Here is a 72,089-nt window from a genome sequence, read left to right on the forward strand (position 1 = left end):
AGAGTGCTTCAAGCAGTAGACCAAGAGAAGAGCAGATTTAGAAGAAATTTCTGAGAGACAATCATCAAGAAACTTAGTCCTCTTGAATTAGAATCTTATGCAAAAAGAAAGAATACGGAGAAGCCTAGGAAGGAGGAAAGAGTCCAGTGTTAGAGAAGTGTTTATTCAGGTTTCAGGGCAATTTGGAAAGTTTTATAATATGTTCCCTCTGGCTGGATTTTGTAAATGATTGAAGTTTCACTATGCAAAATTACAAGTACTATTACTGAAATGGTAGATCTAAGAGTAAACGATTTGATTTTATTTTAAATCAGACAACATGTGGAAATGGGATTAAATATTGGATTAAATATTCTCAAGGCTCTCGAAAGTTTTAACATTCTGAGTTGGGAGTGGGGTGGTGATACTAGCAAATTAGTGGGTATCACTACTATATTCCTTTGGAACTAGTTTTTTACTAGAAAGCATAACAAAGGGACCTAGAAAATCACTGAATACAAAATTAATCTGTCCCAATAATTTAGTCTAAATCTAATTTCCTTTTATTCTTGGAAGGTGAAGAAACAGAGCCCGAGTTAACCCATAGTAGATGTATTTCTTGTCCTCATCTTTCAGGCCACTGTCTGGTAAATATAAGGGCCTTCATAATCTCTCAAGTCACCATCCACACATTCTGGGCCTCCAGCTCTGCCTGACTTCATGCAGGTAAGTTGATAGTGACTCACTCCAGTGAGAACAATATTAAATAACTGATGATCTTCATCTTCCTTCCACTTCAGGAGTTGCTACAGTTGGGATCGTGAAGAGGGCAGCACTAGAACATTTTGAAGGTAAGGTACTAGATGCAACTGAACAATTGAGGAATATTCATGAAATAAATCATTGTGTGGAATAACAAACTACAGCATAACTTAAAAGGACTTGTTCAGAAATGGCTGCTTTAGTTTTCGGATTTTTTTCATTGTTTTGTATAAGCTTATGTGATGGGTAATTATAAATTTAATTGCTTCTTGGATTTTTTTTCATTCATGTTAGTACTCTTTTTTTGTATAGTCTTTAGCATCTTAAAACTCTAAAGGAACAAAGAGTTATGCTAGCATACTTACTATTGGCCAGAAAGCAAGCAGTGGCTGGCTTTTAGAAAATTATTCAATGCTACCAACGACAGCTGATCACCAAGCCTCAGAGAATTCAGGCTCACTATTTCTTTTACAATAATATAAGCTAATACTATTTGAGCGTTCACTGTATTAAAATAGTATGTGAAGCACATCACACATCACACATCACATTTAATCTTCATAACTCTATCATTTAGGTATTATTATTATTTTACTGCATTTTACGAGTGAGAAATAGACATTTAGAGAGTTTAAGTCACCTGTGCAAGGTTGTTCAATCAGTAAGTGGTGGAGCTGTGATTAGAATGAGGTCTCTGTCATAGGAAACTCCTCTGGACTCTAGATTTGCTTTCTCAAGTGGAATGTGAATTGGAATGGTAAGAATGCTTCTGAGTCTATTTGCTGTCTGTTCTTGTTTGAGTCTTCTGTGAACTTAGTTATCTATGGGCAGAAGATAATTCTAATGAGACTCTAGGTACACAGTGTTGATAATGGTGGCAAGTCTATTTCAAATAAGTCTTACATAAAAAAAGTACACAAACTGTCTTTAAAGTAAGATATGCTATTATCATGGTATGTAAAAGATAGCCAAACACAATGCTCCTGATTCTGATATACTATTTCCATAAAATGAATAGTTTTAATATTTTTTATATTCTAAAATGTCATCATAGAATAAGTAACTTAATATCCTTGAGATGGGCTAACAAAACAATTCTTACAGTAATCTTTCTAGAAAATGCACAATTTACGAGATATGACTAATATTCTGTTTATTGCCATCTTAAAATTCATTGCAGAAAGTTACCCTCAAAGGATATAGGATCTCCACCCAACTTGATATAATTTCTATGAATAAAAATAAACATGGTTTTTTTGAAAATATAAATTAAGAACTTAGCCAACAGTGAGGGACAGATCTAAGCTGGAAAGTAGGATTAAGTATATTCAAAGGGGACAAAATAAATTGCAGCAGGTGCATATTTAAGAATGAGAGGGGCCGGCTCCGTGGCCGAGTGGTTAAGTTCGCGTGCTCCGCTGGGGCGGCCCAGGGTTCCGATCCTGGGCGCGGACATGGCACTGCACGTCAGGCCATGTTGAGGCGGCGTCCCACATCCCACAACTAGAAGGACCTACAACTAAGATATACAGCTGTGTACGGGGGGGGGGGGGAGGGGGTGGTTTGGGGAGATAAAGCAGAAAAAAAAAAAAAAAGATTGGCAATAGTTGTTAGGCCAGGTGCCAATCTTTAAAAAAAAAAAAAAAAAGAATGAGAAAACTGCTCATCTCTAGAGCACTCTGTAACCACCGAGCCTGGGTTAAGAGCCCAGAGCACTTTATATGTACACTGATATCTTAGCACATGTCACATCCTCATTGTCTGTTTACCTCCTTTGCTTTCCCAGGAGACTTTTTGGTTTCATGAGAACATAGTAATTTCTTACTCAGTAACGAAACCCCAGTGCCTGATGTGCAGCAAATATTCAATAGATAGTTCTGAATAAATAAGTGAGTGGAGTATAGCCTTTGAAATGCATGGTGATTATTTCTGTCAATCTAATTAAATGGTGGGATTCTGCAGTAGACTGATGTTCTCCACAATTCTTTACTCCCTATCTTCATTGTTATGGTTTACCTTGAACAAAGTATACTTTCCGCCTCTTAGATATTGGATTTGGCTATGAGACTTGTTTGGATAACAGAATATGGGATGAAATGACAATGAGCCAGTTCTGAGATAAAACCTTAAGAGATATCATGTGTTTTCACTATGCCCTCTTGTGTGCTTCGGCCATTTGACATGAGAGAAACACAGATCCAGAATGCAGAGAAAAGTGAAGATCTGAACCCAAACCACAGCCTAAGCCAAGCCTGGTCAATCCCAGACATGCCCACAAGAGTCACAGCCTCAACAAACCTGTAACTGAGAAATAAATATTTGTCGTAATAAACCATTAAATTTTGGGGTTGTTTGTTAACACAACATGATTGCACAGTAGCTGGGGAATGCAGCATCAGAAAACTCTGGTAAGATACAATAAGTCTGTGTCAGATTCACTTGCTGAAAGATCACAACAAAACAGGCTGAATATAGAAATCCAGCTGTAGATCGTTGGCATGAGAGAATTCTAAGAAGAGCAAGCAGGGTGCCCTCTTTAAGGACTGGGGTTCATAAGAAGAATCTAATCTTTCGGGAATTGAGAATGTTCATGGAGGGGGCCCAGTCTGGGAGGAGATAAACAGATTACCCAGGAAGAGACTGAGATACAAATCAATAAAACAGGGCCCCCAATGCTAGATATGGAATACTAGGTTGAGCTCTAGATGTGAGAATAAAGCAAAGTATAATTGCCTTAATATGGGTATTCTAGGAACAAGGATGCTTTAATGTTAAATTGCTTGTTTCAGCTAGGGTTCTCGAATTCTCTTTAACAAAGGATAGAATTGTCCCCAGCATTTGCAGTAAAGATGCAGTAAGGATGAGCCTAAAAATTAGCTCTGGGTAAATATAAAGAACTAGTGTATGCAGGAATCTGGGAAGCAGAAAAGTCAATATAAAACTGGTGAAGAAAAATGACTTAAACGCTATCCAAAAGAGTTTCACACACATCTGGAATCACACAGATTTATAATATAAGCATCCTAGTGGCTGAACATGCTTTCTAGTAATAATTTAAATTATATGTTTAATTATGTTTTTAACAGGTTATATGTTAAATCAGGATTATAAACATTTAAAAAAAAGTTTATTAGATGATCTACTTTTGAAACTGAACAGGATGGTCTTATCGATGATGCTAGAAGTTACCAGGAAATTCAGTAGTTTGCCATTTTACTCAGCATGGAAGCACAGACTATAGTAAACAGAAAAATAGGAAGAGAGACGTGTGTATTCATTAAGGGGGCAGAATTTTCCTCAATTATTAACACAATCAAAAGGGAAACAGAAAATTCAGAAGACTGAGGAAAGTAAATGCTGGAATTAAACATCACGCTGAGCTGAGCTAAATGAGGAAAATGACTCATATGAGTACTGTTCTCTCCATCTCACTCTGGAGACCCCCTCCTCTCAGTTTAGACTCATACTTACTGTCCTTTAGTACCCCAGATTACAAGGGATTACTGTCTTCCCATTCCTCATTCCCAGCTGTATCATGTTTGTTTTGCCCCTTTCCTCAAACCTATATTGTTGGGGTTTTTTTGGTTTTTTTTTTTTGTTAAGTACAAGCTCTACCTCTCGGCCCTTCCTACATGTCTTCAGCTCATGAAACTTTTATCTCTTGCATGTGTCATGCCCTCAGCACCTTGCTTCCTGATATATGGTTAATTTAGCTGATGTTTAATTTCTCACTAATGTTGGAAACAGTGGTTTTAAATAGAGGGAAAAGGAGAAGGACGTATCGGAGTACCAAAGAATTTTTCAAGATATACAAGCAGGCCTAGGAAGAAAGTAGTCCTGATAATTGCTGATTGAGAACGAGTCTTGAAGAGGTACTAAAGAAGTGAGAATTGTAGAGTTCTTGGGGTGATCAGGAATGGAATGGTAAGATCATCTAGGTCAATTTCTTTATTAAAAATATGCGGAAACAAAGGCCCAGAAAGGCAGTGACTTCTCAAAGACATATCACTATTTGTTGACTTATGGTCTCATTCATCTCAATTTATATGTTTGTAGTTTAACAAGAGACTTTGATGTCATTGCCTGAACTGAAGGAATATGGAATCTTCCAGAACAGTGTCAGGAGAACAAGGAATTGAGGGTGTCTGGTCACAATGCTTATAACATCTTATGAGATGTTTCACAACAAATTATGTCAGGTTCTCTATAGTGTCAAGAAATTTTACACCATAGAAATTCTTAAGAATTTCCCCTATGAATACAGGATAAATATTTACAGCAATTAAAAACAACAACAATAACAATAGTACACACACTGTCAGCATAGCATAGAGCAAACAGGAGGCTTATGGTCTATTTTGATCTCAACTGTTTACTAGCTGAATATCTATATATCATTTTGAGTTTCAGTTTCTCCATGTGTGAAATAGGCATAGTAATTTAATCTATCACCATCATTATGAGGATTAGTTATTCACCTATTCAACCACTATTTGGTTGGAAAGTTTTCTAGGTGCTAGAATTGTACAGTCAACGAGAAAGAAATTCTCCCTGCTCTGGCTGAGTTTATGATCAAGCATGCACTTATGCAAGTGTGTGTGTGTGTTTGCTAGAGGGAGGGTAGAAATATAAATAAACAGATAAACAAGAAAGATAATTTTAGACAGAGGTCAGTGCCATGAAGAACATGAAACAGGAGGCTGTAACAGAGAAGGAAGTGCAGATGGCACAGTAATTTAGATTGAGTATCAAGGAAAAGGCCACGCTTGAACTGATACCCGACTGACAAGATGGAGCTAGGCAAGCAAAGATCTGGGAGAAAATTGTCTAGGGGTGAAAATAAGTGAAAAGACCTCAGGTTAGGCATGATATGGCAGAAATAAGGAGTAGGAAGAAGTCTCGAATTGCTGGAGTCCAGTGAAGGGGCAGGATGTCAAATTGATACGCAGGTACAACAAAATTCATATCAAAATTCCGCCAAAATTTTTGTGGATGTAGAAAAGACCATTCTAAAATTTGTATGGAAAGGCAAAGGATCTAAAGTAGCTAAAACGATTTTGAAAAGGAAGAATAAAGTGGGAGGAAATCAGTCTATCAAATTTCAAGGCTATGTTTTATCTATCTAATTCTTGTATACATACACACACTTTACATAAATTTGTATAATGTATAAAATACATTATCTACAGCTACATTATCCAAGACTGTGGTATTGGAGGTGGAATAGACTTATAAATCAATAGAACAGATTAGAAAATCCAGAAATATATGCATACAATATCCCCGACCTACTTTTGATGAAGATACAAAACCAATTAAGTGGAGGAAAGATAGGGTTTTCAATAAATGTTGCTGGTACAATTAGACCCATGGGGGGGAAAAGATCCTTAAATTAAGTCACATAGCATATACAAAACTTTACTTATGACGAGTCAAGAATTTAAGTGTAAAACAGAAAACTATAAAAGTCTTTAGGAAAAAAACCTTGGAGAAAATCTTCAGGACCTAGGGCTAGGCAAAGAGTTCTTGAACTCCATACCAGACAAATAATCATTAAAAAGAGAAATGGACATATTGGACTCCATTAAAACCTAAACTTTGGCTTCATGAAAGGCTCTAGTAAGAGGACAAAGACATATACACACTGGGAGGAAGTATTTGAAAACCACATACCCCGTCAAGGACTAGTACTTAGAATTTAGATAGGACTCCTAAAATTCCACGGTAAAAATGTAAACAATCCGATTAGAACCTGTGCAAAGACATAAAGAGAGATCTCCCCAGAGAAAACATATACATAGTAAGTTAGCACATGAAAAAATGCTCCCCATCATTAACCATTAGGAAATGCAAATTAAAGTCACAACAAGTTATGCCTGTACACCTATCAGAAGGTGCAAAATAGAAAATAGTGACAACAACAAATTTTGACGAGGATACTGGGAAACCAGGTCCCTCATCTTTGCGGTAGGAGTGTAAAAGGGTACAGCCACTCTGGAAAACAGTTGGGCATTTTCTGAAATACTAAACATGCACTTATCATAAGACCTAACAATTGTACTCGGGGGCATTTATCCCAAAGAAATGAAAACTTATGTTCATGCAAAAACTTCCGCTGTGTTCTGTTAGTTTCTGTAACTCTGTCCCCATTGTACATTGTCTTAATTATTTTTGCTTGCTAATAATTAGTGATGCCTCTTGAGAGTTTTCTGTGAGTTTAGAAAGTGCCTTGCCTTTTAGTAGATCTTTGTATTCAGAAATACATTTAGAGTCACTTTGTCAAGGAACAGAAAAATCCCTAAACTGCTGGGAATTCTACGAGAATTGTATTAAATATTCACATATTCACGTATCTTTAAATTTTCTGCTTAAAGTGTGTTGATATGTTTATAGTATTGATCTTTAGCTAAGATACACAGTACATCTCTCCATGTTTGTCAGGCATTTTATAATTCTGTCCTCAAAGTCCTCTCCTGCTCTCTCTTAGGTTTATATCTAGGTATGTCATATTTTTATTGTATTGTACAAAGCCTCTATTTTATTGCATTAAAAAAGTTTTGTTGCTGGCATTTTGAAACACAATGGAATTTTGTACCTTGATTTTGTATGGAGGAATAGTTTTAAACTCTCTTGTTTATTCTAATAATGTACATACATTGGTTGATTCGGTACGGTCCTCTAGATACACAATCACATGATCTGCAAATAACGGCAGTTTATTTCTTACTTTCTAATGTATTATTTTACTTATATGTTTATTTATCTTTCATTTATTAGTGATTTGCCTCCTTCACTAGTGTTGAATTAAAATGATAACAGGTATGTTTCTTGTTCCTATTCTTAGAGATATTAGTTTCAACATCATAATATAGTTTTAATTTTTCTGTAAAATATTTATAGCTTTACCAGATTAGGAAAGTTCCCTTAAATTGCAAAAAGTTCTTCTTTATTTTATTATTTTTGACAAGGAACTGATGTTTAATTTTATCATATGCCTTTTGTGCATATATTGAGATGATCATAACACTATTCTACTTTAACCTTTAATGTGACAAATACATTGGGCTTCGTATGCTAATACAACCATGTGCTACTTGAATAAACTCAAAATAGACCATGCTATGTCATAACTTTATTCATTGCCTTCTTGGGCTCAGTGATATTATGTTAAGGGTGCTCGCATTTATATCCATGAGTAAACTTGCCTTGTAATTTTCCATTACCCCACTTTTTTTTTTTTTAATTTTGGTGTCAAGATTATGCTAGCTTCATAAAATAAGTTAAAAACTGTCCCTTTTTTCTTCTAAATTTTGAAATATAAGTGTAGGATTGGAATTATGTATTCTTTAAGTGTTTGATAGAACTTATCATCAAAACTGAGCATAGAGTTATAAAAATGGGGCATTTTTAATTGTTGATCAATGTTTATGTTGGATTTTAGACTATTCAGACTTTCTGTAACTTCTCAGGTTAGCTTAGATCTGTTATATATTTTTTAATTTATTTCGTAAATATTTTAAAATTGATTCACATAAGTTTATTTATAATATACAATATTATCAACAGCATCTGTAGTTATAATCCCCCTTTTCATGCTAAGATTATTTGTTTTCTTTTTAATCTCCTTTTGTCAGAGGTTTCTCTTTTGTTTTGGGGTTGTTTTGTTTTGTTGTTTTTTTTTTTTGCTGTTTTCAAAGAACTGACTTACGGTTTCATTGATTCTCTCCCAAAATATGTGAGTTCAAAAAATTTTAAATTGTCTTCATTTTTACTGCTTTTGATTTTGGGGATGGCTATTATCTGCTGGTAATTTTTGAATTTGATAGATGAATGTTTAGCTCAATAAAATTTGTCCTTTTGTATTTCCTAATATATTCATTTAGGCTGAAATTCACATGAAATATTGCTACAACTTCACCCTACAAATTTGTAAATGTAATAACTTTAGAACTGTTGAGCTCTAAATATATTCTAATTTCTATGAATTATTTATAAGTGGTTTTTATTTGTTTTCTAAATACTGTTTAAAAGTTTTAAGTGTTACAGAACTGGATTACTTAGAAACATAACCCAAATAAACAGGAACTTTATCTAAAACCAAACTTTGTCACTAGACTGACCATCAGTAACAAGAGGAAAGCTAAATAAATATGTGAAGTAAGTAAAATATTTTCTTATCTTTATTATAGACAGAGAGAAACTTAGAAATGGCATATTCCACAAAGTAAAATTAAAAATGAATTTAAGGGCAGGTTCCATTGATTCAATAGTTTAATTTCTTACATTTGTATGTGCCTCCATTTGATTTTAGAGGTAAGAAGCTCATAATGCGAAATTTCAAAAGATTGAGTATTCTAAAATCAGCAGCAAAAACCTCTCTGTCATAAACTGAAACATTAATTTTAACATCATAAAATGCTGGACAATTATAAAGCCAATAGCCCCCAGGGATTAGAGAAGTAAATTTGCAAACTGAACCAGCTGCATTTAAGGACTGAACTCTTAGTGAAATCACATAGGAGTGGTTAGAGTCAAAGATACTACTTGTACATTAAAATTAAAATTCCACTCCAACAAATTACGTATTAATTTCTTAGAGTGAAGTTTTTAAGATATCTAAAATCCTAACATTTTCATTAAGTAGTTCTATAACAATTCATTTTGATAGAGGTTTTAAATCACAATGACCCTTGTTCATGTTAAGTATACATGTAATAATTATTTTAGGAATAAATGAATGAAAACCTTCGTATTGTAAGGCAATGTAAGATGTACATATATAAAAGTTTACGAAAAAGGGATACTTACCTCTTTCTCAGCGATATCTTCCTGTTTTCTTCCTTAAATCATACTGTTCTTAACTTAGGGAGAGAAAAGTAAAAATTTAAAAATATATCAACTATTCTTTAATATCTTAATTCCAAGTGATCTATGCTGCCTAGTCAATTATGGTGAGTTGGGCATTATGTTGCTTCATTTATGCAAGTTTGATTTAGTAAATATTTTTAGTTCCCCAGGAACACCAGAAATCTACAGAAACACAAAATTTAACTTGACTTTTGCGGCTGAAAGAATGATGGCTATTTTTAGCTAACATCAAATAAGCATAGACTCACGCACGCACATGCATACATGCACACAAACACTTGCAAGCTTGTCTTCTTGTTATACAAAATACCTACTACAATAATGAAATGTAAGAGACATAATAAAAAGAAGCCTACAAGGGAAGGCTGCTTATCCAGGTTAAATTTTGTTATTTTGCTTTTTACATAACAGAGAAAAGAAGTAAGGGACACTGCGTCCGTCCTCCCCACACAAATCCCACACACAATTCCTGTGTCTTTTTTTTCCAGAGCAAGTTTACTTTGTTCTGACACTAATTTTGTTCCAAAAGGAGGTAATATTCTCAAATACGTCTAAGTTCAAATCCTAGGAAACAAAAGGAGATATGCTTAATGCTATAAAAACCAAAAGGCTTTTGAAAACTGGCATAAACAGGAGGAAAACAAGTTATTTTTCTTTACAATTGTCACGTCGGACCTCAATTTAGAAATGTAAGCTATAGACTGGCCCTTCTCCAAGGGAATGACAATGGGCCAGCTCTTCTTAACGTCACTTGGAACTTTCTCTTGGCAGTTCTCAATTCCCATCTTCAAGGATTTCTCCATACCAAAATTTGGAATACAATATCTCTACACAAAGGGCCAAATGTTGGACGCAAGGAAACTCTTACTGAGAGTTGTAAAAGTTCTGTTCTTTTCATCTACATATGGCTTTGCTAGGTCATTTTATAATGAATACCTTATTATGGGGAACTAATTTTAATTTTTCAACTTGAAAGAAAAATGTGTTTAAAGAAATAAGCACTTTTTTGCCTTAACCATAATGTGTGTTTACTTACCAGGTTTCATAATAACTTAATTCTTTCAATGTATTGTTTATTTTATACTGAATTAAAATACTATTCCAATTTTAATTTTACTGACTATGTATATAATGACCTTCTACTGTGCTGTGGTTACACACCTTAGGAAGGTGTTCTTAAAAGAGAAAGAGAGAGAGGGAAAGGCGAGGTAAAGGGGGGGTGTCTGTGTGGTGAGAGCACAAGCATGTTTTCTGACTTCTATTAAAATTCCTTAGCTGTTTCCAGGAGGTAGCATCAAGCTATCAAAGTTGGACTGCATTTCCATTAGAGGAATAATAACTTACTCATCAGAAAATGTTAAACACAGAGTGATGTCTACTTAGCAGAGTGCTATAAAGAAGATTATATACTGCTGATAATGTTGAAGTAACTTTTTATAGACCGATCACAATTATAAAAGATGGACAAAGATTTTTTAAAGTTTGAAGATACTGAGGAGCAACCAAAGCAGGTATTATTTATGAGATTATGAGTCTAAGAGAGAAGTGAATTATATAAGAAAAGCTACATGTTTAATATGCTACTAATGAATATGCTCTGGAATAAAAAGAAAAATTGAAATAGAACCTCCCTGACAAAACATATGACCTAGACTCAATGCTATCAAAGAGATTCATGGTACACTATCTATTTATGGGGAAAAAAATAACATCATCTAGAGCATCTACACTTTTTTATCAACAATATCAATCAACAAAACAAAAATTATGAGGCACTTAAAAAAAGAAGAACAGTTAACAGAGATTAAAGCTGATAAAAAAGATTAAATCTGGGCAACAGAAATAGATTTATAGGTGATTCATATGTTGGCACTATCAGGCAAAGATGTAAAAATGATAATTATTATCTTCAAAAATTTAAGAAAAGACGGGAAATTTTAACAAAGACATGAATCAATAAAAAGACAGAAATTCTATAACTGAAAAATATCAAAATAGAAATTAGAATTTCAATAGATAAGTTAAATAAACTAGAAAGAGCTGAATAAAAGATTCTATTAGTAGAATCATGTGTTAGTAGAAAGAATTCTACTAGAGAGAAAGATGGAAAATACTAAAAAGATCATAAGAAATAGGTAGGAAACAGTAAAAACATCTTACATATGTAAACCAGAGAACCAGAAAAAGAGAAGAAAGAGAATGATTCGGAAGAGACTCTAAAGAAATACTGGCTAAGAATTTTCCAAGACTGATGACAGATATCAAACCACAAAAAATAAAATAAAATAGAAGGAGAGAAAAAAAAAACTCTTCACACCTTGTTAATTCATAGTCTAACTGTTCAAAACAAAGGATGTAGAAGAAGACTTTGCTTCCAATCAAGACAGAGTAACAAGGACAGGATTTATTCTCTGACCTAAAAATATTTTTTTTAATTTGGAAAAATGTAATAAATAATGCTAGACATTGGACATTAGGTAGCCCAGGAAGGGTACCTGAGAGCAGAAACAAACCAGATAAACCCTGTATTTTTCCACATATATATATATATATACAAATATGTATATTACAAATATTACAAATATACATATATTTTTTCTAGACCAGGGTCAGAAGGTCAGAAATATTTATAGGAATACAGAAATAACCAGCACTCATCAAGGTAAAATTCACAATGTTTAACAGCAGTTCAAAAATTACTAGGCATGCAAAGAAGCAAGAAACTGATCAGAGCTCAACTTTCAGCATGACCATGTAAAGAGCTCCTCTAACCCACTTCCCAGTGAAACTGGTATAAACTATTTTTAAAAAACTGCCATTTAAAGCCTCTGGAAATGATCCTAAGGGTGAACAGCAAATGAAGAAACATCTTTCAAGAACATCTATGAAATTTGACTTTCTCTTCTCTGACTTATTTCAAATACCATATGATCTCACTCACAAGTAGAAGATAAAAATGACAACAAAAACACATAGCATTGGAGCTTGGACTGGTGGTTACCATTGGGGAAGGGGGGAGGGGGGAGGGCAAAAGGGGTGATTAGGGTCACATGTGAGGGGATGCACTATAATTAGTGTTTGGGTGGTGAACATGATGTGATGTATCCAGAATTTGAAATATGATGTACATCGAAAAAAATAAAAATTAAAAAACAAAAAAGAACGTCTATGAAGATTGGGTCAGAAGAGTGACAGTGTATGGTATTTGAACCAAGACTACTCTCTTTCTCCTCTCCCAGTTCAGGAAGGGAAAGATTCAGACTGATGTAGCCAAGGACACGTCAGCAGATACCACTGAGAAAATGAAAATTCAAGCCACAGACGGCATTTTCTTTTCTTTCTTTCTTTTTTTTTTTTTTGGTCCTAAAGTGAGCCTTTATTTCTGTATGAATGAGAAGGGAAAATTTAAGCAAATCAGAAATAAAGGTCCAGATTTAGTACAGGCTGCATATCTAGGTGGGTGAGGTGAGATGGCTCAGCAAGTGGCCAGGCCTGGGCGGGAGGGATGAGGGTAGTGGGAATTGGGGAGGGCGAGGGGCTGAGATCAGCCACCTCTTCCCCAAAGTTTGTTCCGGTTCAGCTTTGCATTTCTCTGACAACTTGAAGCTAACTTTGAAGTACCTTGTAGCTGACTTCAGAGTTTACCTTGGTTCTTGTGCTGAAGATTTTGGAAGAGGAATGGCATCATACAGTATTTGTCTTTCTCAGTCTGACTTATCTCACTTAGCATCATGTCTTCAAGGTCCATCCATGTTGTTGCAAATGGCAAGATTTCCTTCTTTCTCATGGCTGAATAATATTCCATTTTATATCTATATCTATAGATATAGATATATATATGTATACCACATCTTCTTTATCCATTTATTCATTGATGAACTGTTAGGTAGTTTCCATATCTTAGCTATTGTGAACAGTGCTGCAGTGAACATGAGAGCGCATATATCTCTTGAAGGTAGTGATTTCACCTTCTTCGTATATATACCCAGAAGCAGGATTGCTGGGTCATATGGTAGTTCTATTTATAATATTTTGAGGAACTTCTATACTGTTTTATATAGTGGCTGAACCAGTTTACATTCTCACCAACAGTGTATGAGTACTCCTCAGATTGTTGCACGCCTTTGGTTAATTTTCAGAGGTCTGAAAAAAATTGATTCTGACAATGTCTGCCCGTAATTTTGTTGCTTTTATAGACAAGTAGACCTAAATATGTTTTTCTTCCACCATTTTAGAAGTCCTGCCTCCTGACTTGCATTGTACTGTCATTCAATCCTTCTTCCCTGGTGATCTCTAGTACATGACCCCTGCCCTGTGAGTCCTTTGTTTGTCAATTACAATTTTAACCTTTTCATCATATTTCTCTACTTCCTTTCCTTTACTTAGACTTGGCTCTCCCAGAAGGGTTTATATCCCCCTGTACCTGTATTAGTAGGTATCTTACTTTCTGCCACTATCCAAGAATTACAGGCCCACAGAAAAGGTTAGGATTTTCAGACTGTTATTTCTCCATTCTCGCAAAAAAAATACTTTGAAAATAATGAGGTTTTGTTATGTTGTCATGTGCAACCCCTTGGTACTGTGTTCAACTACACTCTTGTTAAGCATCCTATGGTCACTGAGAAATTGATGCTTTATTAATTGTTTTCTCTCTGTTCCTCATTCCAACTTCCTCACTATGTTCACGTAGGCCACTCATATAGTTCTCCACTCTTTTTGTTCTTTGAATCAAACCCAGTAGCCCTCACTTCTAATTGTTTTTCAGAAATTTATTTACTCCTATATAGCCCATCATAACACAGAACATTTTCACCTCTAAGTCATAATCTTCAGCATTTCACTATGGAAACATCAACCTCTAGCTTTGAATGTCATTAATTCACAGTGTCACTAATCTTTGAGCACAATGAGGTATTTTAACTACTTTTCCCTCAAACAATCATGCTCCTACTAATTTTTTCTCCTTCCCTCTATGATCTGGATTCTCTTATCGAGACAACCACTAAAATGTTTGTTGTTCACTGCCTAGTCATATGCATCTCCACTTATATCTAGTTATTATTGAAGTTATGAAAGAGTTTGCGTAAAAGGGAAAATCATCTAAAGAACAAGGACACAGGATAAAAGATGGCATATTTTAAAATAAGTTAAGTAGGAATTCATCATATTTCATATTTGAAGTTTGTTTTTAGTTGATGTAGATGAAAATTCTTCCTTTTTCCTAACAAAAGGTGAGATTTGGGTTGTATGGAATTCTAAATTTCACCAGAAATGTGTCAGAGTAACCAAACATCTGGACTGATATATACTCATAAAGGCAATGGATTAAACAATCCTACTGTGTGTCCCCGTTGCACTCTGTTTATACTTTTTAAAGTAATTTATCTGATTATTGGTCTTTATTCTTCATTCTAATGTGAGCTCCCCAAAGGAAGGAGTTACGTGACTTTCTTGGCTCATTTCATAGCACATTCCTTATTTTCTCATTGCCTGTGTGCTGGAGTGTAAAGATATCTGATTAATCATGTACAATTCATGTTTCACTTTCAACCAATTACACTTAAAAATTCAATAATGATATCCTCTTGAAAATTCATGACATCTGTGTATTCCCAGACATTTTTTTTGGTCTGCTTCTTCACATATATTGATAATTTGGCACCAGGTTGACCACTCTTTTCCATCCATTATTCTCCCAATAGACTCTTCTGTATCCATGTAGTCAATTCATCCAACAACCAAATTACTGAACTTTCTCAATAGTAATGATCTTCCTCATCAAATCAGTCGTCAGTGTGAATGATCAATGACAGATCAAAACACTAATATACAACTCTCTGATGGGAACTTCATGTTATTCAAATTTTATTACTCCATTATTGACGATACATTTATTCTTCAACCTCGCTGAGGCCATTAGCCTTTTGACAACTTAATTTTCTCTAATTTAGGACTTTTCTTCTGATATCACTTTCCCCCTCTCTAATGAAGAACCAACCCATAGGCATTCAATTAATCACTCTCTTGCTATTGCTCTTCACTCACTTGCCAGTTAGTATTTCTCATGGTAATGTCGACTAAAACTCCAACTTAGGTTAATACTACATTTTGAAATTCTCCACTCATCCATTCAGACTCCTATACATAACTCTAGGAAATTATGCAATTGCAAGAACTAACATCACTCCAAATTTATTATCTCCAACAACAATTTCGTTTATGAGAAATCCCTCAGGGCCAGCCCGGTGGCACAGTGGTTAAGTTCACACGTTCTGTTTGGCAGCCCAGGTTCACTGGTTCAGATCCCAGGTGCAGACCTACGCACCACTTGTCAAGCCATGCTGTGGCAGGTGTCCCACATATAAAGTAGAGGAAGATGGACATGGATGTTAGCTCAGGGCCAGTCTTCCTCAAATAAAGCAAACCCAGAAAAAAAAAAAAAGAAACCCTTCTACATATTCCTCAAGCAAGATTTCTTAGAATTCAGGGGGCTAAGAGTTGGATGGGAAAAAACATTTTATTTTCATTCTTAATAACTTTTAACTGCTGTTTAATATTTCCTTGAATTAAGAATAGAGATAATATACAATGGCAGCATTAAGAGCTTCTGTTCTGAGTTTCATTACGGCCCTTGGAACAAAAGTCGTATCTGAGCCTCAAGGCCCTCTGTAACAGGGCTGTTGGAAACCTCTTTAGCTTCATTTTCACCCATTTCTCCATGCGAATCCTTTATTCCCTTCATATACAATACTCTGGACTCATAAACTGATGTTTATGGCACTGCACTTTTCCTCGTTCTGCTCACTTCTCTTAGTCTCCTTTCCCCACTTTTTCTTTTATGTAACCAATATTGCACTGTATAGTTCTGTAATATCTGTCATTCAGCAGAACATAAATTTCATGGAGGCAGAAATCATGCATTGTTCAACTCTGTCTCAACCAGCACACAGAAAAATGCCTGACACATAGCAGCTGCTCAAAAATGTTTGTAAAATGCCTAAATGAAAGAAATAGTTTGAGGTGATTATTATTATTGCTCACTTTAGCCTGTTTACAGCCACTGCAATCTCTGCTGGTAAACTTAGAATTCAAGGTGAGTAGAAAGTAGAAGCCCATTGCTTCAGTTTATACTGATGGGCATCCGAACATGACGTTCATCCTGATGCTTAAAGCAAATTGTGTGTATAAAATGGGTTTGAAGCATTATTGTTTATTAGCCACCTTATTTCCAGAATTGAGAGGAAACTGTTGTATTTCAAAAGTCAAAATAAGGCCCTCAACTTGTAGTACTTCTTGCTGTTGAGATCTAAATACCACAGGTGCACTCAATAGCCTGTTGGAGGCAATGCTTCTTATATTCTACAGATGTGCAAGGAGTCTCTTCTTTTCTGGCACATTTTTCCATGGTGCAATTGAATATGAGGAGCTAATAATGAAACTATCCAATAGCTCTGATCAAAGGAAACTTCTTTGACATTTGTGAAATCAAGGGAATATGTTGACAGGTGAGTCTAGATCTTAAAAGTTAAAAGAAATGACTTATAACATAAATATTATTTATAAGTACTCTCTGACTCCAGAGCCAGTGAGCTCTTGCTAACAAGGTTAAAAACACACAAACAATGTAAACCACAAAATGTTTACCTTACAATACTGCTCAGGAATACTTGGTAAACAACACTATTTTGCTTGATGACTCAAAGCTATGGATAACTATCCCAAAAAGGACAAGTCCAGAGGGGGATTGACAGGATTGGCGGCAGCTGAGGGATTAGGGTGAGGTTGGTTCTTGCTGCAGATGTGGCTGGCAATGGATGGGGCAGGAGGTGGTTTCCGGGAGCAGACATCATTTTATTAACTATAAGCTGCCTTCAAAGAACTGGAGGGAATCATGAAGAAAATCTCAGTATTCAGCAACATTGTCACAAAAGAAAATTGTAGATGCAGAAAGAGAATTCTAAGTACAGGATCCATTTTAATAGGAGCTAAAATTTGAGGGCTACCACAAAATAGCAAGGATAGAGTGTGCTTGGTCTCACGACCACACATGATGTTGGGAAAAGGGATTGAGGGGGCACACTTCATTTACCCATATGCATTTGCCATTCAGCATATCCTTTCCCAATGTCTCAAACGGTATGTCTTCTGACCCAAAGGGATCCTTTTAGAAGAGAGCCCACCACATGTAAACAAGAGACAGACAGAGGTTGCTATTAGTACAACATTGAGACAGCCTTCTTTTTTTTGAGGAAGATTAGCCCTGAGCTAACTGCTGTCAATCCTCCTCTTTTTTGCTGAGGAAGACTGACTCTGAGCTAACATCCATGCCCATCTTCCTCTACTTTATACGTGGGACGCCTACCACAGCATGGCTTGACAAGCAATGCATAGTTCTGCACTCGGGATCCAAACCAGCAAACCCCAGGCTGCCGAAGCAGAATGTGTGAACTTAACCGCTGTGCCACTGGGCCGGCCCCTGACACAGCCTCTTAAAAAGAGAACCTGGGACCCGGCCTAATGGCATAGTGGTTAACTTCACGTGCTCTGCTTCAGGACCCAGGATTCACCAGTTTGGATCCTGGGCACAGACCTACATACCACTCATTAAGCCGTGCTGTGGTAGCCTCCCACATAGAAGAAGTAGAAGGACTTACAACTATCATATACAATTATGTACTGGGGCTTTGGGGAGGAAAAAAAGAGAAAAATTGGCAACAGACATTAGCTCAGGGCCAATCTTCCTCACCAAAAAGAAAAAAAGAGAGAGAGAGAGTCTGTGTTGGGTAAAGGATTATTCACCAATGAGAAGAGGCAGAGGAGGACATTGGTTAAGGGCACGGTCTTTGGGATAGCCAAGTTGGGATTCAAATAATGGCCATGTCACCTAAGCTATGTGACATGAAAATGTTTATTTAAATCGCTCATCTCTCAGTTTCCTTTGTTGTGAACCTGATGTTACACCAACCACCTCATAGTATTGTCCAGAAACTTTCCTGACATACTGTGTATTAAGGGCTTGATGTAATGCTCCACCTACAGGACAAACCACAATACTACAAATCATTTCCTTGCAATGCCGTTCTGTCAATAGCTGATTGATTAAAGATGGACAGCTTGACTTAAAGGAAACCATTCCATAGGGTAGAATAAACCATTCTTTTTCCAATAATTTGAGCAAAGAGATATCAGTTGTTGTCAGTCTATCCTGGGGAAGGCAATTGAAATGCTGTGATTGTAGTGGAGCAGCAAGCATTGTGACAGACTGGCCATGCCAACCATGAGTCAGCAAAGAAAAATAGTCTAGAGAGGAGAAATCGGGAGAGAGATGCAGCGAAAGTATCAAGAGAAGTGGAGGTGAGACAGATATCATAATACCTAAGATGCTGAGAAATTACCCCATTTTCTCACTTTCTAGTCCAGCCCCATGTAAGGCTTGGCTATATTGTGTTTCTTCCCCTGGAATGACTGTAAAAGATTTTCTGTTTGTAAGTGTGAGTCATGTGAACTGTAGCTTCTTCTGCAATGTGAGATCAATTTGAGATTGTTATAGTATCTATCACTCTCCAGAGAGGGAGGCATAGGAATTATCCCTTTTGGCTTGAACTAGTTTAGATGGGTCTCTCTTCCTTGCCACCTAAATTCCTTAATTAGAACAGAAATAAAGACTAGAGATGTGAAGTGACCTTTGCGCAGTATCATAACTGGCCAGAGCTAAAGGTGGGCATTCTCTGACTCCTAGTGCAGTGTTCTTTGCACCCCGTCATCCTACTTCCTTGCATTTTTAAATCCACTATTTGTTGAGCACCTACTAAGTGTCTCTTTCCTTAAATTATCTCATGATGCTCTAACAGAAATTTCATATTAATTGCTATCTCAATCTTGTACCTGAATAAATAGATTCAGAGAAGTTAAGCAGCTCAAGCTCCCAAAAATATGAACTCTGGCCCATCTGCCTTTAAGAGCTCTTTACCCTCATACTTCCGCTCCCTTCAGCCGTCTTGTCAGAAGTGGATGAAGGGAATAATAAGAGATGGGCCTCCTTCATTGTTGTGTCTCTGCCTAAGAGTTGGGAGAAAGAAAAGTCTCTGTATATTTTTGTCACTTTTCTTGCTTTATCAGTCTTGACAGCCTGTCGTTATCTGAAACAATACAAACCAAATACTTCTAAAGAGAATATGGATTCACTAGATTGTTAATCATCGATTCCAACATCTAACTAACATGTAAGTCTTTGTCATCCAGAAGGAATCATCTCAGTTAGCGCAGGCCATCAGCAAGGCCCAGTGTGGAAGCTGTGTATCTCAAGCATTTTGGTTGCTGACATTCTCAAGGGCTACAAAAGCTAGAGAATGCTCATCAGCATATAGCAACAAAACATATCCTTCATCTATCCCAGATGCACTGCAGCATGCCCTGTGGACAAACAGAGTCAGAAGCAGGAATTCATTAGTCAGTGTCATAAAGCAGCAAGAGTCCCATCAATTTCTAATTGGTTATAGAGACAGGAGCCACTCCAAAAGAAAAAATAGGGCCAGAAAGCCATAGTGTGTGGCTTTCAAGAAAATTAGACCACAAATAACTATTAGGGGAAAACACAATGCCCCATATTTTTTTCTAATATTACAATACAATTTGTTAAACTTTTCAACTGGTACTGCAACTTGGTCTAGAATTGAGGTTAAAAAATTATTCCAGTTACTCTGAAATGCTAAATTTTTCCATCTGACTTACTCTCAGTGCAAAAACTGGAAGCACCCGGCAGCATCCTGACTTCTTTCTGCTTTCCCACCTTTACTCCACAAAGTGGGCTCAGTAGGAGGCAACCAAATCTATTGTAGGACCTTTGAACTTTCTGGGATATCATGTTGTTACAGAAGGAGGCCCCTGAAGGGCTAAAATTTGGTCTGAAGGATCTGGGGTGTGTGTCAACAATGACAAAATAGAATAATTTCTAAATCTCAAATTCTCTTTGCGCTATTGGGAGTTCCTACATTGGTTGAATTTTCAAGACTTTTTTTAACCATCAGGTGAATAAGATTTGAATCTTTGGCTTCTTATACAGAATCTGAGTGAGACTGATGAGGAAAAAAGTGAGAGGTCTTTTGTGGTTTAACAGACCATCAGCCCACCAGGTGAGCTATTATCAGATGCTACTCACAGAGGGAAAGCTTAATCCTCTTTTTTAAGCAGAACAAAATATTGGGCTCCGCTGTGGGCATTTCTAGAGTTCCTTGTTGGAACTCAGTAATTCTATGACACAAACTCGCTGGTCACATCAGAAATTGCATAAGAATTTAATTTATGCCTGAGGTCCATCACATATGTTAATTTTAGCTGCTAGAAACATTCTTAGTGAGAAATAGCTATTAAAATTCATACTTAACTCTTGCTGCAGATCAGAAGCAAAACAATACCATCTCTTTCATTTAAAGGTTATTGTAATTCCTGAAAAAATGAAACACTAGTTATGGCCATGCCTCTCAAATTTACAACATCCACAAGCCAGTTGTTAATGTTCTTTCAGGAGAGCCATAGACCATTGATTTCTGCTAATATATTTTTTTAAGTGACCACAATATTTCTGAAAATAATGTTCTTTTTCACATTGAAGAGAGGGATGGAATTATTATAGTTTCATCAAGGAATCTAGATCTGGCTTTTTAACAGACAGCTTGAGCTATAGTTCAGATTCCAGTTAATTTTCCTTCGTACATTTCACTTCTACTAAATTACAACGTCCTAAGTAACAATGATAGGTCATTATTGAGGAGAAAGATCAAAGACAAATTACAAGTATATTTCCCAGAATTGAAAGACATAAATTTCTTTATAGAAAGGGCCAACCAAGAGCCAAAAGAATTAAAACAATAAATGATAAACCACATACACCCACACAAACAGCATCATAATATTTTTCAATACTAGGAATAAAGAGAAGATTCTAAAGGCTTCCAGAGAAGGAAAAAAACGCTATACAAAGGACCAAAAGGCAAAATTGGAATTTTTAGCCACATCATTGAAAACTAAAATGCAATAGAGCAACAGTCAAAATTTTAAATAAAAATGGAACCTAATCTAGAATATTATTCACAGTCAAATTGTTTATTACAATCAGGATAAAATGAACACTTCATGAAATATTCAATTTTTTTTAAATGTACTTTCTATGAACCCATTCCTAGCAATCTGTCAGCAGTTATGCTTCACCAAAACAATGGAGGAAATGTCAAAAGAGGAAGAGGGAGGGTCCAAGAAATAGGAGATCCTGTGAAAGAGAGAAAAGAAGGAAACATCCATGGAGATAATGAAGAGAAGTTCCAGAATATTGCTCAGCATTGGGCCTAGAGAGCTCCTAGTGCAGACTGGAAGACGGAAGTCTCCAGAAATTATGTTTCTAATGAATATTTTGGTAACGCCTTTATTAGTATATAATTCACATATCATACATTTCACGCTGTTAAGTATCAAATTCACTTTTTTTAGTGTATTTACAGATTTGTGCAACCATCATCAGAATCGATTTTTGAACATTTTCATCTCCCTAAAAAGAAACTCCTTAGCCACCACTCTTGAATTCTCCCATCCATCTTAACTCTAGGCAACCAAAAATCTACTGTCTCCATAGATTTGATTATTCTAAACATTTTGGATAATAAAGTCATAGAATATATGATCTTTTGTGATTGGCTTCTTTCACTCAGCATATTTTCACGGTTCGTTCATACCATAGCATGTAGTGCAATTTCATTCCTGTAAATGATTGAATAATATTCCATTGAATGGATATACCACATTTGCTTTATCCATTTATCACTTGATGGTCATTTGGATTGTTTGCATCTTTTGGCTATTGTTAATAATATTTGCTATGAATTAAATATCTGCTATGAATATTTGTGTACAAAATTTTGTAGACATATCTTTTCATTTTTCTTGGGTATACACTAAGTGTAATTGTTGGGTCAAATGGTAACTCTGTGATTAACTTCTGGGGAACTGCAAGTGTGTTTTCCAGTATGACTGCACCATTTTACATTCTCATCAGTAGTAAAGGAGAGTTCCAATTTTTTCACATACTTGCCAACATTTGTTATTGTCTGTCTTTTTGATTATAGCCACCCTAGAGAATGTGAAATAGTATCTCAATGGGTTTAAATTCACATTTCCCTGATGACTAAGGCTGTTGAGTGTCTTTTTATGTGCTTATTGCCAATTTTTGTATCTTCTTTGGAGAATAGTCTATTCATATCCTTTGCCTATTTTTAAAATTGCGTTATTTGTCTTTTATTATTGAATCATAAGATTTCTCTACATACTCTAGAAACAAGTCTGGAACAAGTCGAGAAACAAGATAAAGCAGATCTGTGATTTGCAAATATTTTCTCCCATTCACTGGGTTGATTTTTCACTTTCTTGATAGTGTCCTTTGAAGTACAAAACTTTTTAATTTTGAGGAACTCCAATTCATCTATATCTTTTGTAGCTTATACTTTTAGTGTCATATCTAAGAAATCATCGCCACATCTAAAGTTATGAAGATTTACCTCCTGTTTTATTCTAAAAGTTTTATCATTTTAATCCTTACGTTTAGATTTTTGATCCAGATAGAGCTAATTTTTGTATATTTTGTTCTTGTGCTTTTTAATATATTAAAGCACATTTGGAACACTCTCAAAGAGTTTGAGGATTAATTATTGATACCTGGAAAGGAAAGAAAGATAATCTAAAAGTAGGACATTATTAACTAGAACAGGAAAATAAATTAATTAAAAACTTGCACAAAAAGGAAGTTAATATATATCTTTGTGAAAACTAGTTAGTTTTAATAATCTAAATACTGAACATTTATTTAAACAAAAAGAGTAAAATACCTACATTCAGGGATAGAGGAAGAAAAGAAATGAGGGCATTTACATGACAGCTGAATTCTCATCTTTCGATTAGGAAGTCAATTTATAATAGCTACAATTGGAAAAAAAATCAAGAAAATGTGTTATAAGCGTGCTACTCAGAAAATGAAAGTAAACCAAAAAAGTTAAAAGTTATTGCCTTTTTGGGATATAAATCTTGACTGTGGAGGTGCAGAAGACTCGGCTTTTGCACCATAAATGCTGTTGTTTGACTTTTAAACTATACCGCTGAATTCAACACAACTTTTATTGACTAAAAAATGAAGTTAATGCAATAGTTTGTTAATCCTAAACGTTTCTCGTGGGAGAGAAAACCTCTGTGTTGGTGTAGAGGCTTTCCTGGAAGTATCTCATAACATCCTGACAGAGAGTTATATAGGTTTATGTGAAACATGCACCCAGATAGTAGAGCTATTACTAAGAGAAGTCTACATCAGCAACACGTTTCATGTACGAAAGCTGGGTGGCACAATATTCTAACCTGGGAAGTAGTGTCAAACTGTTTCCCAGTCCATCCTTTGCCATTTGACTTTGCAAAAGATTTCAACTCTGTCGCCACATTTGGATGTGGTTTTCAAATGTGCCCTGAATATGTTGTTGATTTCTTTCCTCAATGAATGAAGACAAAGATCTAATATTAAAAAGGAGTCATTCACTGACTACGCTATTTTCACTAGAATTTAGTGGTGAGAAGTTATAACGTTCCATCCTCAGCATTTAAAATCTTGGTATTTCAAACCTGAAGTGATAAGTTTGAACTTTTCAAAACAGGTTGCTAAGACATGTCACTTGAGCACTTAGAAACGGATTTCACTGGCAATGTCCGGGTTATGTAGATAGATTTCAATGCTACTATCATTTCAAAAGGTAAAGTAAGTAGGCCCTGTTCCCCTCAGTGGCCAGCATAGAAATTTTTCTTACATTCTGTCCTAATATCCTATTGCTCCTGTGACAAATTAGCACAAATTTAGTGGCTTAAAACAACATGTATTTATTACCTTATGGTTTTGGAGGTCAGAAGTTTGAAAAGAGACTTATGGAGCTAAAATCAAGGCATCTGGAGGGACACAGTCCTTCTGGAGGTTCTAGAGAAGAATCCATTCCTTACCTTTCCCAGCTTCAAAGGACCAACTAACTGCATTCCTTGGCTCATGGCTCCTTCCAGCAATGGCGTCACTCTGACCTCTGCTTTTATTACCACCTCTCTAACTTTTGCCCTCCAGCCTTCCTTTAATAAGGACCCTTGTGATTCCATTGGACCCACCTGGATAATCTCTCTACCTCAAGCTCGTTAACTCAATCACATCTGCAAAATCCCTTTTCCATGTAAGGAAACATATTCACAAGTTTCAAGGACAAGGATATGAGCATCTTCGGGAACCATTAGTTAGTCTACTACACATTCATTGTACATTTCTTTGCCCAGAACATAGAATGTATATTTACACAGCGGCCTAACTTTGATCATTCCTACTATTTTCACTGTTTTCTTTAAAATTTAATCATTGACCACAAACTAGTCTCTGTGAATAAAGCAGTGTATAAATTAGCATAAAAAGTGTCACCTCTCTTAATTGTATATAATCTCCCTTCCTTGCTGTGCATAAAGATAGCATTCCACAAATGAAGCTCCCAACACAATTTTTCCAGTCCCATTAACAAAGTGATATTCTTTGGCAGAATGAATTTTTCTCTAACAGAAAGAATAAAATGCCATCGAATACTTTTATGTTCTATATGCACCACACATACATTATGAATTGATTCAGGCTTTGTATATCAGTGGTTTCATATAAACTATAAAACAAACTATCTGCTGGTATACAAACCTTGCTCTTTCATATGGCATGCCATTGCCATTGATTTCATGTGACTATAAAAAGTGTTGTTTGAAATGAATCATTTGATCCTCCATTTCTTCTAAGAATAAAATCTATCACTGCCTTTGCATCTAACTCTTAAATTTCTTAACTGTGGTATACCCTATAGCTCCTTTTTCCCCCTTGAGCTAATGTAAATTTGAATTCTCTCTCTGTAGTTTTAGTCTCTTCTTAGCCTTTAGCAATTAAGTTAGTCAACTTTATACTAGAAAGCATTATTGTTTACTTTTAAAATAAAAACTCAATTGATTTACCAGAGAGGTCACCATGCTTTGTTCAAATGTGATGTCAATACATCACTGGTTTCGCATAGTCTTTGATAATGTTTCATAAGAGGTCTTTCACTTGGGACAAAGTTTGAATGCAAAACCTGTCCAAAATAGCTCAGCTTCCACTCTTTTTATCCATGTACTTCCTATTTAGTCTTTGTATTTTTCTGCTCTTTGTCCTAAATCATCACATCACCAGATTTTCTTATTTCCCCAAATACAGATATAAATTCTGTATCTGTACTAACGTTTCCATTTACTCTTTACACGTATATCATTTCAAGTTGACATTCTAAATTGCAATTATCATCATTATTTTTACATATCAATGAACCACTCTTAAGAGATTTCTACATTTATGTGATTGAGGGATATCGCAAAATACAGAAAAAACAATGAAAAAGTAAATAGAACAAAACCAAATAAAATCATACAAATGAAATGAAAATATGTGTACCAAGATAATGTCCATACTATAAATCAAATGTTAGCAGGGGATAAATTAGCCAATGAAGCTCATGAAATAGATGAGCAATTTTAAGAATGTAAAAGCTATTAAGATTCTTCTGAAGATAATATCAATTTTCATTTTAAATTTGAAAAATGTATATAAATATAACTCTTCTGTGATTCATCATAGTCCAATATCCCTGTTGAGAAAGGCTGGTTGATAATAGAATTCCTCTATCAATATTTTTGATTTTCACAGTAAATACAGTGGCCTAGTCAGAGTCTATGAAATCCCATAAAACTTTTCAATATCTCACAGTTTGAAACCCCTCAAGCACTCCCCTTGATGCTGGCAAATCTCCGTGATCAGTCCTTTAATCCAAGGACTTTAAAGATCTCTCTGGGGCCAGCCCAGGTGCCTAGTGGTTAAGTTCCGTGTGCTCCACTTCAGCAGCCCAGGTTTGGTTCCCGGGCATGGACCTACAGCACTCTGTTAACAGCCATGCTGTGCTGGAGGCTCATGTACTAAAAGCTAGAGGAAGATTCATGCAGATGTTAGCTCAGGTGAATCTTCCTCAGCCAAAGGAAAAAAAAAAGTCTCTCTGCACATATTTGCTAAAAATAAATGTGTATCAGTCAAAAATGGTTTATTCATGGACTATTTAAAAAAAGTCAGCAGGTTCCCATCAGCTATTTGCTATTGACTTTCAACTGACGATTGGAATATATAGCATTCTCCAAAAGTATTTTAAAATAGATGTGTCAATTGTTTCCTCTACCTCATTAAATCAGAGTGTAATCAGAATTATATATTCTTCCATTGAACTCTGCCACAGGAGCAACAAATGTACTGACATCTGCATTAGGTAAAATCAGATGAATTAAGGTGGAAGACGCAGATACACTTCATTTGTGTATTTGAACTGAGTTATGTCTCTGAGGTTCTTGATTCAGTTACAGCTTTGTAGGGCAATTCATCATAACGATCCACCAGGTACTCCAGCATTTGAGGTTAGAAAGCACACCCAATGTCAGAAAAGTATTTCTTTACATTTGCCAGCTTCCCAACTGAGATTTTTAACACTCAGGGAACCCCTTCCCATTAAAAGCTCTCTTGCAATTCCGCCTTGCCTCTGGTTTTTCTCTTGATGCACATTCTCTCCAAGAGATGCTTTAAAAATCTTTTGTTGGCGCCTTGAGGACCATCTCTCAACATAAAGTGGTTTTAAGAAGAGCTCTTATGGTCTACGGAGAGGCCACCACAGCTGCACAGCATCCCAGCCAGAGATTTGCTGCAAACTGGCTGTGATGTATCGGCGCTGCCCAGGGGCAGTATTAAGTACTGCATCATTAAAAAGAAGCTTATGCATTTATAGCACTAAACTCATACTAAGTATTACTATTTCCTAAAATTACCAGGTTGGGAATAGCTAGGCTATTTCAGAGCTAAATTTTCTGAAAAATATAATTAAAATGGCTAGGCAACAATACATTTGCTTTCCAAATATACATTTAAAAAAGTGAAAATCAGTAGTTTCCAGGAGTGATTTTTATAAGCCAGACTTTTATATACACAGAGAGAGAGAGAGAGAACTTTGGGATAAAGAGTAAAGTAAGGACTAAATGATTCTGTGGAGAATTCTGCCTCTGACATGCTGTGTTCCGAGGAATTATATGAAATTCTTGAAAACAGATGGCTGGGAGTCCAATCATATCTAGTGCTTCTTAGTGGTAAAGTACAAAACACTTGATTTTTCCTTAGCAACGTGATGGAGGGGGCTCCAGAAAGGATGTAAGATTTGTGGATTTGGAACTGGACTTCTGCCAACCAGTGGTTGTCATCATATGACACTGTGACAGTATGTCTAAAAATAATGTGTGGCTGAATCAATTGATCAAACTTTAAAAAAAATTTTTTTAATTTTGGAATACATACAGATTGACAGGAAGTTGCAAAGACAGTACAAAGAGGTTTCATGCCCCCTTCACCTAGTTTCCTCCAATTGTTATATCTTAGTTAATTATAGTGTAGTAACGAAACCAGGAAGTTGGCATCGGCGTGATGTGTGTATTTCTGAATGATATAGAATTTTCCATTAATTTCTGAATGAAATAGAATTCTGGATTGGCAGGTTGGGTTTTTTTTTCCAGTAGAAAAATTTTGCACCACTTCCTTCTGATCTCAATGGTTTCTGTTTAAAAATTGGCTGTATTCCAATTGCTCTGTTCCTCCAGGTAATGAGTCATTTCTCTCTTGGTGTTTTCGAAACTTTCTTTGTGTTTAGTCTTCAGAAGTTTGACTAGGATGTGGCTTAGTGTGGATATCTTTGGGTTTTATGTGGTTTGGTGTTCAGACCGCTGTGTTAATGCATAGGTTTAGGTTTTGTGCCATAGGTAAGAAACTTTCAGCTTTGTTTCATCCAATTCTTTGTCATCCTTTTGCTCCTTCCTTCTGGGATTCTGATGACCCAAAAGTGATATTTTTGTTATAGTCCTACATGTCCCTGAAACTGTTGAATTTTTTCAGTGTATTTCTCTTCGTTGTTCAGATTAGGTGATTTCCATTGTTTTATCTTTAAGTTCATTGACTGTTTCTTCTGTCCTTTACATTTTGCTGTTCAGTACATCCACTGAGTTTTTATTTTTGTTTTTATATTTTTTATTTCTAAATTTTCCATTTGGTTCTTCTTTATAACTCATATTTCTTTTCTGAGACCTTCTATTTCTCTGCTGAAGCTATGGTTTTGGTTTTTGTTTTGAGAACATTAGCCCTGAGCTAACATCTGCCACCAATCCTCCTCTTTTTGCTGAGGAAGACCCGTCCTGAGCCAGCACCCATCCCCATCCTCCTCCACCTTATATGTGAGACACCTGCGACTGCAATGCCTGCCACACAAACCTTGGGTCTGCAACCAGGATCCGAACCAGCAAATCCCAGGTCACTGGAGCAGAACATGCAACCCCAACCACTGCACCACTGGGCCCGTCCCTAGGCTATTGGTTTCTTAGGCTTTTCTGAAGACAAAATTTTGGGTTTTTTTTAAAGGTATGCTTCTTGGTGAGGAAGATCAGCCCTGAGCTAACATCTGTTGCCAGTTTTCCTCTTTTTTTCTCCCCAAAGCCCCAGTACATAGTTGTATATGCTAGTTCTAAGTCTTTCTAGTTCCTCCAGGTGGGATGCCGCCACAGCATGGCTTCATGAGCGGTGCTAGGCTTGCACCCAGCATCCAAACCAGCAAACCTTGGGCTGCCAAAGTGGAGTACACAAACTTAACCACTATGCCACCGGACCAGCCCCAAGACAAAATTTTTTTAAAGTAGTTTTAGCCACACAAAGAATTGAGAAGAAAATACAGAGATTGCCCATATAACGCCTATCACCATACATGCATAGCCTTCCCAGTTATCAATATCACCCAACAGAATGCTACATTTGTTACCATGACAAACCTACATTGACAAGTCATATTCACCCAAAGTTTATAGTTTACCTTAGGGTTCACTCTTGGTGTTCTATATTCTTTGGGTTTTGACAAATGTATAGTATAATTCATCGTTATAATATCACAAGGAGTATTTCCACTGCCCTAAAAACCCTCTGTGCTCCACTGTTCATCTCTCCTTCTCTCCCAACATCTGGCAACCACTGATCTTTTTATTGTCTTCATAGTTCTGCCTTTTCCAGAAGGTGATAGAGTTGGAATCCAGCTCTTAATAATATTCCATCGTCTGCATGTACCACCGTTTATTTATCCATTCACCTACTGAAGAGTAGTTTCGTTGCTTCCCAAGTTTTGGCTGCATTAATTAGTAGGCTGCTATTAACATTCGTGTGCAGGTTTTAGTGTGGACTTTAACAATTCCTTTGGATAAATACCAAAAAATACAATTGCTGGATCATATGATAAGAATATGTTTAGTTTTGTAAGACACCACCAGTCTTCCAAAGTGGTTGTACCATTTTTGCATTCCCACCAGCAATGAATGAGAGTTCTTGTTGTTCTGCATTCTCACTAGCTTTTGGTGTTGTCAATGATCTGAATTTTGGCTATTTAATACATGGTAGTGTTATCTCCTTCTTGATTTGATTTGCATTTCCCTGATGACATATGATGTAGAATATCTTTACATACATTTATTTGACATCTGCCTATCTTCCTTCATGAAGTGTCTGTTATGGTCTTTGACCCGTTTGTTTTTTTAGGTATACATCATTATATTTCAATTTCTGTATACGTTATATCGTGTTCACCATGGAAAGTCTAGTCTCTATTCCTCATCGTACAAATATCCCTCTTTACCCCTGACACCATCCCCCCACCTTCCTTCCCCTCTGGTAACCACCAATCTGTCCTCTGTATCTATGTGTTGGTTTGTTATTGTTGCTTCTTTTTTGTTAATCTGCATGTGAATGAAATCATATGGTATTTTTCTCTATCCTCTGACTTTTTTCGTGTAGCATAATATCTTCAAGGTCTATCCACGTTGTTGCAAATGGCAAGATTTCACCTTTTTTATGGCTGAGTAGTGTCCGATTGTATATATAGATCACATTTCCTTTAACCATTCATCTTTCAATGGGAGCTTAGGTTGTTTCCGTGTCTTGGCTATTGTAAATAATGCTTCGATGAACATATAGGGGCATATATCTTTTGGAACAAGAGTTTTCATGTTCTTTGGATAAATATCTAGAAGTGGAATAGCTGGATCACGTTGTGGTTCTATTTTTAATTTTGCAAAGACTCTCCATACTGTTTTCCATAGTGGCTACACCAATTTACCTTTCCACCAGCAGAATGACCCATTTTTTAATTGGGTTGTCTATTTTCTTATTGTTGACTTTTAAGAATTCTTTGTATATTTTGGATAACAATTATTTATTATATGTGTCTTTTGAAAATATTTTGTCCCACTTTACTTATAATTCTCTTGACATTCTCTTTCCCAGAGCTGAAGTTTTTAATTTTAATGAAAATTATTTTTTTAATTATTTATTAACTCTTTCATGGATTGTGTCTTTGATGTTTTATTCATGTAGTGAAGATTAAGCATCCAAGATAAATATATCCATCACAAATCTGCACGTTTAGATCTTCAGTATATATTACAAATATCTAACCTATTTTCTGTAGGTGTTCAATAAAGCACTAACATTTCAGCATTACTTAGAGACTATGGCAGCTTAATGACTGAATTTCCTCAGTTTCTGGTGCAACACACATTAAGAGGCAAAAAGCAGATAAACAACAACATCCTCAGGAAATAACAATATAAGGTTAAAACAGAGATGAATGGATGGGTGAGGGAGGAAACTAGGACAATGGGGGGAAAAAGATGTAGGAGAGGCTCAATCTGAAAGCATGGCACAAGGAACACATGAACAGGACTTGCGAGGCAGGGGAGAGGTTTTCAGGCAACATTCAATCCCACTAGATATTCTCTTTCCCCCAGAGCTAGAGCTGACTGCAAAACCTCTTCCACCACAGCAAGGTGGTTATGCAGTGGTAGCATCAGACGTATTTGCAGACTTCATTACCAGTATATATCACCACTGGAAAAGTTGGTGTGTCATAATCCCCATACATAGTGTGATTGATAAGTCAGTAGAGAAGTGCATAAATAATGGAGCAATGGAAATGTGGCAAGTGTATATATTTTAAGATGAAATTTTAAACAACTGAATAGTGTCTGTAATTAGCAATCAAAATCAACTCAAGAAAATGATTAGGCAAATGTCAAATAATATAATGAGAAAAAAACCCCAAAAAACAGCAACCAACAGAGACCCTAAGCAGGAGAAAAATACACACAGCCCTCGCCCTTCCTAAGTTTTCACAACTGAGCTTTGGAGAGTACAATGTATTCATTCATCCTCTCTCCCGGCTCTTACCAATTGAAAACAGGTCTGTTACAAAAAGGTCTCATCCCCCTAGAGCAGGAGGGAGTGCTGTCCCAAGCCTCATACTCACAAAGGACCTCAACTTGAATCTTCTCTCATGCAGTCACAGATTTGCTGAGGAGATTGAAAGAAGGTGTATCCAATGATTTGAAAATTATTTGCATTCCCAGTCTACACTGGCTTTGTCCACCACAAATTAATATCTTTTTAGAATAAATTTTTTAACTGTTTTGTAAAGAGTAAAATTCTATTACATTCACATGTTTATTATGGAAATTATTCAATGTAAATGCTTAGAAAGTGGTCTTATTAACCTACTCAGTATGTGGAGGTGGAAAGCCCGAGTGCTCATTGCTTTTCCTATCTAGCCTTGCATCAGGAGTCCTACAGGCTTGCTGCCCACACTCCAATGCAGTGTCCCCACCCCCTGATCTATAGAGTCCTATAGATGTCACACCTTCCTATTTTACCAATAGCTGGGGAGGGGAGGGTAGCCACTGAAGTGGAGTGAGCTCCCTTCTGGGTGAGTGAAATGAAAGCTTCTTTTCTTCCATAGAAAAAATGAGGTAGGGGTCAAAAACTTTGCCCTCCTAATGTTTACCAAAACCTTAGGAAAAGTAATTTGTAGTTAATGTTAATATCATGTTATACACACATAGCGTTGGTAAATGTGAAGATTTACTAAGAAGATTGCCTATCTCAATATCTGTTCCGTGAAGGTACTTAATGAAAATTCCTTTCTCCCACTTGAGTATCCGTGTTTATAAGAGTAGTTTCCTTGAACATTCGGGACATGCAGATGACTGTCTTGTTTAAGGACCTCCATAAAAGCCATAATGTGGGTCTTTTCCTCAGATAAAATCAGTTGTCCCTATGAACTCTCAAGCTGTATTATGTTAATACAGTGAGCTTACTGAATGGGGTGGCCAGATTCAGCAATTATAGTAAATATTTGTCGTGCTTCTGGAGTGGAACAGGTAATAACCAACATTCTAAAAATGGTGTCTGGGTAGACTACCTCACTTACACTAGAGCATCTTCAGGAATCAACCTGGCCTCAGGTACCTGTCACTTTTATATGACTAAAATTAGTAAGTACTAACAGTTTAATTGTATTAGGAATGGGATAAGTTGGTGGCAAATAAGCCTACAATGTTCATTCAGAGACAAAGCAGACAGACAAATGGAAAGTCATCCAGATGTGTAGAGATAGAAAGGGATATTTTCTCATTTCAAACCAGAGCAAATTTAAATTAAAAGAAGTGAATGTATATTCTACTCTGCCTTCCTCCAAAACATGAGATGCCCCATGATGATACTATGAACTATCATATGTCCCACGTGATTTTATGATTCCATCCACAACAGACACCTATGGAGCAGCCTACCAAGAAGCTTCAACTGTTATCATAACGACCGAGAACGAGAGAAACAGAAACTCCTCTCATTGGTTTGATTTGTGGAGCACTTAAAGAGACAAAAGGCAAGCTCATTTCAACGTTTTTCTCAAGAATCTTTTATTTCGGAAGTTCTTTCACTCTTGCCTTCTGCCATTAAGTCTTGATTTCTGATTGTTAGGAAACTTAGGTTCTTTTGAATGTCTCTGATTTTTAGGCTATCAGGGAAATTTTGGCAGTTGAGTGTCATATAAAATGTTGGCATTTTTATATAACTTCGTTCCTATGGTCTGAGGGTGTGGCTACGTTTACAATTTACAACAAGCATAAATATTTGCTAGATGGTCATTTCAAGAAACAATAGCGCAGGCCAATGCACTTTCTAGAGACCATGACTAGAGCTAGAGAGTGAGGATGACACTCCTCAGAAGACTGAAGGAGGAAGTGGAGAGCAAGGAGGAGCCAGGGATTTAACTGCTTACCAAAGGTCAAAATAGCCACTGGTGACTCCCCAAGAGAAAACGCTAGTTGTTACAAATTACTTTTATGTGTAAAAAACAAAAAATAACACAGTAGGTGCTTTATTGACTTGTAAGCTTTGTCATAATACAGCTTCTAAATTTGTGTGCAGTCAATGCTGGAAACATAATGAAACCAGTCCATTTTCATGAATTTAGTCATTAATTAAAAGAGAACACAGGTGAACCGGCAGCACAAATTCAATATATTTACTTATAGAGTAGGTGTATGGTGTAGCATCTATTTCTAAGAAGGGCTTACATTAAGTTAAAGAGAGCAACCACAAGAACCTGGCTTAGGAAAGAAGAGATTTTCCAGAACAAAAATGTAGAAATGCTATGTCATTCTATGAGGCCATAGATGGCAGAAGAAAGCCAAGTAGAATATTTAATAGTGTGTGTGTTTTCTACATAATGTCATTATGTTCTCATTTCTATGTCTTATTATGCCTTATACTTTTTACTCCATTCTCCACTCAAAATCTAGCATAAGATGATGTACAGTTTAATTGTCATTTACTATAATGTAGGAAGAGTACTGGCCAGTGAGGTAAGGATTTGGATCTCAACTCCTAACTTGTTGCTGACTTGGTACTTGACCTTGACACATTTATAGACATCTGTGCCTCAATTTCTTCATCTGCAAAAGAAAAATACTGAAAATTAGAGGATTGGTTACTCTTAATTCTAGTAATTATGAGACCAGAGAACGTCTCTCCTTCCTAACCAGGGGAGCCTTGGAGTTTTATGAAGAGAAGAAGACTCTGCCCACTTGTCTAGTTTGCCTCCTTCTTGAGTCTAGTTCTGCAACTAGATCCTATAAATCAATACCTCCAGGAGGAGAAAGTGATACTGATTACAGCCCGTGTCCTTAAATAGCTTTCTTAGAAGCTCAATGATACGTGAATTCAAGGAAAATATGTCTCCTTCCATGCTACTGAGATTGGGATTACAAGTAAAGTGGTTTTTTTTTTTTTTTTTTTTTTTTTTTTTTTGCTGAGGAACATTCGCTTTGAGCTAACATCTGCTGCCAATTTTCTTCTTTTTGTATGTGAGCTGCTGTCACAGCACGGCCACTGACAGACGAGTGGCATAGGTCAGCGCCCAGGAACAAACCTAGGCCACCAAAGCAGAGTGTGTCAAACTTAATCGCTAGGCCATCAGGTCTGGCTCTAAAGTGAATTTTTTTAAGGGAAAGGATTGTAGAGGAATGCAGCTGAGTCATTGGTTTTGCACTCTGCTTTTTGATGTACCTATCATTATTCTGAACATAAATAATCTTAAGCATCAATTTCTGTTCTCTGGCTTTTTCAGGTCTCTCCCCCTCCTCCCTGCTTCTGCTCCTGATAGGTCCTAGTCTTTTTTGCTTCTTGAATATTCACATCAAGCACCAAGCCCTCTTTTCTTTTCCATACCATTTTGGCCTGCACTGGTCTCCATCTGTTGAGCAGCCCTAGACACTTGTATCTGCATCCTTCTGTTGACTTATATACCCTGGAGTCTCTGATTATTTTCAGCCAGGCAGAATTATCTTCCAGATTACCCATGGGCTCCTTCACTGCAGAGAATAAATGTTATGTATTGTTTCTGATTGTTTTCAGCTAGGCAAAAATTATCTTCTAAATTACATATGGGCTCCTTCAGTGCAGAGAATATATGCAGAGATAATTCATTTGCTTTATTTGTTTGTTTAATTTCATAGTACTCAGCACAGAAATGGGGATATAGTATTCAAATACATAGATTCTTATGCCTTTAGTCCTAGTGAAAACAATTACACATCCCAATGTTTATCTATATTTTATATACCTGTATACTATACTAATATTTTATGTGCATTATAAACCATGCAAAAACATTGAAATCATATTAATAATGTTCCATATTAGTGGAGGTTCTGATATTTTATTCCCAAACACAAGTAGATCACCCCTAGTGCTGACTTCAGAGATCACTTATTTAAGACAGGTCTCTTCACAGCAGGCTCTTAGGAGCTGAGAGGGGTCTGCAGAGATGCCTCAGAGACTGTTTCAGTAGCGGAAAAAGGAGACTGAGGTGAGCGCTCTGATGTTTTCCGCTTACTACCCACCCACACTCATTTCCTTCAGCCAGGTAACTTCATAATTTACTTTTTTCCATACTAAGGATTTATGAAACATTGCTTTTGAACAAGAGTTTTATTGCAAATCATGTGTTTTAAAATCATGATATGAATAATTATTTCACTTTAAAATGTGTAACACAGACATGGAATGATTTATCCAGGTCACACTAATTAAAAGTTGATAAACTTTTGGTCATTTGCAGTTGAGTCCATCACATTCCATTTTTTTAAGAAATATTTTCTAAGACCTATTATGTATCAGACACCCAATCTGTTGCATTGTTTACTATATCACTCTTCTGCTGGACATAAGGAAAAATAGTAAAGGCTACAGAGTTGTGTTTAGGAAATTACCTTAAAGGTTCAAAGTGGATTAATGTTGGGAAAAAAACAAAGAGGAATCTGTCCAGAGAATGATCACCTAGACAAAATGCCCAATGCAGAAGTCTAAAAGAAAACCAGCAAATCTGAATGCATGAGAATTGAAAACTTCAGCACCAATAACACCATAAACAAAGTCAAAAGACAAGCAATAGGCTTGGAAAGTTTTACAACATGCATAATGAACAAAGATTTATTCATAACATGTAAAGGTCTACTATAAATCAATGCAAATATGACAACTGGTCAACAAAGAGGCAAAGGATGTGAAAACGCATTTTGTAGAAGAATAAATATAATTAGTCTATAAATATATCAAAATAATCAAACACAATTTAAAATAAAAAATATACCATCATTCATTCAAATAGATATAAATTAAAATACTGATTGTATTTATAATTTTAAAAAGTATGGGAACATTAGCACATTCTTACATTAATGTTAGAAGTATGATTTGAGAGAATTTTAATGAGATAATTTGGAAGTGTCAATCAAAAATTAAAATATGCATGGTGGCCAGCCCTGTGGCCTGGTGGTTAAGGTCAAGGTGTTCTGCTTCAACAGTCCAGGTTCGGTTCCAGGGTGTGGACCTACAGCACACATCGGCAGTCATACTGTGGTGGTGACCCACATATAAAACAGAGGAAGATTGGCACAGGTGTTAGCTCAGGGTGAATCTTCCTCAGAAAAAAAAATTAAAAAATATATTAAAATATGCGTATCTTTTTACTGAAAAATTCTAGTAATGTACACTGCTGAAAACTACACATTTGCACAAAACTATTTTACAGCACTCTTTATCAGTGAAAAATTGGGGAAATGTGCATATGCAGAGAAATAAATAAATATATTATGTGGCATCAATTTTATGGGCTACTATAACAATCAAAAATAAATAAGATTTCTTTATGTTATAGGAAATGAAAAGAAAATAATTAGCCAGTGAAAAAAGGAAGGCACAACAATCTATGTGGTAAGATCTCATTCATATACTCCTCCACACTAAAACAACAAAATAATACAGAGTTTTATTTTTGTAAACATGAGTGTGTCTGTATCTGTATGTGCACATGCACTGAAATTTAACAGTAGTGACCTATGGAGAGGAAAGTGGAATAATTTGGAGCAAAGAGAAACTCTTGCTTTTTACTCCATTCTTTCTGTTTGAACTGTTACAAAAGGCTGCTTTCTTTTTGCAATTTAAACATCTAACACATAAATATACACATACACACTCATATTCTCTCTCCCTGTTGCACACATGCATACACACATAGACACACATAAACATAACCTTAGACTTAAAGATTGACTGTAAAGGTAACAAAATGATTGGTTCAGAGTAAAAATCACGACTTTAATAATATTCATAATTGTAGTGGTAGATAAAAAGGTCTTTGAAACTTTCCTTTCCTTCACCAAATCCTCCTGGGCCCATCAATTCTTCATGGCATACCAATCACGTAAATGGGTGGGAAAGACAGGCAAAAAATGAAATGAAATGAGAACATATTATGCATCAAGAAATATGCCATTTCATCCATCTAATCTCATTTAATTCTCATTCCACAATAGTGAGGTAAATTTTACTATTTTCACTTTTAGATGAGTTATTGAGACTCAAAGAGCCTAAGTCACCTGCTCAAGTTTACCAGCTAGGAGGTACTGAAGCCAGAATTCTGGATGAGTCTGATTCCAAAACCAGCTTTATCAGTCAAGGTCTCAGCAGGAATAGCACAGTCGAACTGGATAATTTGAGGAAGAGCTTAGAGAAGGGCCTGTTTATCAAAGTTTGGGCATGATGTAGAAAAGCCACAAGGGAGAGTGTCATTCCCAGGACTGGAAACCTCCAAACCTGAAAGGGCAGAGAGCAAGAGAGGTTATGGGAATCCAGAAGACAGAGTCTCTTTGGAGAGGCCATCTATGGGAGCTGCGACCTTCCCTTTAAGATAATGCCGCTCACAGGTAATTCTGATCACCTAGAGAAATACAATGTCAATGAGCTAAGGAATTCCTCTTGTAATTAGGTCTGACTTGCCGGAGGCTTCTTATAGCACATCCTGATGACCAAGGAACAAAGGTCTCCAGTCACCAATCTAGGACCCATTCTAATTTACAAGTACTGCTCTGTGAATAGAATAGAATAGAATAGAATAGAATAGAATAGAATAGAATAGAATAGAATAGATTTTCTATTCTATGAATAGAGTAGAAATTTGCAATTTCTATTGCAAAAAAAGAATATTGCAATATTCTTTTAAGACCATTTCCTTTTATGAATCTCTATAGCGATATTGTGAATGCATTGGTGTGGTCTGGTCTCCAGAATTATCCAGTAACTGAATAAATCAAGAAGTTTGTTCTGCCTCTTTCCTGTTTCTGCTGCCTGATTGAGAACAGTTCACTGTTCATTTGGATCTCTTCAGGAGGGGGAGCCGAGAAGAGAAAAAATTAGAAACCCATCCCCTGATTTGACTCTTGTTATGAGCAAATGTATAGGAACTTAAGGAAGAGACTGTTGATGAAAATAATCCATAACCAATCTGTAAATGAAAATTTGCGAGAGTTTATTCTGAGCTAAAATCTGAGGACCATGTCCTGGGGCCTTTCTTCCCGAAGGAAGAAAGGGCACCCAAGAAGTGAGGTATACAGAATGGTTTATATACCCCCAAACAGGATGTTTCACACGTGATTGAAATGTCTCTCCCACAATAGTCACAAGACTTCCCTGTCAGCACAGTGCTTGATGGACACAGCAGGTAGTGGGTCTGCTATCTCAGGGGGTGCAGCAGGCAACAAGTCTGTTGTCTCAAGCTTGGCGGTCACAGGTGAGCACAGCAATCAGTTCCTAGCCTAAGGAAAGATGCTTAATCCTTAAGGAAATGCCAAGGTTGGGAGGGGGAGGGAAGTTGCACCTTTGTCTCAAGGGCCTTTGTTCTTGCCATAGGGAGTATCTAAAGCAGGTATACAATGCGTGCTCAACGGCTACAGTCAGGCTCTTTTGGAAAAACAAGGTCAGGCCAAATTAGGTTTACACCAAATGGCTTCCTCATATTCTCCAACATATCCTATTGCTTGCCATTTCTATTTGTCAAGACCTAAAATAGTAGGAAAATAAGTTCTTTAAAAATTACTATGGCATCAAATGAACAAAGGGTAAATTGGATATTGGGATACATGGAGGTCATCTATGGGGGAAAGAATCTTACACTAGCAGACAGAATTTATGAGATAAGACAATGCTTTATTTAATGAGAAATTATGTGGTTGAAGGGGTGGTAATGATGCAGGATCAGTGAGCTGAGGAGTCTAAAAACAGATTTCTTGGACTCTCAAGGTCTGGCAGTAGTGCTCTTTTATTTAGAGAATAGTATGGAATAGCATAGGGACAGGACCCATGGGCAGTAAAGAGCTGCTGCCTGGGGACAGGACCCATGGGCAGTCAGAACTGCTGCAATCATGGGTTGAGGGTAGAGTTAAATTTAAGGCATAGGTATATGAGATCTCTTTACAAGACAAAGGAAAGAATATGTAAAAAAGTTGTTAAAATGGTATCAGTGCAGGTGCGGCCTGGTTATTGAGTGGTCCTATAACTTTTAGATAGGAATCAAACTGGATTAAGTAAATGACTGAAGCCACCAACTTAAATATTATTTTTAGCTGAAGACAAAGGAGGATGTTGGGGGTGGAGGGGGAGTTGATCATGGGAGATTACCACACAAGTACAGTAAACAAAATGCAGATTTAAGTCCTTGCCTTTGGCATTGATTAAAAGTTTCTAGAGATAAGGTCATCGTCCCTTCTTCCTGGTACAGAGAGGGAGACACCCCCACAGATGGAGACTTCCTTCACAAATGCAAATGTCTCTCATCAAAGAGCAAGCAAATTCTACTCCTCAGAGCCTCCTTCCTGTCTGCAGTTTTTAAAAGTAACCAGCCCAAAATAGTCCTCATCAATGTTATTTAATGACTTTTTACATCAACTTTCCTTTGTCTGGTAAAAATAAATCACATACCCTGCCTTATAAATTTAGCCCTAACCCTCAGCACATTGCAGCTCTTCCCTACCCATGGGTCCTGTCCCCATGCCAGCAGCCCTTCACTGCCCATGGGTCCTGTCCCCATGCTATTCTTTGAATAAAGGAGCACTACTACCAGACCTTGAGAGTCCAAGAAATCTTTCTTTCTACTCTTTGGCTCTCCAAGCCTGCATCATTTCCACCATCCACAAAGGTAGATAATAGAGCCTTATGCTTATAAGCTGGAATAGAATTTCCTACTTACTAGCTATGCAACTGTGAGCAAGTTACTGAAGCTCTTTAATTCTATTTTTCACATCTATAATAATTGGAATATAGTACTTCCCAAGGCTGCTGCACTGGTTGTGCATTGCACAACACCAAAGGATGCCACAAGGCAATCTGGACACTCATTAGGTGCCAGGCACTGCTCCAAGTGTTGTATCTATAACTCATTTAATCCTCCTAGCAGCCAATGAAGTAAGGATTACTATTAATTCCAGTTCACAGAGGAGAAAACTGAGGTACAAAGAGGTTAATGTGAAATCACTTTTTATATTTGGTCTGAAGAATCATCAATCAATGACAGAAGATAATCTGCCCAACTTATTGGAAATAACCTTCAAAAACTGAAGAAAATGGAAAATCAAATTTAATATTTTAATAGTATAGATGCTACTTGAATCAGAAGTTGATTTTACCTGTTGAGATGGTATTATTCTACTTATCTACTTTGATGAAAGAGAAACTCTATTAACTAACTTTCATTTTTCTAACTCAGTGGATTAACTATTTGATCTGTATAGTATCGGCATCTATTCATAACACATTGTCTCTCTTGTAGCTGGTAAGCTAGGGACACCTTGCTCTGCCATTCCCATCAGTTTAGCTGTATGCTTTCTAATAGTTAGTTGTATTTATCTTTAAACCTATATATTCTATTTTACTTGGTCCTTCACTTGCATCATTCAGTTAAACACCATATGAACCAACACAATGTGAGTGTAAAAAGAAATGGAATTGTTTCCATGCTAACAACTTATGTGCTTTGTTAACACTTGTGATGGTTAATTTTATGTGTCAACTTGAATGGGCTAAGTGATGCCCAGATAGCTGGTAAAACATTGTTTCTGGATGTGTCTGTGAGGGTCATTAGCATTTGAATCAGTAGAATGAATCAAGAAGATTGCTCTCACCAATGTGAGCAGGTATCATCTAGTCCCTTGAGGACCTGAATAGAACAAAAGGCAGAGAAGCAGAGGAAGGGTGAATTTACTCACGTTGCTTTAACTGGGACATCTGTTGTCTCCTGCCCTGACTTCAGTGTTCCTGGTTCTCAGACTTTTGGACTAAGACTGAATTATGCTGCTGCCAGATTTCCTGGTTCTCCAGGTTGTAGATGGCAGATCGTGAGATTTCTCAGCCTCCATAATGATGTGAACCAATTCCTATAACAAATTTATATGTATATATATGTATTTCACTTATCTATGTCTTTATCTATATCTACCTCCTATTCATTCTGTTTCTCTGAAGAACTCTGACTAATACAAACTTAAAAAATTGAGTTGCTTTAAAAAGAAATAATGTTGAATTTGGTGTGAATGAGCCAAATATAAAAGTCTGGGGAAAGACTCAATCAGTATATCTATAGTCAAAGAAAAGAACAGGGGCCGGCCCCGTGGCGAAGTAGTTAAGTTCGTGCCCTCCACTTCTTGGCCCAGGGTTTCTCGGGTTCGGATCCTGGGCACGGACATGGCACGGCTCATTAGGCCATGTTGAGGCAGCATCCCACGTGCCACAACTAGAAGAACCCACAACTAAAATATACAACTATGTACCCGGGGGATTTGGAGAAAAAGCAGGAAAAAAAAGAAGACTGGCAACAGTTGCTAGCTCAGGTGCCAATCTTTAAAAAAAAAAAAAAGAAAAGAACATTAGTATACATTTAAATATTTTATGTTTAAGCATAACGTTTAAATTGTTTATCATTTTTATGAGTGAGTTCTGTCTCTAATTTGGTTATTCAATTAACAAAAAAATTTAGGTCCAAATTTCATTTAAAAATGTATGATTTTTCTTTATATACTTACTTATTATGACTGGCCAAACTGAAGTTTATCCTAAAGTAGTGATCCTGGGGTTATTTTTCAAAACTTTCATAGCAGAATTCATGCATTCAGGGTCCAAATGCTTAGTGCATTTTAAGGAAGACTTTTGCACAAGCTATGGATCTATGCATCTACCTACATTTCTATCTCCAGGGATGTAGCCATTACTAAAGAAAGTGTCGTAATCAATCTTTGAGATTTGCTTTGTGAATCACTTTTAAAGACGTGAAAAACACATTTTGTTATATTATCAGCATTCTATGTTTTATATCTTAAAGATATGTACAAGCCTGGGAACTCCTCCTCCCCAGATTCTCCAAATCTGAATACAGGTAATTAGAGCTGCTTCCATAAAACCAGATCACCATTTAGCGACGATCTGCCACAGGCTCTGGAGAAAATTCCAAGAATTTATCAAAATTATGTTTGCAATGGAAACTTGTGTTTTCCTCCAGTGAAACCTGGCAAGGTAAATATTTTGCAGGGGTAGCACTTGTTAGCTATACTTCCTTGAAATAAAATCACATTCTCTTATGTTACTCCTATTCGAGTAGTTCTGTTATCATTGTTAAATGCGTTCAATCTTCTAGTCTCAAAAAATATGTATATTTCAAATGAGCATTGCGATTTCCCCTTAAAGATGGCTTCAGTTTCAAGGACATTAACTTTTCACTATAGCCAGCTTAGTCCTAGTCATATTTTGGGCTTCTGCTGATACATGTGGAAGGAATTATCCTGTATTCACAGGCTATTTATCCTTATTAGTTTAAGGTCATAATGCTGTCTCTGACTACTATGCTGCATGGTTTCCATACTGAGCACATAGAAATCACGTGTCATTAATAGTCTAGAATAGTACCTATTTCACTCTTTTTATTTAATAAAATTAGCTAAATGTATGACTAAATGTGATTAACATTTCTACCTTTGGGAAGCTTTGTAACTAAGTTAAACATGAGAAGAGAAGTTTCTTAGACTCCATAACCTTTTTGTTTGTTTATTTCAGGAAAATATTGTCACAAGATGCACAGTGGGTATCCAAATCTAGCCTATTATGAGAATCACCTGGTGTTTCAGGTTTGTTCTTGGTTGTAAGCATCAAAATCTACTGATGGCTTAAACAGAAAAATTATGTATTGGAAGAATATCAAGTAACTCATAAAATTTATGTGCAGATTGGAGAATGCGGCTCAGGAAAAGGGAGGCTAGGGCGTGAGGTACATGTTTGAGGTCAACACAACCACCTGGTTATGAGTCCACATCTGAATATCTGCTACCACCCTTGGACTTTTAATTCCATCACTGTTGCTTGACTTGAAATGCCACCAACATTGCAGTGAACTACTTTTTAATTCTTTTTAAATTTTTGCATCACTCTTCTAGTTTCCATGTTCCAGGCAGAGATTTGATTAGCAACTCTAGGTAATTTATTTGCTTCCAATTATTTTGGGGGGTGAATTAGGAATACGCAACCCTTCTTGGATCTTGTCTCCCACCAAAATTTATCCACTGGGAGAGCCCTCCCAAAGAAAGAGATTTGTATGCTTAAAATAATGAAAAATGTCCAAGAGTTAGACCACATCTCTTGAAAATTTTGGTATAGTAGGTTTAGGATTGGAGACTCATCAGGATATGATGGAAATATGGAATTAAGCAGTCGGGTTCGAATCTGTCTTTTACTCTTACAATTTGTATGCTCTTGAGTAGGTAATAGAATCCTCTCTGTATCACAATTTTCTGTGAGTCTGCTATGAGTTCAAGTGTCCATGGGCATCCTTCTGAATGTGCCAAATTGCAAGAAGTGGCACCCCTGACACTGAGCAGTTTCTCTAGCTGGCAATTAACAAGTTAAAGTGACCATAGCATAACTATCATGCGGCTGCTTATTCTCCACAGGAGAGGGAACGGCTTGTTTTCTGCTTGTCAAAAGGTAGCTGAGACCTTAGTCTTGTGTTCCTTAACTTTTTTAAAGCTCTAAGATTTTTGACTTTAAAAAGAGATGGCTTAAGAGATTATGGTCATGGGAATCACGACCACACTGCAGAGTCACAGTATAATATAGAAAGCATTTTTGATGTGAGGATAGGAGAGCAATTTAAAAGCTGGAAATAATAGAATTGTTTATTTATCTGAGAATCAAGAAATGCAAGAAGTGCCCTTGTGTGAAGTTGTAAAAGGAGGAGGGAGAGAGTGAAAGAAGAAAGAGGAGGAGAAAAATGAGGAAGATGTAAGAAAAGAAGGAAGGATAAGGGACAGGAGAAGAGGAACCTATCTCCATCATATGTCATTTTATTCAAGCTCATTACAATCATAAACTATTCCAGTGTGTAGAATGAGTACATTAAAGAATGCATGCAGTGACTAATTTATGCATTCATAGATAAATCATAGGGTAGGTAAAATTAGAAGATCTTATGTTAATTAAGAAATAACTATATTTATTGCATAAAAGAAGGTACTTTGATGTAGACATTGAGAGATAAACACTTTTGGGGGGTTGTCTATAAGAAATAGGGCTTTCCAAACATACTGAACAGGGTACAAAAGGGAAAATATCTGTTAGAAAATTAGGTCAGTGTTAAAGAGTACTTTGAGTATGTTAAAGATTATATTCACACATGCAGAAAATTTAGATACTGAAGAAAACTTCTGCTTTCTTTGGGAATAAACTTTGGAGATACTCGTAAATTCAAAAATTATAATATGTGTATAAGTAGCTGAGGATAATTAAAGTCTATGCTAATTTAGCAAGAAGAGATTAGCAACTATTGTTTGATTAAGTCCTTGATCAAATTCATCAGAGACAAATCTTCAAGGTCTTAACAGAGGAAGATTACAATTATCTGTTTATGCATTGAATACTGGGCTGTAGAATAGTGAGGATTTCCCATATAGACCATTACTAATGATAAACTTCTGAAAGAAGAGTTCACCGTACATTATCTAATTAATCTGTACTATGTCCTGGGAAGTTAAATTTAGATAAGATTCTCATTTCAGAGTGAGAAATTGAAATACAAAAAATAATTAATAAGCTCATGTCATGAATTAGAGCTCAAAGAAAACACAAATTTTCCCAGTACCTCCCCAGAGCTGGCCTTAGTCAGAGTGAGATAAGCAATTCCCTGTTGCTGAGATCTGAGCAACACTGGGAAAGCCCTCAAATGTTTCCCATCAAAAATATCAAAAACATCTGTAATGCATTCTTTTGGATCAACAGGATTCCTGATGATCAAACAAACCTAATATAAATATCCCTGAGAGGATTAATGCATTACTATTTTAAGATTTATTCTTTTCAGTAGATAGATTTTCTTTTAACTACTTAGGAGGATCAAGGCTTTGAAGAAATTGGGTTAAGAACATCTACTTTGACATATCAGAGAGGCACATTGTGAAGAGCTGCCCAATGATACATTAGGAAGGCATAAGGCTGTTACCATGTTAAGGAATGAGTGAGGAATTAAAAAGGTAAAAATGGCATAATTAAGCCAAAAAGTGTGTGATGGTTGCGGAAATTGTATCTACTACGAGATTTTCTAAGACCAATTCTGAACGAATGCACAAATGTATGTATGGAGACACAATGGATAATACAATGTATAGATCCTTCTAAACTATGTGTGCCTTTCTCATTGCACATTATTATGGTTTAAATATATGTCTTCCTCACTGGACAATAACCTCTTTGAGGTAAAAAAAAGCTACTCATTCATTTAACATATTTATTAAGCTCCCACTATTTTTCCGACATTCAGATAAAACAATGAAAACTTTAAGGTACTTGCCCTTAAGAATCTTGGGGAGTACAGAGGCATTCTCTGTCATTTGTCCTTACACTTCCTGCACCTAGCAAAAAGATAGAAATGCTCAAACAATTCTAATTCTCTCATTAAAGGGTATCACTTGTTCCATTTTCTTCAGAAGAGGTTAATGCTTGTTCCCCTCATTGAGTAATAAAATTAATCTGAAGAAACGTTCAGAGACCATACCAAGAGTTGTTTCAGTAAATACCCGAGTAACAATTGGACAAATTGGATATGTCTAGTTCTGTCGATAGGAAATTTGCTCCTAGATCTTGTGTACTTAGGGCCTATACAGTATCTATCATACTGTAAAATCTCAAACATTTTTTGACTGAATAAATGAATGAATGAAAAAAGTCCTGCCTTTACCACTAAATATGTGGTCTCAAGAAAGAAACTTAATCTGTTTGAGTTTTCTCACTTGTAGGAAAGGCAAAAATTAGTGCCTTGCCCACCTCACAATGTTTTTGTTCTAATCAAACAGGATAGGAAATATTTAAACTGTAAGGTTAAGAGTATAAAAGGCAATATGTTTCTCTATATTGTGTATATAATCAAACGCATGCTATCATCAATAAGACTCTGTCACTGAAATATAAAAGACAGTGACAACTTGAAAATTTTACTTCCTTTCTCTGACTTCTTTTCCAGTTAATTTGGAGCATTGGGAAGCTCAAGCAGAAACTCTGAAACTCTGGGTAAGTCTTAGATATGGTGCCTGCAAAAGTTGGGGGTTATTGCTGAAAGGACCTAGGGAAAATCTGTTTAGTTTTGCACTGTCTTATACGATAGCCACTAGCCAGGCATGGGTATTTAGATTTAGATTTAAATTAACAAAAATTAAGTACTATTAAAAATTCAGTTTCTCCGTAACACTAGCCACATTTCAAGGGCTTATTAGAGAGAGGCTACCGTATTGCACAGCACAAATATAGAACATTTCCATCATGGTAAGAAGTCCCGCTACATCCTCGGTCTATTTGTCACAGGGCTGCACCTTGAGATGGGGAAACAAATTAGATTTTTGTTTTTGGTATAAGTTACACATTTGGGTTATACCAAAAATGGAATATAAAAAAGTTAGTTCTTTGAGGAATAAATAGTATAGCTATTCTGAGCTGAAGTCTTTAAAGTACCAGAAAACATATGTCAATTTAGCTAATCTTAACACTACTAAATCTTAAATAATCTTACTAAATCTTAAATAATCTTAACACTACTAAAATATAAGTGATATAAATTTACAGTACTATTAAAAGCTATGCTGGAGAGAATCTAGAATAATTTAAAAAGCCAATCCAATATGGTAAGAATATATCTATGGCTCATGCCTCTCCGAGTCATTCCTTAAGGACACTTAAGTCATTCTTAAGAAACTTCCTTAAGATTATTTAATATAAAATATAATCTGAGCTCAACCTAGTACAGGCATCATCGTTTTATAATAGTTTATAATAATATACATTTATTTTTCTATATTTCATGCCATTGATTCCTGAATAATTGTTTTCTTTAGTGGTTTCATGGGGGTCATAAAGGTAGAGTTTGAAAGAAACAATTATTATATTTATAAAAATAAACTACACTCCAGAGGAACACTTTCTATTGTACCTCTCAGTCATTTGTTTTTTATACCTGAAACATGGGGAGTTCTTTACTTCCCCGAGTAGTCCATTTAATTGTTGAATATCGTAACTCTTTTATTTTTCTATTATCCTAAGGTGGAAAAATATAGCACAATCCTTCATCAAAAGTCTATAATCCTGCAAAAACTAGGTCAGCTAGTCTTCGAATTAGCATTTCCAGTGATGTTTTTGAAACTACCCATATTCATTCAGGTTTTATGCCATCAATGCTTTTTCTTACACTGTATTGGAAGCTACCTTGGTACCACGTCTCTCCATTGATCTATTCTCTAAGTCTCTAAGGATTAGTAGAGAAAGTCTTATCTCTCTTCCCCATGACAGCACTTCAATTACTTTAAGATAACTCTCATGCCCCATTGCCTCCAACGTTCCTATTTTCCGAAGGCTAAGTATTATCAATTTCCTCCATCATTCCTCCTGTCCAGTCTTCTTGCTGTTTGAGGAGTCTTCTGTCAATAGAACTTGGGGATCATTTCTTCACCCCTGATGAGCTGCCGTTAGATTAAGTGCCAACTCTGAGTTATTCACTACCCTAGACTTTATGCAGCTGTGGGAAGCAAAATCAATGACTACAATCTCTTTTCCTGCCAACCAAAAATATATCAGGGAAGCTATTAACATTAGTCAGGTAATTGGTGAGCCTCTGTTTTCTGCCTGTAGACAATAGGAAGTTTTAATGTTAGTAAATGCTGTTCTTACTTTCAGGAAGCCCATTTGCGAGTGGGGCATCAGACAAAGTAAGAAAAAATGAAAAAGCAATGCATTTGGATGTAATTATGACCTTGGGTGTTGTCATAAGAAGGAGGAAAAAGACAAAAGCATTGAAAGCTGTATATAAAGAAAAAAACACACTTTGCTGGCTGGAATGTATCACACAGGAGCAAGAGCCCATCAAGGAAAAGATTGGTAAATTAGAATTCAATAGCATGAAAAACATCTTCACAAGAAAAGATTTCATAAAGAAATATAAAGGAAAAGCCACAACTTGTATAAAATGATTTTTAACAAATGCAAACTATGAAAGATTAGCAGCAAGCGAATACAAATCAGCAAGAAAAAATTTAAAACAACCAATACAAAAAACAAGCAAAGGTTTTGAATTCATAGGGAAGAGATTCAAATGACCCAGAAGAGAGGTTCAATTTCACTATTAAAAAGCACCGGAAAATATAATTAGTTAAGATTGCATCTATCAGATTTGCAACAAACATGTTAATATGTGAATAAACAGTAACCTTTCATTCACTGAGTGTATGAATCTAAACTGGTCCACCAACTTTGAGAGCAGTTTTACAATAACAAGCAAATTGAATTGTTTGCAATAGTGAAAAATTATAAACAATCTCAACATTCCTTGGGAAGGAGAGAGAACATATATTGTGATGTAATCACCAGCTGAATACGCTACAATAGTTAAAATTGGTGAACTAAAACTACTTGTTTAATGTCACTAAATCTCAAAAATAATGTTGAGTAAAAATATGTATTTAAATTTTAAAACACACATGTAAACTTTTGGCAGAACTATTTAATCATCGAGGGAAGGATACACACCAAAATCTGGATGGGATTATTTTAGGGGACGGGCAAGGCATTAGTGTAAGGAGAGCTATTCAAAGAGTGTTTCACATGTGTCTGGAATTTTTTGTCTTTAAAAATATATCTGAAGAACATACTGTAAAACGTTAAAACTTATTTAGGCTGTGTGATGGTTTGTATAAGTTGGTTTAAAACTTGCATAAGTTTTTAACAAGGTATTTTCATATTTTCTATATGTTTGGAATATTTTATAAAATCTTACAAAATGAAAAAAATCACCAAAATAAGTATGTGACTTGCACCTCTCTAAGGACAAGAATGACATTGTGGAGATTAAGAGGAACTTTTCTAGCTTAGTATAGTTTAGTATTATTAGAATTTCTGCAGCAAGAAAGTTTTCATGAATTTACTTTCATAAGTAAAACATTAAAATAAAATCATACATATGTATAAGGTATGTGTATGAGTATGTGTGTATATGCATACGTGTGTACATCTAAAATATATGTATGTCGGAAGCCTACACCCACACACATAGAAACTGGCTGGTCATGAAAAATGTGTACATAGTAAATGCTAAAAGATGACTTTCTGGTCGTCATACTTATTTGACATTTTAAAAATCCACTTGCTTTCTTCATAATCCCTATTTCACTTTAAAATTGTGATGTTTGCACCTAAAAATAGCACTCCAAGTTGAGTCTAGCCAGCCTAAATTAAAACTAAGGCTAGAAATTTTTCTGTTTCCAATATGTACTTCATGAACACAGCCTAAGATTATATAAATTAACTTTTATGGTAACTTCATCCTATAGTTGTCCCATATTGTTTTTAAGGCATCGACACAATCTATAGATTCACCGTCTTCTTAATACTCATCTAGTCCTCATATAACGTGGTGTACAGACCCTTGTGGTACAAATCACTCTCTCTTTGTCTCCCTAATGAAGTGGACATCTGTAGATTGACCCAGATTTCTGCTGTAGGTCCATGCCATTCCAGGGAAGCTGAAGGAGACAAGCATGTAAGCTAAGTTAAGGGAGACCAATGAGTTCAGAGATGAGAATGTAACATGAGCCATTGCATTCAGAATGACTCTCAGCTTGTTGTCTGGTAACGCTGGGAGAAAGATTCTCTCTCTGCCTCTCTCTCCCTCTCTCCCTGTCTCGTATGGGATACATTTATGAGTGTGAAGCCTGGACTGACAGCCATTTTGCTATCATTAGGGAGGCACAAAGAAGAGAGCAGAGAATTAGACAGTCAACAAGAAATAGAGTTCAGAACTCTGATTAAATTGTTACCTTGATACTTGAGCTTTTAAGTTAATGAAAAAAAATTAATTCCTGTCATTATTTTAAAGAGTGGAGTTGAGTCTTCTTTAATTATAAATGAAACTGTCCTAGATAATAACAGAATTAGATTTAAGAAAGAAGAGTGTTACATGTATAGATCCTAAATGCGGAATGGGTTGCTATCAGAGGCAACAGTAAAGTGAGCATACTGGGCTAAAATATCGACAATCTTTGCTATTAAATTAATTCTTTTTTCCCTCAAACAGTGGTTTATTATTCCTTGATTAGCAGGGCATGTGCTACATGGCTACAGGCTTAAGATATTTGGCAGTAAAATTTCAATATGCTAGATTGTGTTGGCTATTCGTAGCCTTTATGATGTACTGCTAGAACGAATGTTTGCATTAAAACTGACCATTCTGACATAAGAGAAGGAAGAAAATCCTGGTCTTCTGGAAGAAGTCCTTTCTGAGTATAATTTTAAATCCCAGTTGACTGAGAATGGGCATGTGATCATTTATACATATTCAAAGTTAGAAAAGCCAGAGCTCTGCGCTAGCTAGCTAGTAAAAGCAGAGACCAGGAGGAAGCAGACATAGCAGAAAAAAAGATTGGGGCCCAGAAATAACAAGCCCAGCTCCAAAGCACCTATGTCAAGCTTTCTCTACCTTTTCATGACTCATCAAGGAGATGTGGCTGGGTTCAACCCAGAGCAAAGTATTGATCATCCTTGGCTCGCCGCCTCCATTGCCCAGCATAGTGAGCATCAAAGGGAGCCAGGCACCAGGCAGTGCAACTACACCAGGCTTCTCATCAGTAGACAAATTTTCCAAGTCTATGTCCTGGACTCAGACACTATCATAAGACAGCATCTCTGGCTTTGGTTGTAATATAGGAAAGCAAACTGACCAGAAAACTACATGTTTTTAAAGGAGTTCTCTCGCCAAAGAAGCTCCAACCTGCCTTAGTGTTGCTTGTTACTTCTCAAATCAGAGGGCCAGTGTAGTTTCTTAATTCACAGCAATAGGAAATGCGCTATAAAAGCAGCCAACATCCAAATTTTCACCTGATTTTCTGAGTAATCAAATCCTTCTTCTTGACTTCAACTAAAAAATACACCTTGTCCAGGTCATGCTGAAACTTTATGCTGTGACAAATATTTAACCTTCCCTTCTCATTATACTTTCCTCATGAATTTGTTTCTGAGAAGTCAGTAAATTTCCATTACATGATGACTATGAGGTGGCAAATGGATTAGCAGCTCACATAACTCAAGCCTGGCTGACCTTTTATTCAGTGATTTGTTCTGGGAAATAGAGTTTGAAGGATAATGTATATTCAGCTCAAAGCAACAAAAAGTGAGGGCAAATCACTCACTAGATTACTAAAGACATGGGTTACAACACAACAGCATTAATTGTAATGTTTGTGGGAGGGAGTGGCATCTCTGTTCACAGATCCTTAGAATGGGCAGCTCTGAGGAGTCCAGGATAAAGTTGATATCTGTGCCCTGATGCACACATTTTTGTCTTCTGTAAATCACATCTTTTGAACCCTTCATCTCTGATAGCTCATAATTTGTGAGAATTCATACAGATGAAACATATTGCAAGTATAAAATGCTACATAAAAATCTATTCATGTTGGAGATAAGCAAAAAGAGAACTTGAATCTCCTGTGAAAATTTTCTAGTGACCTTACAGAGCAGAACCATGAAGTAAACAAAGCACATTTTATTTAGGAATGAAAACACGGCTCTGGAGAATCCTACAATATATTTATAACAATTACAGTAAAGTACCACTATTCAATTAAAGTCATACATTACCTTTGAATCAAAACTGGTATGTATCAATGGAAAACAATTCTTGAAATTGTAGAATGTTGCAACAAAATATTACTTTGAATAAATTATTTAAGAGCAATGCAAAATCTTATTTATCTTTGTCTTCAAGTGAAACAATTAAAAAAACTTTCTTTTACTTTTTTTTATTAAAACTTTCTTGAGAGAGAGAGTGATACAGAAAAACCTTTGCTTTTTATAAGACATCATAGCAATGTCCTATGCCTAATTTTCTAAGCAGCTCTCTTGGAAGAGCCACAACTTAACCACAGGTCTCCTGACTCCAGGCTGAGAACTCTTTTCAATAGACTGTGCTGAATGTGATGACAGGTTACTACACAAACACACACACAAACACAGTGAGGGAGATTTTGCCGTTGAGACACATACCGACATGACAAATGAGGAGAAGCAGCCAACTGCCTTCCGGAAACCAGACATGTGTGTTTAGAAAGGCTACACCTCTCAGAGAATCTATGCGTGGTCTTCTGTTTCTCTTGTGACCCTGAATTTTATATATTTATCAATAAATAGGAAAGAGGATACTGGGTTGTGAGGGACAGAGGACCCAGCTCTACTGGAGATATAAAACTTCTGACTGGGAGAGGGAGCTCAAACTTGTAAGCTAGTCCAAGTCATGTTTGCAAGACCAAAGTTTTTGCATTAAATGACCTGAGTTACCAGGCCAAGGACAACTATTTTCCATCCAAGTAGGCATGAGCCTCATGGGTTTATGGAATGCAGAGAATCTGCAACAGATGAGCTTTTGAAATGTTCTAGGGTGTTGATTTCTCAGAAAACATTAAATACTTTTTAGCACTACTTTTCCAAGTTTTCTGGCAAACTCTATTTGGAAAACTCAGAACGTTGTAGGTGAGAAACCATTCACACCTCACAGAAAAGAAATGAGGGACCCTGGTCATGTGTATGGTGATGGTTAATTTTATATGTCAATTTAACTGGGCCACGAGGTGCCTAGATATTTGGTAAAATGTTATTTTGGGTGTTTCTGTGAGAGAATTTTGGGATGCGATGAACATTTAAATCAGCAGTTTGAGTGAAGTAGATTGCTCTCCATAATGTGGGTGAGTCTTTTCCACTCAGTTGAAGGCCTGAATAGAGCAAAAATACTGATTTTCCCCCAAGTTGGAGAGAATGCTTTCTGCCTGATGGCCACCACAGTGGGACGTCAACTTTTTCTTGCCTTCAGACTCACATTAAAATATCGGTTCTTCCTAGGTCTTGAGCCTGCTGGCCTTTGGACTGGAACTACACCGTCAGCGCTGCTGGGTCTCCAGCCTGCTGACTCACCCTACAGAACTGGGGAACTGCCAGTCTCTGTAATTGTGTAGGCCAATTTCTCATGCATTCCATTGGTTCTGTTTCTTTAGGGAACCCCGACTAATACATATACCTCTATATGGTGAGAATTGTATATTTATTGCTACATTTTTTTAATAGTTGCAACATTCATATTATTATTATTATTGTTATTATATATACAATGTATGTGTTTACTAATTAAGGTTAGGAAAACAGAAGATATAATTCTTCCTATCTATGTGTCTTTATTTGCATTGAGTAAGTTTTACTCTGCTAACTCTGGAAATCGATATAAAATTACTAAACTCTCCATTGGGCCATATACAGAATGCTAGCTGACCCTCAGAAAAGTTTGTACACAAGTGGGAGTATGATTTTCAGATTTCTGCCCCATCCTCACTTATTACTCGGGGAGTATTTTGAGGAATCCATTACTTTTAACTTTTCAAACCTTCCTTAGCTTAATCCCTGCAGGATCATTACCACAAACTTGAAAAACAAGTGGGTTTTCATTTGTAAGGTCTTTTGGTTTTTGCTTTTGTTTTTATTTGTTTCTGAGCATATGCAGAAAAAGCACTTGAAGGAGGAGAAAGAAGTTCATGCTGAAATGACACACTGTGTGGAGAGCCCATTTGAAAAGATTTTTCAATGTAACACAATTGGCTTTATCCAATTCCAGGAAAAAGAGTGGGTGGGAAAGAATACATTGCTAATGTCTGAGAAGCTATAAGAAAGCCTGAAGAGCACAGAGATTGCTTGTGAGCAAGGCACATTTTGTGCCAGTCATAATGTTATCCCTGTGGCTGCAGTAAGTTTCCAGCAAAGGCCGTAAGACCCCTAAATGTCTACCACAATCCTTTACATATGGAATCTGGATGCGAGAAGCTCTCTCTTCCCCTTGAGATGACAAATACTGAATTTTGTAAGCCTGGATTTATTAGCAGGCACACTCCTCCATCCCCATTCCTCGTCCTGGCAATAGGAGAGAAAATGACCAACACGCAAACAGATAAACAAGGGTCTGAAAAAGAAAGATTCCCAATGGCATCATTCAAGGTCCTGGAGTCCCTGGGGCCAACTCCATCCCTGGACTTCAGAATAATTTGAATCTATATTTTTTTCTTCTGAAATTAGTACAAATTCAGGTTCTATTGGTAGCATACAATAGCCCTGACCCAGCTGTCTTTTGGATTGAAAACGTTAAATTCTCTCTCTCTCTCTATGGCATCGTTCTTTTTAAAAACGTAACTGTAAGGAAAAAATTGATAGTGTAGCATTTCTACAACATTGTCTTCAATGTGTGGGAAGAACTCAGGTCCAGGCATAAATGCTAAAAATTCTATATTTTTTTAAGTGTAAAGATTCATGAAATACCATTTGTGTAATGTTTAACAATAAAAAGCAATTTAATAATAACTGAAATCTGAGTTATTATCACAATAATTCTTTAACAATTTTACAAGAGAAATTTCATCGGAAACAAAGAAATGAGCATATAAAGCCCATAACCCCGGTAGCCTTGAATTATTTATGGAGGTAACTTTCAGTCACAATTTCCAAATTGAAATGATTGTCTTCTCTGACTGGGACATAGGTCTTGAAATTGTATGATTGAGTGACACATCTAGAAAATAACTTGAGACAAAAAAGTTACCTAGATGCAAAACATGGATTTTGTCTAACTCTAGGTTATTTCGGAGCAGTGATATATTTGTAATTCATCAGGCTATATTCTCTTGTTCCTCATGCCTTTCACTATCTATAGTTGGAGTGTGATTAAGTATTGATGCTTCCATCAGTTGAGGGGAGGGCAGAGAAGGAAGCGAGGAAGTCGAAGGGAAATTATTATTGGGTATCTTTGCCTCTATCTGTATAATGAAGGTGAAAGTAATTATGGGAATAAATGTGGTAAATATTAGTTAAAATGAGGCTAAAATTGTAGGTTTCTACATTTTCCATTCTCTTTTCTTAGAGCAGTCCTTTAAAAACTAGGCAAAAATTATACTCATTATTCCAAAGGTTAAACTGGATTATGAAAAAAGTAGTGTTTATCTTCAACTTCACCTTGCAGGTTTGAATAAAGGGAATTTTTTTCGTGACTAGGTGTTTCTATAAGCACCTTGAAAGATTATTTTCTTTCAAAATTATATCACAACATTTATCAAAATAAAACTAATAATTCCTTCCAGCAACAAATTAAGGGGATTTATAACAACATTTAAAAATAATTTCATTCATGATAGGTCCTAGTTAAAGCAAAGATTTGTAAAATATTGATTCTCTGAGTGTAACATTTCAGAATTTCATTACATGAAGGGAAGATTTTTATTTCAAATCTATATAGAAATTCATCTCAAATGTCCTTATATTTTTAGCTGTCAATTCAGGATTTTTAAAAATTAACTGTTTAGATTATTTTCCTTTTATTATTTTCACTGGATTTTAGAAAAATTTTGATAGAATAACCTGCTGTAATGGATGATTCTGTATATATATGGAGAGGTTAACTACTATAAATATATGCAATTATTTCTGAAAACCGTTTTCTTAAACCAAGCAAATATTTTAGCCTTGATAATGACATAAAGTAAGTAAAAGTACACTATTTAAAGTAATTTAGATACATTTCTTTTCATGATTCATTAAATTTTGATCAAGGGTGTGATTTTTAAATTTTCTGGGTTACTGATCCTTTTTAAACCTGAGAAACTTTACATATCTATTGTCCAGAAAAATGCACATATACATCTGACATATATACTGTTTATTGGAAGTACATGAACGGTGGATTTAGAGCCGAGATTTAGAAATCATTTAAAGTCAAATCTTTCCTTTTCTTTTTTATTTTATTGAGGTCATAATGGTTTATAACACTGTGAAATTTCAGATGTACATTATAATTGATGTTTCTGTATAGACTGCATTGTGCTCATTACCAACAGTATAATTTTTATCTGTCACGATATATATGTGCCCCTTTACCCCTTTTGCCCACCGCCCCAACTCCCTTCCTCTCTGGTAACCAATAATCTGTTCTCTTTGTCCATGTGTTTGTTTACCTTCCACATATGAGTGAAATCATATGGTGATTGTCTTTCTCTGTCTGGCTTATAACACTAAACATAATACCCTCAAAGTCCATGCACGTTGTTATGAATGGGACAATTTGCCTTTTTTATGGCTGAGTAGTGTTCCACTGTATTTATAAACCACATCTTCTTTATCCATTCATCAGTTGATGGGCGCTTGGGTTGCTTCTACTTCTTGGCTATTATGAGTAATGCTGCAATGAACATAGGGGTGCATAAATCTTTTTGGATTGTTGATTTCAAGTTCTTTGGATAAATATCAAGTAGTGAGATAGTTGGCTCATATGGTATTTCTATTTTAAATTTTTGACAAATCTCCATACTGTTTTCCATAGTGGCTGCACCAGTTTGCATTCCCACCAGCAGTGTATGAGGGTTCCCTTTTCTCCACATCCTCTCCAACACTTGTTATTTTTTGTCTTGTTAATTACAGCCATTCTGACACATGTAAGGTGGCGTCTCATTGTACTTTTGATTTGCATTTCCCTAATAATTAATGATGTTGAACATCTTTGCACATGTCTGTTACCCATCTGTATATCTTCTTTGAAAAAATGCCTGTTCATATGCTCTGCCCATTTTTTAATAAGATTGTTTGTTTTTTTGTTGTTGAGTTGTATGACTTCTTTATATGTTTTGGATATTAACCCCTTGTCAGATATATGATTTGCAAATGTTTTCTCCCAGTTGTTGGGCTGTCTTTTCATTTTGTTTATGGCTTTCTTTGCTTTGTAGAAGCTCTTTAGTCAGATGAAGTCCCATTTGTTAATTTTTTCTTTTGTTTCCCTTGCCTTAGTAGGCATGATATTTGAAAAGATGATGCTAACTGATGTCAAAGAGTGTACTGCTTATATTTTCTTCTAGGAATTTTATGGTTTCAGGTCCTACAGTTGAGTCTTTAATCTGTGTCAAGTTAATTTTAGTGTATGGTGCAAAGTAACGGTCTACTTTCATTCTTTTGCACATGGCTGTCCAGTTTTCCCAACACCATTTATTGAAGAGACTTTCTTTTCTCCATTGGATGTTCTTGGCTCCTTTGTCAAAGATTAACTGCCCATAGAGGTGTGGTTTTACTTCTGGGCTTTCAATTCTGTTCCATTGATCTGTCTGTCTGTTTTTGTGCCAGTACCATGCTATTTTGATTACTACGGATTTGTAGTATATTTTGAACAGGTACTGTGATGCCTCCAGCTTTGTTCTTTTTTTCAAGATTACTTTGGCTATTCAGAGTCTTTTGTTGTTCCATATAAATTTTAGGATTCTTTGTTCTATTTCCATGAGGAATGTTGTTGGGATTCTGATAGGAATTGCATTTAATCTGTAGATTGCTTTAGGCATTATGGACATTTTAACTATGTTTATTCTTCCAGTCCATGAGCATGGAATATCTTTCCATTTCTTTATACCTTCTTCAGTTTCTTTCAATAATCTCTTATAGTTTTCAGTGTATAGGTCTTTCACCTCTTTGGTTAAATTAATTCCTAGATATTTTATTCGTTTTGATGCAATTGTAAATGGGACTGCATTGTTGACTTCTCTTTCTGTTAGTTCATTATTAGTGTATAGGAATACAACTGATTTTTGTAAGTTGATTTTGTAGGCTGCAACTTGGCTGCAGTTGTTGATTATTTCTAATAGTTTTCTGGTGGATTCTTCAGGATTTTTTACATATAGAATCATGTCATCTGCAAACTTTGAGAGTTTCATTTCTTCCTTTCCAATTTGGATTCCTTTTATTTCTTTTTCTTGCCTAATTGCTCTAGCCCAAACCTCCAGTACTCTGTTGAATAGGAATGGCTAGGTGGGCACCCTTGTCTTCTACCCATTCTCAGAGGGATGGCTTTTAGTTTTACCCTGTTGAGTATGATGTTGGCTGTGGGTTTGTCATATATGGCCTTTATTATGTTAAAGTACTTGCCTTCTATACCCATTTTACTGAGAGGTGTTTACCATAAATGGATGTTGGATCTTGTCAAATGCTTTCTCTGCAAATGATCATGTGATTTTTATTCCTCATTTTGTTAATGTGGTGTATTGCATTGATTGATTTGCAGATGTTGAACCATCCCTGCATCCCTGGTATAAATCCCACTTGATCATGGTGTATGTTCTTTTTAATGGATTGCTGTATTCAGTTTGCAGTATTTTGTTGAGGATTTTTGCATCTACCTTCATCAGTGATATTGGCCTCTATTTTCCTTCTTGTGTTGTCCTTGTCTGGTTTTGGTATCAGGATAATGTTGGCCTCATAGAATGAGTTAGAAAGCATCCCATCTTCTTCAATTTTTTGGAATAGTTTGAGAAGGGCAGGTATTAAATCTTATTTGAATGTTTGGTAGAATTCTCCAGAGAAGCCATCTGGTCCTTGAGTTTGTTTTTTTGCAAGGTTTTTCATTACTGTTTCACTATCTTTACTTGTGATTGGTCTATTCAGATTTTCTATTTCTTCTTGATTCAGTTTTGTGAGGTTGTATGAGTCTAAGAATTTATCCATTTCTTCTAGGTTATCCATCAAATCTGTTTTTTAATGTTAGTTGTAAAATCTAATCACTGCCATCCTTGTTTGGTTATGTATGTGGATGATTTCATAAATCTGAAACAATGTATTTTAAATGATTGAAGAGTTGATTATTGACTTAATCAAGTTCTTAAAAAATGTTTAAAAAATAAGAAATATAACAAACATTTCCCAAGCTGAAACTCTTACTGGAAAGATAGACATAAATAACTTACTTTACAGTAAATCAGAAAAAAGAGATGTTCTTTTGTGTTCTAAGAGCTTAAAAACTCTTTCTTCTTAAAAAAAGAAATAAATACTCATATTTTCATGTTCTTAAAATATAAAGCTTTTCCATTCATGGGGTAAATGGGGAAAAAAATGTTTCCATATCAATGGAAAAAAATAACTTATTAGGAAAAAATACTAATATGAACTTGCTTACAATTTGAAATATCATCAATTATTGGACATTTCCTGGTCCTCAAAAGGCTTATATTTGCAAAGAGAAAGACTCAGAAATATTCAGGAACACACACACACACTTTAATGCTCTATAAACTAATTTTTCTCTTAGATTTTATAATTACAACATTTAACATGTGTTCCAGAGTGAGACATGCTAGGGTAAAATCCTGGATCTACCACTTGCTAAATGGCAAGGTTCTTATTCTCATCTGTTTCTTCACATGTAAAGTGGGTTTTCTCACCTGTAATGAGATTATGTGCCTCATAGGGCTTTTTTGAAGATGGAACAATGTAATATTTTAAATGTTTATCTCAATGCCTGGAACATACTAAACACTCCAAATGTTAACTACAAATAGTGCTGTAACTGTCCTGTGATAACTGTAGTAGGAGCAGTAGCAGTGGTAGTATTTGATGGAATCAAAATTTTCCCAAAACCTTTTCTAAGGAAACAGAGGATAGATAGATAGATAGATAGATAGGTAGGTAGGTAGGTAGGTAGGTAGATAGATAGACATATACAGCACACAATTCTCGAAGTATGGTCCAGGGACCTCTGGAGGTCCCCGAGATCCTCTCATGGAGTCCATGATGTCAAAACTATTTTCATCATAATACTAAGATATTATTTGCCTTTTTTACTCTCATTGTCTCACAACTGTAGAGTCAAGTTTCTGAGGCCAGAAAGCAAAGCAGATATGAGAATATAGCCGCCCTCTATTAAGCAAGACATTAAAGTGATTTGCAAAATGAAAAAAATGCCACTATTCTCACTAAATTATTATTTGTTTTGGAAAATATAATTATTTCTACAAAATGTGTTAATGTAAATATGCAATGGCTCTTTTGCTGTTGTTTTAAATTATTTAGCGAATAAATATATTAAATACATCTCAGTTTTAATTTCTAATATCTATGAATAGATATAATCCATATAAGGAAAATATCTTTGGTATCCTCCATGTAAAGGGGTTTTGAAACTAAAAAGATTAGGAACGGCAACTCTATAGATTGCTTTGCTATGTGCTTTTCATTACTTAATCATCTATCAATAACATTTATCCATATCATGTCCATATATCCACTTCTGCAGTTTCATTTCTGTGTGGCTGAATAATACCCCATCGTTTCAATGTACCAAATTAATTTAACCTAACTGGGAAGGATCGATCTTTTAACAGAAAAGATGACCACAGATTGAAGTATGTTTTCTTTGGGAAGAGAGAAGAGTTAGCTGAATCATAGGGATAAATTTTTCAGTGGGGCCTCCACTATTGAATACGTTTATTTTGTTTTGTTTTGTTTGGGGTTTTATCACTAAAAAAATTTACTCAGGTTGATTCCCTGAGCAACTTTGATAACCATGAAATCACACAAGGAAAATGGAAAGTCAGTCATTAATTAAGCATTTTCTTATCAGCTGTAACAGAACTCATAATAATAATAGCTATGGGGAAAGAAACCAATGGGAAATACCAAATGTAATTGCCCGTAAGTCCACGAGCACCTAATCACTGTACATTTAATCAGTAACAAGGAAACTTACCTTACGTTTCACTAAGCTGATGAGATGAATACAGACCAAGCGAATTCAAATTGTAGTTTAGTTATGAGCGTTATTCAGTGATGCTGAATTTAATCTTGAAATCTCTGAGTCTTTTAAGTTCCATCTATTTTTGCACATTTAAGGAGTGACTGAAGTATTGTCTGAGCATGTTATCCAGATTTTGCAGAGGTTAGATCATGCTCAGAACATTGGGGTCTCAATAGCAGTGACTCCCACAATAAAAATCCAATATTATGGAGCAAAAACATGTTTATGTAAATAATTTAAGCTTTAACTTGATTATATTTTAACGACACTATCTTTACTATGTTTGAACTAGTTTGCTATTGCTGCTCTAACAAATTACCACAAACATAGTGACTTAAAGCAATACCAAGTTCTTCTCTTTCAGTTCTAGAGTTCAAGATTCTAAAATGAAGGTGTTAGAATGGCTGCATTTATTCTGGAGGCTTCAGGGGACAATCTATTTCCTCGTGTTTTCTAGTTTCGGGAGACCACTTGCATTATTTGGCTGGTGGCCTCTTCCTCTATCTTCAAAGCACATTACTCCAGTCTCTGGTTCCATTGTCATCTCCTTTGTCTAATTTTGATCCTCTTGCCTCCCTACTATAAGGACTGGTAATTTCACTGGGTCCACTTGGATAACCCAGGATAATCCTCCCATTTGAAGTTCCTTAACTTAGTCATATCTGCAATGTCTCTTTTACCATGTAAGGTAACGTAGTCACTGGTTCTGAGGATTAGCATGTGGACATCTTTTTTTGGAGGGGAGGCACTATTCTGTCCACCACAACTCTTAAGGCTTAACAGGTAATTCTTAAGGAAAAATGTTCTCGATAACTATACTTATGTATCTCGATGCCTATTTAAAGCACCTACTATTAAATATGTTATATAGATTTCCCAAAGTACCTATGAATAGGAACAATTGTATGTATTTATCTACTATAAAATATGCTAGTAAATCAGGAATATCAGTTGATTTGCCAGAATATAATTAAGTTATTTACAGCACATCTTGCTTTTGAGTTTCACTTGCCTATTTTGTTGACATTTGCATTCATTCTTCAGATACATATTGAGGATCAGTCACCAGGGGAGAATCACCATGTTAAAAAGAATGGTATGACATATATTCTTTTCAGCAAAGAAAGATATCATCTTTGGGGTGGGGGAGTTATCTATGTTTGGACACATGCAAATAAATACCGTCATAAGTCATTACACAACAAGAAATCTAAAAGGAAGTGTCTACTAAATGGGGAATGAGCAGTCCAAACAGTGCAAAATGAAAGTTTAGAGAAGAGAGAAATTTGTTGCTGAGAAGTGTTTTTGAAGGCTCTGGGGCAGCAGGTAGGGACCTGGTAACTTCTGGGCATGGAAGGACAGGGGAGAGCTGGCTGGGTCTGGGAAATGGAAGGAGACAAGGTGTGACCATAAGGAGGAGCAGAGGATGTTCCTGGGTTAATAGACCCCTCTTGACTGAACTGGATAGTTCAAAAGAGTACTGAGAAATAAAGTTAAAACAATAAGTTCTGACTATACTGAAAAATGCCTAGATAAAATGACAGGTATAGATTTTAGATATTACTATTTAGATGAACAATAAAGATGAAAGAAATATATGGTGGTAGAAAGAGCAGTAAACTAGAAATAAGACTCTTTGAATTTTGCCAGCTGGGTGAGTGTGGTCATGGCTCCCGTCCTCTCTGAGTCTCAATATTTCAAGTGAAAACCAACCACAACAACAAAACTAGACTTACCCATGCTATTCTCAAATTGCTTTGAGGACTATCTGAGATCATACATGCTAAAATGTTTCACAATTGTAAAGCAGCATAAAATGAAAGATCTTATTAAATTATTAAGTAGAGGATTGATGCCGACATAAGCAAGTGCTCTATTTGCTCCAAAAACTGTTGACAGAGATGCTTTTTAGGTTAGAATAATTACCTTTTAGCCCTAAGACAAATGTAAACAAGTACATAAAGGAGGGGGGGAATGAGAGAGAGAGAGAGCGAGATCATTTCTTTTCCTTCTTATAGTGTGAAACAGTAAATCATTTTATTATAAGTTTAAGAAAATAGACAAATGAAAACAAGATAAAGATATATTCTAAAGCACCAGTCTTTTACACTGACTTCTCTTGATTTGATTCAGGCTTCCTGAATTTGATACCTTCACTCAAAACTATTTTAGAATTAAATATATATGCTTTTAATATCCTCAGTTCTATATTGTGTCTTTTATCCTCCATTAGAAAGGATAATAAAGAATAGACTTTATTATATGCAGATATCACTTGATATATTTTACATTCCATCTGCTTCAAGAGGTAACACTTTGAGTTCTTGCCTTCCAGAAAAAATGTAAATTTATAGTGCTGTTCTTGTGGGAATTCTTGAGTGGAAACGTTCCTTCGTTAAGGACAGGAATGTGATCAGCACCTTGGAATGCAAATTTCTTAGGCACAAGGGTTTCCTTACGGTATTTTAATAGACCTTGACTTCATGGTTCCCTTGGTTTAAGAATTTATCAGCCATCAACAACAGTTTCAGGCATTTCCAATAAGCCTATACACAGATAAGAAAATATTAACAAGGTACAAGAGATTGCATTTAGTTTACGTTTTTGAAACAACCTAAAATGTAACAGCATTAAACCAGGCATGATTTAAATTTCTGAGTGGTAAAAGTACCTTTGAGACTGTTCTCTAGTTTTATTTCTACCCCCATCCCCAGCCCATGGTCAATCTTGGCCACCACTGGAACCGCACACGTATATCACAGCCTACTGTGGGGACAACATTATTTCTTCCTGAAACATTAAGAAATACTGTCTGCTTTCCAGCACTTTCCCACTCCAAATGGAAACCTTTACTTTGTTTTTCTGCTTGTTTATTTGTTTGCCTTATAAAATAATGAAGTGAATACTTTCCATGGCTGCTCCCAAAGGTATTCGTCCATCTTGATTCCAGTCCTGGATCTACTGTCCTTTAGTTGCTCGACTCTAGATGGGACATGAGACATTTAACATTATTGGGCACATGAGACAGGATAAGCTGATTTGAAAGTGATTTGAAAGCTATCTAAATACTAGTGTAAGTTGTTCCAATTTGTAGTGGTGTTGGTAATAGCCTAGTCTGGCAATGTATTTAATCTATTCTCAACACACACATACACACAGAAGAGAATGCAAAGCCCCTCTTTCATTAGCTATTAAAAAGTCTTTTGTGTTTTGTTTACAGCATATTTTAAAAGCCTGGAAGCAGAGGGTTCAAGGCTTGTGCCTCAGCTACCTCATCCAAAAGTGAACATGTAAAAGTTATGAGAAACTGTCAAGATAGTTAAGATAATGAACATGATATAGCACTTTAAAAATTAGTGTGATATATGAAATGCATTGTTGTTATTATTAAATATATAATTTTTTTTTGAAAATCTTCACTACAAGCCAACTTGACATAACAGGTTAGTCACTCTACATTCTAGAAAGCACAATAGCATAAAAAGATTTGCCTAGCAGGATCCATTTACTAACCCTTGAGATCTCTTCTCTAAAGGGCTAGTAGAAGGGGTGGAAAACAAGAAAAGGACTTATCTTGAGGAGCTCTTGTGTATAATTTAGCAGGATAGGAAATTTTCACCCATTTCTCCCTGATCTCTGTCCCTATTAGGGACCCCAATGGCTATCCTTACATCCTACTCTCTATTCTTTACAAATATTAAGACCTTGAGTGGGATTTATGCTGTAAGTTGTGCCAAAATTTTATTTCTGTGAAAATACTTTTTTGTAACAATTGCTACCATTTTTTAGCACAATACATGCTCCATATTCCTTTAGGCATGCTTTTCTCTTGGCCTGGGGCATCCTCTTTTCCCAGTCCCCTCCTTTTCCCAGTTAGCATCTATACACTCATTTGTTCACTTACTTACTCATTCTTTTCCTTTGACGTTCAAAACAACATTTACTCAGCATGGTTGACATACACATTGACATACTTCCTGGCTTGGGTCCCAACTTGAATCTCGCTTGCTCAGGGCAGATTTCTGAGCCACCAGTCTATGTTATGCCCTCTGATAGAGGTTTTTGGGCATCCCTGCACATCTCCTTCATGCATGTTTCCAATTCTCAGGCCTCCCCCAAGTAGAAGTAAGTTCCAGGGTCTACGGGCATACCTATCAAATGCATCACTTTATTCTCAACATCTTGTTCAGTGCCCTGTACAGTATATGTGCTCAGCAGATAGCTGCTGAATAAATATATACAGACACTTTACCTAAAACATCATATTGAATCCAAAAAATCATTCTGTGAGGCAGATGGGGTGTTACCGTTTCACATATGAGGAAACAGAAAGAACACCTATGAGTTGCCCAAGGTTACATAACTTGTACAACAAAGAGCTTTATTTCAATGCAGGCCTGTCTGACTCCACGCTGTAAGTTTTGTTTTCTTGTTTTTGTTTCACCCGAGACCCTATAGTATGGGAATGGTTCCTTTGCACCAGAGCTGGAAATTTAAAATGAAAATATAATAAATGAGTATGTACCTGCTTTGTATACAATTTATAGAAATTCGATTCATGCAAAAAGTAGTATTGTGTTATATTAATAAATTTCAGGTTTCTCTAACAACACACATAAATTATATCTACTAATCATAGCGTCAAATGTTTCCTGTTTTTATTTGCTTTTATCATATTCTCTTGATCTTTTATATTCAGTACTTAGCAGTAAATCATGACTGGGTTTAACAGATAAAAGTTAACATTCTCACTGGCTTTTTGAACCTTAGACCTAAGTTCCGTATTTTTCAAAAAGTCAATCAATGAACAGAGTTTCTTTAATTTATCTACCTAAGCAGAAGCGATTTAAACTTTGGGGGAGAGTAATCACGTGAAGACAGAAGTCTGAGGGAAAGTGACAATATTAAATTTTATTGTATGCTTACTATAGGCCACGCTTTGTCTCATTTAATCCTGATAAAGCTTTTAGGAAGTGGGTATTACTTTTATTCTCATCTTACATGTAGGGAAAAAAACGAACTTTGAAGGACTCAGTGACTTGCTCAAGATTAAACAACTATTAAGTGGTAGAGCAAGATTTGTCTGACATCAGAGTCTGAATTTTTACCAATACCTGGTATTGACTCTTGCTTGACCTCTGTAAGCATGAAACATCAAGAAACTTTATCTTAAAAAGCCACCAGAGGGGCCAGCCCGTGGCGCAGCAGTTAAGTTCGCACTTTCCGCTTTGGCGGCCAAGGGTTCACTGATTCAGATCCCAAGTGCAGACCTACACACTGCTTGTCAAGCCATGCTGTGGTGGGCGTCCCACATATAAAGTAGAAGAAGATGGGCATGGATGTTAGCTCAGGACCAGTCTTCCTCTGCAAAAAAAAAAAAGGACTGGCGGCAGATGATAGCTCAGGGCTAATCTTCCTCAAAAAAAAAAAAAAAAAAGCCACCAGAATTCTATGTTACTTCATTATAAACTATACTTGTTTATCGTATAGAAGTAATTGCTGGGGCTCGCCCCGTGGCACAGCAGTTAAGTGCGCATGTTCCACTTCTCCGCAGTCCAGGGTTCACCGGTTCAGATCCCGGGTGTGGACATTGCACTGCTTGGCATGCCATGCTGTGGTAGGCGTCCCACGTATAAAGTAGAGGAAGATGGGCAGAGATGTTAGCTCAGGGCCAGGCTTCCTCAGCAAAAAGAGGAGGACTGGCAGTAGTTAGCTCAGGGCTAATCTTCCTAAAAAAAAAAAAAAAGTAATTGCTTATTTCTCCTCAAATCTTAGAGTAAAATTATTGACTCAAGGAGACGTGACACGTAAGAGAGTCCCTGCCTTCTCTCCAGTGCACACATGATACCCAGTTTGAAATGTACAGGTTTTATGTACAGGTTCAGGAACGTACACGTTTCAGTTCCTGAACCTGTACATAAACAGTCCCTGTGCATATCATTTGGCTCTACAGAGGTTGGGACTGGAGCAAGACACAGAGAAGACAATGCCTGAGAGAGGGAAGGCGAAGGATTGGAGTCCTCTTGTGGCCTCCACATTCATGCACATCATTCACCGAAAGTCCTTCCATCTGCTCTCTACCTGGGGGAGAAGACAAGAGGAAGAAAAGAGAAGGAGAAAGAAAAGGAATGAGTGAGAACGTTCAGTAGGGTGTGGTTATTGTCTGTTCCTGAGTCAAAGACCATAAATAAAGTCCTGCTTCCCCTCCCTCGTCAGCCATATCACATTATTTTCTGGTTGCTTTGGTTGCAGATTATGTTGGCTCACTGCATACATTTGATTTATGATTCAGAAGTAGATGATGAATCAAGAAAATGTTCTTTTGCCTGAAGTTTCTGTGGCCGCTTGAAAATTCACTTGGGAAAAGCATGACTTTTGTCCATCTTTCATGGTTGTGAATTTAGTGACATGTGCACTGTAGTGAAAAAAAAAGGATGAAAAGAAGAAGAAAAACAGTTTGGTATCTGGAGACCAAGTTCATCAAACTCACAGTAAGAGAAGGAATCACAAAGATTGCTTTGTTTTGTTTAGTTTAAAGAATTTGGCTTTGAGGAGAGTGGCATTTTGCTGTCACCATGGGATAAATTTCTTTGGGAAAAACATCTCTGCTGGTGAACAGTTCTCAAGGTGACCTGGTAGGCTTAGAATTTAAACAAGAAATGTCAACAGCGGAAATGAGGGCAGAGGAGAATAATGTTGATGCCTTCTGAGAAGAGTGCACAGGGATTTAAAAAGAAATAAAGTCGGAGTTTTTGATGTTTGGCGCAAATTTCTCAAAGAAATTATGTTCAATTACAGGTCATACCCGAGCACTAGTCCATGGTGTATAGGTGGATTTTCAATTCTCAGATCAACAGCAACAACCGAGTCAAATGGATTCCACCATTCTGAGGCTGAGAAAGTGTCAGGAATTGTTAAAGTTTCTGGAAGAAGAGAGGGAATTTTGCTTTTGGGCATGGGTTTTGGGGGAGGGTTAGAAATATTAAAAATAACCTATTGTTGGAATTAAAACAGCTGAAAACCAGTCTGTGAAAATTTTTGTAGTAGCCTGCTCATGACATAGACTCTCAAGTGACCGAGATGGGGTGTAATCCCAGCAACCTTATGAGTAAGGGGCTGTTTTGATACCCATTTTAGAAACAAGAAAACTAAGGCTTAAAAAGGTGGTTGTTTTTTCCCTAAATGTTCAGGAATTGAACCTACGCTGTGTGATGTCAGATCCCGAGTTCTCACCATTATGGGGCATTGCCCAGATACCAACCTGAGTTCTAAATGTTTTTTGTTTTTTTTTTTTTTTAAAGATTTTATTATTTCCTTTTTCTCCCCAAAGCCCCCCGGTACATAGTTGTATATTCTTCGTTGTGGGTTCTTCTAGCTGTGGCATGTGGGACGCTGCCTCAGCGTGGTCTGATGAGCAGTGCCATGTCCGCGCCCAGGATTCGAACCAACGAAACACTGGGCTGCCTGCAGCGGAGCGCGCGAACTTAACCACTCGGCCACGGGGCCAGCCCCTCTAAATGTTTTTAATACTTTCAAATGCAGCTACTCTTGGAAAACTCTGGATTAAAGCAAGTGAAAAGGGGATTATTTATTGCAAGACTTGTGCATTGTGAATTTCCAAGAGTAGGGTATATTGTGTAGTATTTCTCACATCAGTGTAACTAGGAAAATGTTAGTTTGCTGTAAATCTTCAGGGACTAAAGCTCCTCTGAACAGTTTTGGGAAAAAACACAAGTGGTAGCTAAGTGTGATCATTAATTGCTTTCATGCTCTTAAACCAATCACATAACAAAAAGATAATTTCACCTACCAGTGAAGGCTGCTAAGGAAAACAGATATCTGAGGCTCACCATTTAGACTTACCAGGTGAATTCATGAGGTGGTTTAATGAGTGACAAATAGCACTGACTTTCAACCAGACTGCCTAGGTTCAACACCCAGCTCTACCATTTACCACTGTGTAATCTGAGATAAATTACTAAATTTCCGTATGCTTCTGTTTCCTCATCTGTCAAATGGAGATAATAATAGTGTCTACCTCAGAGGACTGTTATGAGGGTTACATGAGTGAATATTCTTCAAGTATTTACAAGAGTTTGTGACACAAAGTAACTTCCATGTAGAGTTTATTAAATAAACAATGTGAATTGGCCTTACTGATCTGTTATAAATTTAGACTCAAAAAAGTTCAAAAATTAATCCAGAGGAAACTTTGTCCAAATGAATTATAGCACTATGAGAAATACCAATTGGATGTCCATAGATTTGATAATAACTTTGAAAATTTTCATAAATCTCTGGATTTACATGATTCCAAGAATACAGGTTTAAAGACAGAAAGGACTGGTTCTGAATCCTGTCACTTATTAAGCTCTGGGAAATTACCTAAACCTCTCTGAATTTTGGTTTTCTTACCTGTTCATCAGAAGAAATGATTCTTACCTGGCATTTAACCACGCTCTTTAATGTATTTCGTGTAATGCATGTCATACTCTTGATCCATAGTAGGCATTTAATAAACCATGGATACTCTTTATTATTGTTTTATTATTGCTAACAAGATGATGTTATTACCATGTTAAGTGTTACAGACTTGACAACTCACTGGCCTCTTGCAATACTGATCATTTAGTAATATATAATTTTTTTCCCTAAGAAACTATGTGAACAGCAGTGTGTCAGTAAACTTGTACTCTAAATTCTTATCTAGAATTGGCCTCCCATTTCTTACAATTTTTAAAGAAAAATAATGAAGTGTGCATTTTAATAAGTTGCTACTTAACTTGAATTTATCAGTAACTGTTATCTAACTGAATATACTTCTAGATGGTTTTCAATTTTTTCCCTATTTTCTCTTTTAGTTAAAGCCTTGATAGCTTTTATCCACTAACAGCTAGTGAAGCTATTAGCTAATTTACTGATATTTTAAAACAGCAGAACTAACTAAATCACGACTTTGAATTGTCTATTTAACCTAAGCAAATGCTAATTTAGGATGCCTTTGCCCTCACTCTAGTTCCTACTTAATTCAAATTAAATTTTAACTCTTTGATAAGAAGATGGTATACTCTTAGCTTCTGTTATTTGTTTTTCTTGCCTGATTGCCCTGGCTAGGACTTACAGTACTATGCTAAATAAGAGTGGTGAAAGTGGGCATCCTTTTCTGGTTCCTGTTCTTAAAGAGATAGCTTTCAGTTTTCCACTGCTGAGTATATTAGCTGTGGGTTTGTCATATACGACCTTTGTTATGTTGAGGTACTTTCCTTCTATACCCATTTTATTGAAAGTTTTTACATAAATGGATGCTGTATCTTGTTGAATGCCTTCTCTGCATCTATTGAGATCATGTGATTTTTATTCTTCATCTTGTTAATGTGGTGTATCACATTGATTGACTTGCAGATATTGAACCATCTCTGCATCCCTGGTATAAATCCCACTTGATCATGTTATATGATCTTTTTAATGTATTGTTGTGTTTGATTTGCTACTATTTTGCTTATGATTTTTGAATCCATGTTCATCAGTGATACTGGCCTGTAATTTTCTTTTTTCATGTTGTCCTTGACCGGTTTTGGTATCACCGTAATGTTGGCATTGTAGAATGAGTTAGGCAGCTTCCCCTCCTCTGCAATTTTTTGCAGTATTTGACAAGGATAGGTAGTAAGTCTTCTTTGAGTGTTTGGTAGAATTCACCAAGGATGCTGTCTGGTCTCGGACTTCTATTTTTTGGGAAGCTTTTGATTACTGTTTCAATTTCCTTACTGGTGGTTGCTCTATTCAAATTCTCTATTTCCTCTTCATTCAGTTTTGGAAGATTGTATGATTCTAAGAATTTATCCATTTTTTTCTAGATTACCCAATTTGTTGGCGTATAGCTTTTTGTAGTGTTCTCTTTTAATCCTTTGTATTTCTGAGGTGTCTGTTGCAATTTCTCCTCTTTCCTTTCTGATTTTACTTACTTGAGCCTTCTCTCTTTTCTTAGTGAGTCTAGCTAAAAGTTTGTTAATTTAGTTCACCTTTTCAAAGAGCCAGCTCTAAGTTTCATTGATTTTTTTCCTACTGTTTTTTCAGTCTCTACTTTTATTTCTATTTATTTCTGCTCTGATTTTTATTATTTCCTTCCTTCTACTGCTTTTGGGCTTTGTTTGTTCTTCTTTTTCTAGTTCCTTTAGGTGTACTGTTAGATTGTTTATTTGAGATTTTTTCTATTTGTTGAGGTAGGCCTGTATTCCTATAAACTTCTCTTTTAACACTGCCTTTGCAGTATCCCATAAATTTTGGCATGTCCTGTTTTCCATTTCATTTGTCTTTGGGGAAATTTTATTTCTCCTTTGATTTCTTCTTTGACCCGGTAGTTGTTCAGTGGCATTTTGTTTAATCTGGATTTTCCAGTTTTCTTCTTGTAGTTGATTTCTAGTTTCATACCACTGTGGTCAGAAA

The sequence above is a fragment of the Equus asinus genome, chromosome 6 (genome assembly GCF_041296235.1).
Source record: "Equus asinus isolate D_3611 breed Donkey chromosome 6, EquAss-T2T_v2, whole genome shotgun sequence".
Lineage (NCBI taxonomy): Eukaryota > Metazoa > Chordata > Mammalia > Perissodactyla > Equidae > Equus > Equus asinus.